Raw genomic sequence first — 60,948 nt, forward strand, 5'->3', positions numbered from 1 at the left:
TGTTAGGTTCTGTAAAATAAGAAAATATTCTGTTCCAAGTGGTTTTATGAAATGGATTCCTAAGGGATGTGAAGTTTCTAACTGCAAAGAAAAGTCAAACGGACCCAAATTTGTAAGGGGACCAAATCTTGCTGCTTGAAATATTTTATGCAGGAAAATTAAAGAAAAATGAAGGATTGAGTCATCTGATCAAGCTGTTGAAGAAAAAGGCATTCATTGAACCTGAATCAATGCTATGCAAAAGACCTCAACAGTGAAAAGAGGCTTCTTGATCATAAAGCACATGACTCATTGAAGAATTAACATAAGGATAAGACTTTCCTTTATTTGGTTTCAATTTCTGTTTCAAAGTTCTTTCTTATGGTTAAACAATCTTTTTATAATCAATATCATCTGCTTTGAACTCCTCCTGCTCATGGTTAAAATTCAAAAACAAGTTTTTAACTACTGAAGAAAAACAACCGATTGTTTCTTCGAAACAACCGATTGCTTTGGGTCTGACAGCACTATGAAGAAATTGCTTTAATTGCTATTTTGAATTTCTATCTGTTGCATATCAATTTAAAAGAGAGAATCTTGGTCAAAGAATCTGTGTTGAAAGCTGATTATGTTCAGAAAGAAGTTACAACAGTCATAAAGGAATATATTCCAAAATCTTGGAATTTCAAGAGCCTTAATGACTAGTCAAAGATCACATATGAAGACCATGTGATTTTCAGCTTTTTCTGACAGTTTCTGTGCAGAGCAGAGTCAAGTCCTCCCTCTCTGAAAACCAGGTACCCATTGAATGAAATTAAATTCAAATTGATTCTCTTACTGCTATAAAATCTAGTGCAGATTTCTTCCACAAGAACAACCAATTGCAACATCTCTTGCAAAAATCTGTGAAGTGTGTTCTCCTATGTTTTCGTCTCTGCCATCATGGAATCAACTCCTCCCCCCTCAAAGAGAGTCAAAACCAGGGTTGTAAGGTCTGGAGGAAGGCTAGAAGGCTGGTTTTCTGGAGACAATGATCTCATTGAGAAGTATAGGTATGAAACAAGTATCAAGAAGATAAACAACCCCAAGGTTGTATGCTTTGATTGGCTGAAAAGTCAAAAGCTTGATAATGTGAGAAGGCTGCTCAAGGATCAATCTCTCAGAAAGTTCCTGGAGATGAAGGGAAACATTTATCCAGATTTGGTGAGGGTGTTCTACACAAACTTGAAGTTTGAGGGAAACAATCTAGTTTCTCATGTGAAAGGTGTAGAAATGGAGATAACTCATGAAGTATGGACTGTTGTTGCTGGACTTAAGTTCTCTGGTCTGAGAATCAACAAGGGAAACCTTGGTGTGTGGAGGATTTTAACAAAATCCAATTCTACAAAAGTTGCTTGAAGAATAATCATGCTCAAGTTAGTACATGCTCGGTTGGAGGGTTGAAGCTTGATGAGAGATTGCTTGCTCTCATTGTAACTTGGATTCTAACTCCAAGAGGGAGTAATCATTTTGTGCTAACTGAAGAAGATCTGGTTTATATCTTCTGCATCACCAAGAAAATCAAAATCAATTGGATCCATATCATCAAAGAGCACATGCAAAAAGCCATGAGGTTAGGTGATTATCATTATCCATATGCTATTTTGGTATCTAAATTTCTACTCTATTTTGAAGTTAACCTTGAAGATGAAACATCTGAGTTGATCAAGTCAACTCAAGAGTTGAACAATGGATCACTCAGCAAAATGGGTTTTGCAAAAGTAGGTGGAAAATGGATAAGCAAGGATGGTGATCATGGTGCCTCATCTAGTGGTGCTGCTAATCTTGACCAAGAAGAACCTGCTGATATGGATGTTCAACATGAAGATCCACCTGAAGATTATCAAGATGCTGGACCAAGTGTTGGTGCTGAAAATCAAGGAGACAGGATGCAAACCATGTCGCCTTTTGAAAGACTCATGGTGAATAGGCTTGATAGCTTTGCTGAAAATCAAAGGAGCCTCCATGATCTCTGTGTTAGTAATTTCCAAAGGATTGACACAAGGTTTGACAACATGGATGCAAGGTTTATGACTCTGGATGAACAGATTGAAGTTGTCCATAATCAAATCTTTGATCTTCAGTTTGCTGATGAAGAAGAATGAAGGAAAAACAATCGATTGGTTATTGAAACAATCGATTGTTTTTGGCTGTTATTTCTGGTTTTTAAAATTTCTTTCCTTCTGCTGTTGCTGCTTTAATTCTGATGTAATCAAAACAATATCTTGTTTTATCTCTTATCTTTGTCTATTTGTGAAGACAAATAGGGGGAGATATATGTTGTGTTTTGTTTTAAGTTTCTGTTTTCAGTTGATAAAACAGTTTGGGTTATGTAATATGTTTCTAATATTATGCTTTGAACATTAACTATTCATCTGTGCGCTAACAAGATATCAGAAGTTCAATGTTTTGCTCAAAGTTCTATTGCAGGAACTGCTTCAGATTTAATCAGGTACAACACAAGCATCAGGGATTTGTCTTCATCAAATAGGGGAAGATTGTTGAACCAAATGGTGTTCAAGTTTTGAAGAATCCAAATCCTTTGAAGGATGTTGAAGCCTCTGCTATGCTTGATGTTGTTGTGCTGGTTTAGCTTTGTTCTGGGGTAGTTTATATGTTGTAATCCACCATTTGATTAAATCTAAAGTATTAGCATTCTCAATCTTTGTGAAAGTGAAATGTTTTCAAACTAAGTTAAAACAACCGATTGTTTTGTCGAAACAACCGATTGTTTATACTTAGGTGTTTTGAGAAAAAGATTAAAAACTGTTTATAAATGGTTGAATTGTTAAGTACCAAAACAACCGATTGATTCGAGGAAACAATCGATTGTTTGTTTTGGGACCATAACAGAAAAATTGTTTTCTGTTTGACTGAGCTTTAAATGATTTAACTACTTACGCTCCAGTCATTAAATGCTTTGACCAATCTTTTAATGCAATTTAAGAGTTTGTTAAGATTTGATAACAAACTACATCTTTGAATATATTCAAAAAAACATATTTGAGATTTAAGAATCTTTGACAAGTTTTTCTTTAGAGTTTGTTTTTTGAGTTTTTCAAAGAGCTGAGATTGCTAAGAATTTGTGATTGATCAAAGTGTTGGAATAGGATTCTGCTTGTATTGATTTCAGATTATCTTCTGTAACAAGTGTAATCCTTGTACTCTGTTGAACAAGTTTCGTTTCTGTGTTTGCTGAGATTGGCTGTGTGTTCTTGAGGGGTTCATGATCAGCAATCTTAGTGTTGGCCAAGGAGAGTGTGTTTCTTGAGGTGTTCAAGGTCATTCTCTTGGTTGTTGTGTAAGTAATCAAGGTGTGATTGCTTAGTGGATTTCCTCAGGGTTTCTGAGAATACTGGATGTAGCTCTGGTTAGGAGTGAACCAGTATAAACAACTGTGTACAATCTCTCTATCTCTAACTCTTTAAATTCAGTTTTATTTTGTTGTTTAGTGGTATAAACAACCGATTGTTTCTACGAAACAACCGATTGTTTTTCTGGTACTACACCTTTTGCTTGCTGTTTTGGCGAACTGCATTTCTGAATCAATTGTTTCCTGAGATAAATTCATTCTTGTTTTAAAAGTTTGTGAAAACCCTCTTTAAACAATTCACCCCCCTCTAGTTTAAAGCCATCTTTTCTTACACACTTGGCTTCTATGGAATTTTTCATTTGTTGTTTTATACTATATGTGTTATAATTTTTTATATATATTGGATTGAATGTTATTTTTATGAAATGTAAGATGGTGCGGACTAGAGGTGGAGGAACTTCTAATTTGGATCATGTGCGACCAACTGCATCGGTTATAAGAGAACGGGGTGACCCTAGTACTTCAATTCCAAATGAACAGTTTGAAGATTATATTGAACAAGAAGAAATTGAAGTTGATAATGAAGGATATCCAGGAGGGCCATTGGATAAGTCCTTACTCATTAATTATGAACATCATTTAGCCAAACAGTTGTGGGATGGTTTGGTAAGTAATGGAAAATAATTTTTTGTATTTGGTATGTTATTGATGATATATGTTGATTATTGTAGAATCGTGGAAAGCTGAAGGTCATTTCACATGGGAGGAAGATAAATAAGTTAGGAGCACCTTATGAGCGCATACAGGCTGTTGAAGAATTGTCTGGCTTAGGTGGTCTGCTTCATACTAGTTTTGAGAGTTTAGACCGAGGACTGTTGTGTGCTTTTGTAGAGAGGTGGCATGCAGAGACAAACAATTTTCATTTACCGGTTGGGGAGATGACCATCACTCTCGATGATCTATCAAATTTGTTGCATTTATCCATTGTCGGTCATTTTTACACGCAAAAAACCTTAGATTCAGATTTGGCGAATGATTTATTGGTAGAATCCCTCCGTGTTGACCATGGACTTGCATCTGAAGAAACAAGACACTGCCGATGAGCTCATGTGCGCTTGAGTTGGTTAATAGATGTGTATGAAGACGCATGCTCAAGGAGGCAGTGGACTGTGGCTGTCAGAGCTTACTTACTTCACCTTGTCGGTTGCACTATTTTTGCGGACAAGAGTGCTACATCAGTCAGTGTTTTATCTTGGGTTTTTTGTTGATTTGAGGCTTACCGTGGGATATTCTTGGGCATCAACTGCCCTAACTCACATGTATGAGCAGCTAGGAGATTGTAGTTATGCAAACACTAAAAAACTAGATGGTTATGCGACATTGTTGCAGGGGTGGATTTATGAACACTTCCCTTCTATAGGGATGAGACGTATGCAAGCACTGTATTCTGAAGACCAACCTCGATGTAGGCTGTATGATGCTGGAAAAGGTACTTCAATTGTTGTTGTTCGACCACAGTTGGATACATTAACACCAACTTCCATTCGGTTTTGTCCATACAACGAGCACAGGGAAGAACCTCCATTCGAGTGGATTTCCTTATTCTATGGTTATTTGAGGCTTGGAAATTGGACACAATTGCACATGTCAGAACGTGTTTTGCGTCAGTATGAATATACACAGATCATCCCTTGCAACCCATCTGTACTTGGACATGGTCATCCGGATACAAATGAAATGGACCGTCGATGGTTACATTTCAATGATTATGTCATACATGATTATGCCATAGCACCTTATCCCGACACTTGCGTTGAAGAGTACATGTCTTGGTTTAGATCTGTATCACATCATATGTGATTAATACAAATGAGCGTCCTGTACCCGTACCCTCAGATGCACGTGATCACGAAGCAGTGCCAAATCATCCTGGGGAGTCACATCCCGAACATCCTGCTCTGGTATGCTTCTAACAATGTGTATGTATTAATTTGTAATATCTTTTTCTAATAGTATTTCATTCATGCTTGTAGGGTATTTGTCGTAAAATTACACAGACATTGCAACCATTACTTAATCGTGGCGATGTCGTGGAGGGCACCCATGTTTGGGAAGGCATACAAGCAGTCATTATGTTAGCACGATGAGCGACTGATGATAGAGTTGTATATGCACATAGGAATGATTGACAATGTATTATGATAATGTATTAGGATAATGTATTTGAACCTTATTTATATGTTTCAATGTATTTGAACCTTATTTATATGTTTCAATGTATTTTAACCTTATTTATATGTTTCAATGTATTTGAACCTTATTTATATATTTTAACCTTATTTTAACCTTATTACAATGTTTTAGTATTTGAACCTACATCACTTCCGGACACTGCCATCCGTAAGCACCTCACTCACTTCCAGATATGGACATCTGCAGGAACATTTGTGACTTCCGGATATTTTTATCCGCAAGAAAAAATTTTACTTCTGGATATTTTTATCCATAGGCAACATTTTGACTTCCGAATATTTTTATCTGCAGGCAACATTTTGACTTCAGGATATTTTTATCCGCAGGCACTTCACTGACTTCCGGATATGACCATCCGTAGGCATCTTCAAGTATTCATATCTATCATCACCACCAAAGAGTTGAAACATATTCTTGTCTCTATTCACTTAGTTTTTTTAACAAATTCATTCGAACAACAACCCATGACTCCTCTCCCATTCCCAATTGGGCAGCAACATCACAGTAGCCACAATGGTCATCAGCCTTAACGTTGACAACATCAACAATGTATGGATGATACCCTACAGGGAACTGATCAAGAAAAAGAATACATTTTGTTGGTACAATTTATGGTAAGCTTCCTTCATTAGATTTTTTGCATACACAACTATCATGTTGTGAGTGTAAGAAATCCACATGTTCAAAATAAGAAGGGATTCGCTTAGTTGATCTCATGAATTTGGTAGGACGAGACATCTTTACAACACCTTTTGTTTTCACCTTATGATCGGGTGCGTAAATAGATGTCTTCTTGGGAAAGGCAATCTCTTGCAATTTACTTTTGATGTTAACCTTACCTGCAATATCCAACTCTTTGAACCGCTTCACGATGACCTCAAACTCTTTATCAATTGACAACTCAGATGAAGATTGTTCAGTTGCAATGTCTTCAAAGCTTAAACGAGTCCATATCACATGTACTGATTTAAGTGGTATGCTACCAACACCAAACGAAGCCAATTGACACGCACAAGGAAGACCATGAGTACATGTAAGAGTACATCCACACCTACTTTTATCAAACCCCACTGATTTAACTCTATCAACCTCTTCCGAAATAAGGTTCAAAGCATATTTAGACATAAAACCTAACAATTATTTGTAAGCTGTAACCTTAAACCGATGTCCAACCACATGCAGACTCTTTTGGAATGAAGCTTTGATTGCATTATGTTGTAAAATAATCATCTTATTGATGGAATCCCAACAGAAACATAAATCCCCCATCGAATTCTGAAGAACTCCCTGTAGGCTACAGTGTGCCGCCTCAACTCTATTACTTGTGTTTCCTAAGTGCGTCACCTTATCTATCCATGCTTTCACAAATTTTTCTTTATGTGGACGTAACCATGTATCCATCACATAATCAACAAATACAGGCCATGGAGAACATACAACTCGAAGAGCATTGACACAATCTTCAAAGGCCTCAACAATATCACAATCCACAACAGATCCCCACACTTCCATTACTTGATCCCATGTCTCTCTTGGATGCACCAACATTTTACATTTTTCTTTCACATTTTTATCAATGTGAAATCGACAAAGCAAATTATAAGCTTTAGGAAACACCATTCTAATTGCACTCATTAAGGCAACATCTCTATCACATACCACCACCCTAGGGCATGAATCAACTCTAAAAAACAACTCTTTAAGTTTGTCAAGGGCCCACAAAAAAATATTTTCCTTTTCCGCTACTAGTAAACAAAATGCAACGGAGAAAGTCATATTCTCCTCGTTGGCTCGTTCATGTATCTGACCTTAATATAACACTTCTCGCCCACTCTAAATAGGTATTACATACGTATGTAATCCGTATGTAAATATTGGCACCATAAAATAAAATTAGCAATAAATGAGATTCGAGGGTTCCTTCAACAACTAAAGAAAATTTAACCACTACACCAAGCAAATTCTTTAGTTTTATTATGATTTTTATTATACTTATTATTATTAATAATATTAATAATATTAATAATACTAATAATATTAATAATACTAACAATATTAATAATACTAACAATATTAATAATACTAACAATATTAACATATGAATTACATTTAATTTATCTATAATCTACTTGAATCTAAACATAATTTATTATATTATCTATTAGTATGAATCACATTTAATATATGTCATACTCATAGTCATCATATTACCTATTACATTAAAATCAACTATCATATTAATTATTATTTTACGATCATATTGACTTAATTAAGTTCATTATAGGTAGTTGGTTTTACTTGTGTGTTATAGTAAAGAATATTGTCAACAAACAATATTATCTTTTAACATAGAATGATGACTTTTACATTAACTATTAATTAAATCTCTAATACAGATTACTAGTTAGGATATCATTATAGTTTAAACTATAATAATTATTCCATAAATCTATGTAAAAAGTTGTTACTAAATAATCTTTTCTACTAATATATAAATCATAATGACAAAGTGATTAAATAATTTATAATTTAAAATATTTTAAAAATTATACATTATATCAATTTTAATCTATGTAAGTAAATATTTGAAAATATAAAAAAAATTATCGACAAAGAATAAAAAAAATTAAAGGAAACATTTTTAGGATATTTCAATCCTTATACAAGAATCTCAAATCAGAAAAGAAGTGTAATATACAAGCACTTATATAGCCATCTAACAAAAACTTCACAACTACCTATAATAACCTATATTTGAAAATAAGATATCAAATAATTTTATATTAATATATATATATATAATATGAAAGTAAATTTAAATTTAACCACGAGTTCTAAAAAATTAATGATTAAATAAAAAAATACATTAATCAATATATATGTATTTATAGTATTAAAGTTATATTAATATTATATAATTTCTTCCTTTTTCTCTCTATCTATCTATATCCGGATAAAAGTAATATTACTCAAGTCAAATAAAACTACTATACACACACAATAAATATCTAAATGTATATTTATATCAAAATTAATATTAATAATATGAATATAATATTGATAATATGAATATAATATTAATAATATGAATATTAATACTAATAATATTAATAATATTAATTATAATATTAATAAATATTAATAATATGAATAATATTAATAAATATTAATAATTTATACCTATATATAAAGGGGATTCCCCTCTTAACTGTTCTTTTTTTTTCCTATTTTATCCTTATATTAATATTTAATTTTATTATTGTATTATGGTCATTGTGTCATTTCTTATTCTCCTCTCTTAATTTTCTTTTCATTTTAACTTTACTTAAAAATTTATTGTATTAATTTATTTTGGTTATTTGGACATTTTATAATTTTAAAAATTAATAAAATAATTTTTTAATTTTAAAATTTATTTTATTTGTTATTATTTAACTGGAGAGTGGAGAGATTGATTAGTTACTTTTCTGTTTTAAAGATCTTCTTCTCTATTAAATAAAAAATTAAAGATATTTGTAATATTTTGTGGACCACTTTAGCAGGAGAGTGGAGATTTGGTACGTTACTTTTCTTATTTAAACTGATATTCTTTTTTTTATTAAAATTGTAGAATTTTAAAATTGATTTAAGAAACAGATTTTATGATTCTCCACTACACATAACCCACTTATCATACTTCCCACTACTCTTTAACCGCATGCTCTTTAACTTCTCATTTTAATGTTATTAAGAGAAATTGTTTTTGAAAAATAAAAAAAAATACTAAAAAAATAGAAATAAAAAATGCGGATACACAGGCACGTCAGTGCCTGTGTTTTCGCTAGTATGAATATAATGTTAATAATAATATTAATAAATATTAATAATATTAATAATATTAATAATATTAATAATATAAATATAATATTAATAATATGAATATAATTTATTTTATTATTATTAATAATAATTATTATATTAATATGTATAAATTATATTAATATGTATAAATTATATTAATATGTATAAATTATATTAATATGTATAAATTATATTAATATGTATAAATTATATTAATATGTATAAATTATATTAATATGTATAAATTATATTAATATGTATAAATTATATTAATATGTATAAATTATATTAATATGTATAAATTATATTAATATGTATAAATTATATTAATATGTATAAATTATATTAATATGTATAAATTATATTAATATGTATAAATTATATTAATATGTATAAATTATATTAATATGTATAAATTATATTAATATGTATAAATTATATTAATATGTATAAATTATATTAATATGTATAAATTATATTAATATGTATAAATTATATTAATATGTATAAATTATATTAATATGTATAATTATATTAATATGTATAAATTATATTAATATGTATAAATTATATTAATATGTATAAATTATATTAATATGTATAAATTATATTAATATGTATAAATTATATTAATATGTATAAATTATATTAATATGTATAAATTATATTAATATGTATAAATTATATTAATATGTATAAATTATATTAATATGTATAAATTATATTAATATGTATAAATTTTTTATTATATTAATATGTATAAATTATATTAATATGTATAAATTATATTAATATGTATAAATTATATTAATATGTATAAGTATAATAAAATTGATAATATGACCAAAAGAACTTATATGGTTTAGTGGTCAATGCTTCCCCTGATTACTGGAGAGACTTAGGTTCGAATCTTGGCTTGCCTTAGTCATTCTTTCCTTATTTACTTTTATCACATGTTTTCTTTGCCTCCTCTTTGCTTCCATAAAAATTTAAATTGCTAGCCCTTATTTAGGTTTAAATAACCAATGAAATCCGGTTATGGTTTGAAATTAGATCACATTAATCTTAAATGTGGTAATAAAATTTTAATTAATCTCACCAAAAATCCAACTATGCACCCTCATATTCTAACATCACACGGCCGAAACTCATCCCCTAAAGGGATTTTCGAGCCTCGATACACTCTAAAGGGGAACCCGATCAAGATCATGTCTTCGTCCCTCAGCCATACGATCACGGGTCTACCAGGTATTATTTAATCATTATTCACGTTTCATTATATGATTAAGGAATCCTAATCCAATATTTGGTATCAGAGCGTTTATGTTGCTTAATCGATTCTTCTTTCGTTTTCCCTAAATTTGGAAGAAACGAGGATTTTGATTCAACCTATTGTTTTTCGATGTTTTTATTTTGATATATTATTGAACCACTTATTTTTGAAAATCCACCTTGATATCATAAAATAAATTTTAATTTTTTTCGAGATCCATAATTATTTTAAGATTTCGAAAATTAAAATTTAATATGAATGCTATGTGTTCTTCATAATTTTCATGAGTATTTCCTTATTTGGAATGGAATTAATTTTGATTCTATGTTCATCATCATTATTTGTTGTTCATATGAATTTTCGAAAATTAGGAATAAAGAATTTTCAAAAATTAATTATTCTCTAAATTATGAAATTTCGAAAATAATATTTTTCCTTAATTAAAATTTTCGAAATACAATTGATTCCCTTAATTAGGAATGGATTTGATTTGATTGTGTTTTCCTAAAAAAAAAAATTGATATCTTAGTCTCCAAGTTTTTTCTTATTTAGGATAGTATATTATTGCCTTATTAGTTTTCGGGTATTATTATTATTATTACTATTTTTGAAAATAGCAGTCATGTCAAACTTGGAAACATATCAATCTAATTAAAATTTCGAAGACCAAATCTAAAATCAAATCCCTAATATTCCGCTACTCACCTTATCGGGTTTACGAGTAAAATATTTATGCGTTTCCTTTTATTTATCGAATTAAATATGGTAAATCTCATGATACCGTAATTATGTTTAAAAAAAATACTTATTTTGTTAAACTCTTAAAAAAAATTGATATCTTAGTCTCCAAGTTTTTCCTTTTGTTATCATATAATATTAATGAGAACTTAACAAAGACCAAGAGAAAATGAGACTTAAAAACTTCATCCATGTTGTGGCATCAACGTTTAGGCCACATTTAACGAGATCGCTTATCTCGACTTGTGAAGGATGAAGTCTTACCATCTCTCGATTTCACTGATTTCGGAACATGTGTCAAATGCCTCAAAGGCAAAATGACATCCACGACTAAGAAAGGTGTCACTAGGAGTTCAAAATTATTAGAACTTATTCATACTGACATTAGTGGCCCTTACAGCATCGTTGGAATAACAGGACATAATTCATTTATCACTTTTATAGATGATTATTCTCGTTACATGTACTTGTATCTCATTAAGGAAAAATTTGAATCACTTACAACTTTTAAAGATTATAAAACTGAAGTTGAAAAACAACTTGATCTTCAAATAAAAGTTGTGCGATCAGATAGAGGAGGTGAATACTATGTGATATGATTCCAATAGCAAGATATAGATGATTCTTTGACATGAATAAGCATTTTTAATAGAAATGGATCAATGTTCTATGTCTCAAGAACTCACCAAAACTTGCACCAAACACCAAAATCACATGGAAGACCCATTTCTTGCCAATTGAACCGATTAAATTGAACAAGAAAGTAAATGAACCGATTCAAACTCTAAAGAAAGCAATTGAACCGAACAAAACATGAAAAGGAGCTACTGAACTGAATTAAAACAGTAAGAAATTGAAAAGAACCGAACAAAAGTGCAAGAAAAGGAAGATGAACCGAATAAAAGAAACTACACTTGTTTTAGAGTTCATATGGACATGGAAATGGAAGAACTAAATGGAGAAGAGAGGAAACTTATGTGGATGAAGAACTTGGTTGATGAACACGCCACTTGAAGTGTGATTGCTCCAAGATAAGTGTGAATTGCCGCCACTTGAGGGAACCAAGGCTCTCAAGATGAGACTAGGAAGAGGAGAAATGAAATCTCACTCACTCAATCACCAAATTGGGAGAGTTTCTTTACTACAAATTCCAAATCTGCATTATGAAATACCTAAGCCCTCCTTTTATAGGAGCAAGGGCTGGTCATGAAGCTTACAAAACAAGCTAACCAAAAGTCCCTTGCATGCTACTCACTTCTAGAGTCACCTTCTAGAAAATTCTAAACTAATGCCTAAAGATGCTTTTACAAAAGAGGTATCTAAGGTTTCCCTCTAAGCACCTTCCTAAAAACTATATATTTAAACATTCAACATTTTATAAAAGAAACTATAAAGAGAGATATTTATTTGAAGCCCATTCTTTGACGGCTTGTAGACTTCTTTGACTTTAGACTTGATCCTTACTTTATTTTATGTCTTCTTTTAATTTTGAGAAGACTAGAAGGAAGAACTTCAAATGTGAGGGTGGATGTCCTCTTCCTCCCTTAATAAAAGCCTCCTTTATTTGATTCTCATCACTATGGTAGACATATTGATTTGGGACAAGCCCCAGGTCCATTTTATGAGTTTTGTAAAAGCCAGGGGATTATGGACCAATACACCATGCCCACTACTCCTCAACAAAACGGTGTTGCGTAGTATGTTAGCCAACTCCAATTTGCCCTTATTCCTCTGGACTGAGGCATTAAAAGCAGCACTTCATATACTCAATAGAGTTCCTTCCAAATTTGTCCCTAAAACTCCTTATGAAATTTGGACTGGAAGGAAACTGAGTCTTAGATATATGAAAGTATGGGGCTGCCTTGCTGAAGCTAAAGAGGATGTCGAAGACGACACCCTGAAAAGAGGATGTCGAAGAGGAAACCGTCACCCAATCATCGTGAAAAGAGATACACCCTGGACGACGAACATTGCACAAAAAGGTTACAGAGAACCTAAAAGAGAAAGCTAGCAAACAACCTGGAAAAGGGTGTGGAGGACAAGAAGAAACCTAAATTCAGTCCCAATATTGAAGAAAAGAGAATGTAAAGAACATGAAAAAGTATTCAGCCTCAATTTCTAAAAACCTAAACTGACATTCTAAAACACCGAAATCTTGAATGTGCAGATAGTTTTGTTGAACCAACAAAAAAAATAGTATTATTTATACGACATTAATGTTTTGTTTGGATAAGGGAGTGGATTTGAGATGATTTGGAGGGAAAGTGTAAAGAAATTTAGGGTGTTTAGATTAAGGTAATAGAGTGGAAAGTGTAGGGAAAGTTTATGCAAGTTTGTGAGTGATGTGATAGGTGTGATTAAAATTATATTTTTTTTAATTGATAAGAATGTAAGTTTACAAATTTACCCTTATATATTAAAATTGTTTAAAAAATAATTTTATTTATTTATTTATAAATTATAATTATTTTAATTTAAATATTTATAATTATAAATATTTTTATAAAAACTTATTTTTATATTAAATAATATTATTATTTTTATCTTTACTCTTTTGTAATTAATATAATTATTATATAAATTTATTTTTATATTATTAAAAAATATATTTATTTTTATTATTATTTATATTTATAATTTATGATATATAATATGATTAGTTATGTTATTTTATAATAATAATTTTTTATAATTTTGATTATATTTTATAGTTAAATTATAATTTTATTTTAAATAAAAATAATAATAATTTAAGTGTAAAGTGAAAAGAATAAGAAAGTAAATTGTAATTAATTAATTAAGTAAATATATATTTATTTAGTAAATTGTAACTTTCTTTTCGGTGTGTTTTTGGCTTTGGTTGTATCTACATTGATATCTATGCTTTCTTCACAGAGAGTAACCGCTTCCTTTTCATCGCCTTAAACCAAACGAGGCCTAACAGTAAATATAGATCTAAAGTTACCATTTTATGCTTTGGAATGTGTGATAATTCATTGCACGCTTTCAACCACTTGGATCCAAATAGATCATACGGATATGCGCTTAACGTGGCAATCTCTTGAATCAGTGTGAGACCACGTGTCAGTTTTCGGTAACCACAACAAGCCAACCAACCATCATTCTGCCACGAACGGATGACAACGTGAAGCTCCCTCAAACCTAACAACATGCACTGCCACCAACTTTTCGTTAGTATTTAATAAGTCTTCAAACAACTTTCCCTCTTCTCTATTATATAAACGACATCGTATGCAGTTTCGTTACAAACATACATACATACTTTCAATCGATGTCAGCGTTGATTAGGTCACCGACAGTGAGATGGGCGCTACTGCTGGTGTTGGCGTGCGTGTTGTGTGGGGTTCCGTACGGGGAATTGGTCGGGGAGAAGACGAAGATCGCCAACGTGAAGATGAACAAGGAAGTGCAGGATGTGGGACGATTCGCGGTGGAGGATAGTAATCGGATTATGAAGGAGATGGCGTCTGCGAAGCCGGAGCTGACGTTTGTGGAAGTTCTGGAAGCACAGAAGCAAGTGGTGTCTGGGACCAAGTATTATCTCAAGATATTAGTAAATGAGAATGGCGGAAGAAATTCTATAACATACAATTCTGTTGTGGTCGTGAAAGGATCGTCCAAAGAACTTCAAATCTTGACTGTTTCATAATAAACAAAAATAAATATTCCACAATAAACAAAAATAAATATGCTAGTCGATCGACAAAAGAACTTGTGAAATAAATATAAAAATGCTATCTATGTATAATTGGAAATTTCGATTTCCAACACATTAATGCTTTTTTAGTAATAGCCATATCATATAAAGATTTGTCTTTTTTTTATTATATGATACATGTAAATTAAGTGTAAACTAAGTATAGATTCATTGATAGCAGTTTTTTTTTTTACTTATTATTAAACAAATGCTTTTGAAATAATTTAAATATAGTCAGATAAAAAATAATTATTATACTTGTATTAATAATTTTTACTTGTTATTAAAAAATATTTCTGAAATGACTTAAATACTTAATTTTAAATAAATAGTTTCTATATTTATATTAATATTTTGATTTCTGACTAACTAAATATTTTTGTGATATTTTTTTAGGGTAACAATCAGTAAAAATAACTTTAATGGGAAACACGTCATATAACATAATTCATAATATCGATATAAACAACTAATAAAGAATGTTAAATCAACTAATAATGAATGTTAAATTTTAATTTAAATAAATGAGATTAAAAAAAATTATATTACAAGACAAGATATTTTACTTTATACTTACACTACAAGAAAATCATAAAATGAAAATCAATTTTTAGAGACCAAAATAATTAGTTGCAATAGTAACTAAATTAGAGACCATTTTAGAAACTAAAAAAAATTAGGGATGGCAAAGCGGGGCGGGCCGTGCGGGCCGGCCCGCGGCCCGCAGGTAAAAAACACGGGGCGGGATGACCTTTTCAACCCGCTAACCCGCATTAGCCCGCAACCCGCGCGGGCCAGTTGCGGGGTGGAGCGGGCTGACCCGCAAACCCGCAAGAAAAAAATATTGACCCTTAATAGCAGCAAAGCAACCTAAACTGGGTCATGCCAATTAAATCAATTTCAAACACGATAAAGGAGCAAGACACCAGTTAGAGAAGGAGAAGTAAGCAGAGGGTATTTTAGAAGTTACCCATGACCAAACCATCAATTGAGCCAAAAGTTATCTTATTTTTATGAAAAATTAATTAATTAATTGTCATTGTTTTAATATATGCAGATGACGGGGAAGATTATAATTATGAAAAAATGGATGAAGGTTCTACTAAGGTGGCATCCAATGTTATTGAAATGGAAGAATGTCAATAATGTTTATGTTTAATGTTTTGAATTAATGTTTATGTTTAATGTTTTGGAATTAGGTATTTTTAATGTTTTGGAAGTGGAAGAATAGTGATATTTGATATTTATCTTAATGTTTTGATGTTTGACTATATTTGAAAAGGAAGGAAAAAAAATTAGGTTTGATAATAACAAATATATAGGTTTAATTTGACAATTTTTTAATAACAAAATGTAAAAAAATAAATATTTAATTTTTTAAAAAAAGAACGCGGGCTGGCCCGCAAACCTGCGGGCCAGCTCTTATGCGGGGCGGGTCGGGAATTTTAGCCCGCAATAACTTTGCGGGGCGGGCCAACCCGTCCCGCATTTTTGCGGGCCAATGCGGGGCGGGCTGGCCCGCTTTGCCATCCCTAAAAAAAATAGATTTCTAAATTAATTTTTATTATTGTTAAATAGTTTGGTATCTAATTAGCAACCAAAGTTTTAGAGACCAAATTTAGAAACTAAATAATTGGTAGTTAAAACATTGGTTTCTAATTAGATACCAATTTAGAAACTATTTAACAATAATAGAAACTAATTTAGAATTTTTTTTTTAAAGTTTCTAATATGATCTCTAATTTAAGTTATTATTGTAACTAATTATTTTGGTCTCTAAAGATTTGTTTCTATTTCATGATTTTCTTATAGTGTTACTAAATTGAGTGTTGTACCCTATACTTATTGAATTTAGTGTTTTATTAAATGTTTTATAAATTACTTTATACAATTTACTATAATATCAAGATGTTTAATTTTAGACATTTTAATAATGTAAGTTGATTACTCTGTTTGATTTTAAAATTATGTGAGTCTTATAAATTTAAATATGTCTTCCTTAATTCATGGAGATTTTTTCTTGAATATGTTAAATGGAGAAAAAAGTATTTTATGTACTTGGTTGAAGGAGGATCAATTTCATTCTCTTAAAAAATCAATCATGGGCACATTCCATCAATGTCCCTAAAATATAGAAATTAAATTTTTAATTTTAAAATTACCTTTTCAAATTTCAAAAACTAACTAATATTATCTTTAATTTTATGATTTTTTTTAAACCACATAGGTCAATGTGACATAACTACGTTAATGAAAAATAAACCATAAAATATAATAGTGCACATAACATAATGTTGAAATATCTTAAGCATTGATTATATCATTATACCATCATTAAGGATAGACTAATATGAGTCTTAGTAGTTTTATATCATTAAATCGACATAATTCATTCCAAGTACTACAATATTAGTTTTCTACTTAATATGACCTATAAATGAAAGGCCCACGATGGTCCAACAATAATGTCTTAGTCAAAGATAAATCTTGTTATATCAACATAACTCATTATGTATATATAATAACTACTTCACTAAAACAGGATGCATTAAATATTAGAAACAGTAATCTAATGAGCTTAGAGTGTAAATACATAAAGAACATAAACTCAATCATAATGTCAACAAGGGTTTCTAGTTACACCCATTCTTTCAACATGATCATTAAATGTCCTTGGTGGTAGACCTTTTGTCAAAGGATTTGCAACCATAAGATTGGTGCTAATATGTTCAATTGACACCCTTTGTTTTTTAACTTCTTCTTTAACGGCAAGGTATTTCAATTTCATGTTCTTAGCACCCTTTGAATACTTGTTGTTTTTATAAAAGAAGACTGTTGTGATATAATCACAATAAATTTTCAACGGTTTGACAATACTATCAACAATTTCAAGTCCTGAAATAAAGCCTTGCAGCCATAATCCCTAAACAGTGGCCTCAAAACATGCCACAAACTCAACTTCCATAGTGGATGCAACAATGACAAATTGTTTCGCACTCTTCCATTAGATTACTCCTCCAACTAAAAGAAACAAATAGCCAAATGTAAATTTTCTTGTATCCACACATCTAGCATAATCTGAATCTGAATATCCTATCACCTCAAGGTGATCAAATCTCCAATAAATGAGCAGTAAATTTTTGTTCCTTGCAAATATCTCAATACTTTCTTTGCAACTTTTCAATGATCTAATCCTGGATTACTTTGATACTTGCCTAACATTCCAACAACAAAACTGATGTATGGTCTGGTACAAGTTTGATCATACATCAAACTGCCAATGACATATACATAAGGAATTTGTTCAATTTCGTTGTGTTCCAACTCATTATTTGGACATTGCATAAGACTAAACTTATCCCCTTTCTAAATTGGAACGACACTTGTAGAGCATTTTTTCATCTAAAATCTCTCTAGAACTTTATTAATATATGCTTTCTGAGATATGTGATCTATCACGAATAATTTCAATTCCAATCACATAGGATGCCTCACACATATCTTTCATTTCAAAGTTTTTTTAGAGAAATTTCTTGGTCTCATGTAATAAGCCAATATCATTAGCAGCAAGCAAAATATCATTAACATACAAAATTAGAATTATAAACCTGCTCCCACTGACCTTTAGATATATACATCGATCAACAATATTTTCCGTAAATCCAAAGGAAGTGATAGTATCATTAAACTTAAGATACCATTGTCGGGAAGCTTGTGTAAGTCCATATATTGACTTCTTAAGCTTACGCACTGTGTGTTCCTTTCCTTTAATTTCAAAACCTTCAGGTTGATCCATATAGACTTCTTCCTCTAAATTCCCATTCATAAAAGTGATTTTCACATCCATTTGATAAAGCTCTAAATCATACTGAGCTACCAATGTCATGATAATTCTAAATGAAATTCTTTTTAGAATCTGGAGAAAATGTCTCTTTGTAATCAACATCATCTATTAGAGTGAAACCTTCAGCAACAAGTTTAACCGTGTCTTTCAACATTGCCCTTAGAGTTACGTTTGGTCTTAAAAACCCACTTACACCCAACTCCTTTACATCCTTCGGACAATTCAACAAGGTCCAAAACTTCATTTTGATTCATTAATTTCAACTTTTCTTTCATGGTATCTAACCACTTAATAGAATTATTTCTTCATATTTTATATTTAAAACTTTTATACCTTCTCTATTTGTGTTGAAGTTAGTAAGTTGTCCGACTATTATTGTTAGTGTTGGGTTCTTCTTTTAATTAATAATATCACATTTTTTTAATTAGTAATATTGTTATCATTGTTCCTTTTTAATCTAACTTCTTGAAAGAACACTCATTAAATAATTAATAAAAATTAATTTTAAAGATAAAAAATAATCAACTATATTCCATGATTCTAAGTTAATTCTATATACTATCACGAATATCAATGACTCATATTTGTCAAATTGCTCATGATACTCTCTTTCAGCCTTTACAATGCACTTCTTAGTTCAACTCTTACCTTGACAATGGACTAGGGTTATTAACTTATAATCCAAAATCTAATCATGAACTCTATTCCATGATTTTAAGTTCATTCTATATCGGACTCAGTCAAAATTTACTTATTTATGTTATCTTTATTAAGAACTAAGTCTACTAAAATTACTATGTCAAAGACCTATTATTTAGTACATTGGAAAACTGTATTAACACACTTATAAGGAATATTGCATATGTTCATCTCGTCACTTAAAACTTACTACATTATTATGTGCTTCAATTGGAAAACATCAATTTCTTTTCGAGATCATACTTTGGATAACAATGACATTTATAGAGCATGTAGTCAACTTTGGAACACTTTGAATATTGTAGTAATCTAACAATAAAGAATAAGTTACTTAGTCACGCACTTAGTCTTAATATGTTTGTATCGTATACATTTTCGCTAATTCTTTAAGATGATCTTATGCTTCATTTATGAGAAGTAACATCTTTAAAATTATAATGGATATCAAAGCAAAATCCCTAGTTCATTCATCCATTGCACATATATAACATTTAAATTTATTTAAGTTACTAATCAAAAGTTTTATCTAACTTTTTTTTTCTTAAGCCAAATTAAACATTTTTAGATAAAATTGACTCTCTATTTTTAAATACATCCATTACATTTTGTATTAATTAATTACTTCATCTTACATTTATTAATTACTTCATCTTGAATTTATATTCTTAAATTTATGTATATTTTATATAATATTTACAAAATTTAAATACGTATTTTTTTACTATTTCTTACTCAATTATTATTTTTCTACATGTTTTTAAATTTTTATAAACTTTTTAAGATAACTTCTTTTAAATAATTTCAAAATTAAACACTTCATCAATTTAATAAATTTAATTTAACTAATTTATATCATAATTTCAAAAATAAAATATTTATGACAATATATAATTCAAATAAATTTAAAATAAATAATTTTTAACATAATAAAATATTTTATATAACATTTAAATAATTTAAATACGTATTTTCTTTAACTCAATTTTTTTTTATTTTAAAGTCTTCTTAAACATTTTTAGATAATTTCTTTAAATAATTTAAAAATCAAACACTTAATTAAAATCAAACGCTTCCTTTTCATAGCCTTAAACAAACGAGGCCTAACAGTTGTATGGTGAACAACTCATTTAGAATTGTCAACTCATATTTAAAAAAAGGTCAATTATGGTTAGTGTCAAAATTAGTAAATATAGATCTAAAGTTACAATTCCATGCTTTGGAATGTGTGATAATCCATTGCACGCTTTCAACCACTTGAATCCGAATAGATCATACGGTTATGCACGTAACGTGGCAATCTCTTGAATCAGTGCGAGACCACGTGTCAGTTTTCGGTAACCACAACAAACCAACCAACCGTCATTCAGCCACGAATGGATCACGACGTGAAGCTCGCTCAAACCTAACAACATGCACTGCCACCAACTTTTTGTTAGTATTTCATACATCTTCAAACAACTTTCCCTCTTCTCTATTATATAAACAACATCGTATATCAGTTTCGTTACAAACATACATACATACTTTCGATCGATGTCAGCGTTGATTAGGTCACCGACAATGAGATGGGCACTGCTGCTGGTGTTGGCGTGCGTGTTGTGTGGGATTCCGTACGGGGAATTGGTCGGGGAGAAGACGGTGATCGCCGACGCGAAGACGAACCAGGAGGTGCAGGATTTGGGACGATTCGCGGTGGATGAGCGTAATCGGAAGTTGAAGGAGAGCGGGGCAATGAGGCCGGTGGTGGCGTTTGTGACAGTGCTGGAAGCGCAGAAGCAAGTGGTGTCTGGGACCAAGTATTATCTCAAGATATCAACAAATCAGAATGAGGCAAGAGAATCTGTAATATACGATTCCGTTGTGGTAGTGAAAGGATCGTCCAAAGAGCTTCAAATCTTTACTGTTTCACAATAAACAAAAATAAATATGCTAGTCGATCAACAATAAAACTTGTGAAATAAATATAAAAATGCTATCTATGTATAATTGGAAATTTCCATTTCCTACACATTAATGCTTTTTTAGTGATAGCCATATCATATAAAGATTTGTCTTTTTTATTATATGATACATGTAAATTAAGTGTAAACTAACTATAGATTCATTGTTAGCAGTTTTTTTTTTACTTATTATTAAACAAATGCTTTTGAAATAATTTAAATATAGTTAGAAATAATTATTATACTTGTATTAATAATTTTACTTGTTATTAAAAAGTATTTTTGAAATGATTTAAATACTTAATTTTAAATAAATAGTTTCTACATTTATATTAATATTTTGATTTCTGACTAACGAAATATTCTTATGATCATTTTTTTACTTTACATAATCACTAAAAATAACTTTAATGGGAAACACGTCATATAACATAATTGATAATATCGATTTAGACAATTACTAGTAATGAATGTTAAATTTTAAATTAAATAAATGAGAAGTTAAAAAAATTTATATTACAAGACAAGATATTCTACTTTATACTTACTAAATTGAGTGTTGTACCTTATACTTATTGAATTTAGTGTTTTATTAAATGTTTTATAAATTACTTTATACGATTTACTATAATATCAAGATGACAATTAATATTTTAAACTTTTTAATAATGTTATTTATTAATCTGTTTGATTTTAGAGAATTTTGTTTGATTTTAGAATTATGTTAGAGTTTTATAAATTTAAATATGTGTACCTTAATTCATGGAGATTTCTTCTTGAATATGTTAAATGGAGAAAAAAAAATATTTTATGTACTTGGTTGAAGGAGGATTAATTTCATTTTCTTAAAAAATCAATCATGCACCTCCCATCAATGTCCCTAAAATATAGAAATTAAATTTTTAATTTTAAAACTACGTTTTTAAATTTCAAAAACTAACTAATATTATCTTTTATTTTATGATTTTCTTTTAAACTACATATATGTCACGTAGGTCATATATGCATATTTTACATTATTCCACTTGGTCAATGTGGCATAACTACGTTAATGAAAATAAACCACAAAATATAATGGTGCACATAATATAAGGTTATTGATTATATCATTATATCATCATTAAGTATAGATTAATATGAGTCTTAGCGGTTTTATGTCATTAAATCGACATAATTCCTTCCAAGTAGTGCAATATTAGTTTTCTACTTAATATGACCTATAAATGAAAGACCCACGATGGTCCAACAATAATGTCTTAGTCAAAGACAAATCTTGTTATATCAACATAACTCATTATGTATATATAACAAATACTTCACTAAAACAAGATGCATTAAATATCAGAAACAGTAATCTAATGAGCTTAGAGTGCCAATACATAAAGAACATAAACTCAATCATAATGTCAACAAGGGTTTTTAGTTACACCCATTCTTTCAACATGATCATTAAATGTCCTTGGTGGTAGACCTTTTGTCAAAGGATTTGCAACCATAAGATTGGTGCTAATATGTTCAATTGACACCCTTTGTTGTTTAACTTCTTCTTTAACGACAAGGTATTTCAATTCCATGTTCTTAGCACCCTTTGAATACTTGTTGTTTTTAGAAAAGAAGACTGTTGTGATATTATCAAAATAAATTTTCAATGGCTTGACAATACTATCGACAATTTCAAGTCCTGAAATAAAGTTTTGCAGCCATAATTGGCCTCAAAACATGCCATAAACTCAGTCTTCATAGTGGATGCAACAATGACAGATTGTTTCGCACTCTTCCATGAGATTGCTCCTCCAACTAAAAGAAACAAATAGTCAAATGTAGATTTTCTTGTATCCACACATCCAGCATAATTTGAATCTGAATATCCTATCACCTCAAGGTGATCAAATCTCCAATAAATGAGCATATAAATTTTTGTTCCTTGTAAATATCTCAATACTTTCTTTGTAGCTTTCCAATAATCTAATCCTGGATTACTTTGATAGTTGCCTAACATTCCAACAGCAAAATTGATATCTGGTCTGGTACAAGTTTGATCATACATCAAGTTGTCAATGACATATACATAAGGAATTTGTTCCATTTCCTTATGTTCCAACTCATTATTTGGACATTGCATAAGACTAAACTTATCCCCTTTCTAAATTGGAACGACACTTGCAGAGCATTTTTCCATCTTAAATCTCTCTAGAACTTTATTAATATATGCTTTCTGAGATATGTGATCTATCATTTCAATTCCAATCACATAGGATGCCTCACACATATCTTTCATTTCAAAGTTTTTTGAGAGAAATTTCTTGGTCTCATGTAATAAGCCAAGATCATTAGCAGCAAGCAAAATATCATCAACATACAAAATTAGAACTATAAACCTGCTCCCACTGACCTTGAGATATATACATCGATCAACAATATTTTCCGTAAATCCAAAGGAAGTGATAGTATCATTAAACTTAAGATACCATTGTCGGGAAGCTTGTTTAAGTCCATATATTGACTTCTTAAGCTTACACACCGTGTGTTCCTTTCCTTTAATTTCAAAACCTTCAGATTGATCCATATAGACTTCTTCCTCTAAATTCCCATTCATAAAAGTGATTTTCACATCCATTTGATAAAGCTCTAAATCATACTGAGCTACCAATGTCATGATAATTCTAAATGAAATTCTTTTTAGAATCTGGAGAAAATGTCTCTTTGTAATCAACATCATCTATTAGAGTGAAAAACTTTAGCAACAAGTTTAATCGTGTCTTTCAACATTGCCCTTAGAGTTACGTTTGGTCTTAAAAATCCACTTACACCCAACTCCTTTACATCCTTCATACAATTCAACAAGGTCCCAAACTTCATTATGATCCATTGATTTCAACTCTTCTTTCATGGTATCTAACCACTTAATAGAATTATTGCTTCATATTTTATATTTAAAAATTTTATAGCTTCTCTATTTATGTTGAAGTTATTAAGTTGTCCAATTATTGTTAGTGTTGGGTTCTTCTTTTAATTAGTAATATCACATTTTTTTAATTAATAATATTGTTATCATTGTTCTTTTTAATCCAACTTCTTGAAAGAACACTCACTAAATATTAAATAAAAATTAATTTTAAAGATAAAAAATAATAATCATTAAATAAAAATTAATTTTAAATATATATAAAAAATTAATTATACGATAAAAAATAAAAATTATTAAATAAAAAATAATTTTAAATATAAAAAATAATTAGTTAATAATTAAATAATTATATATTATTTTATAAATTAAAAAATTATTAATATTTAAATTAATTTTTATTATTAATAAAAAATTACAAATTAATTTCTAAATTACTATTAATTATTAATATTTTAGTTATTAATTATTTTAGATTTTAAAAGTAGTTTGTAACTAAAAAATTTGGTAATTAATGTTAAATATCAATCAAAATTATCTTAGATATTTAATAATTTTTTAATTTATAAAATATTATATAATTTAATTAATATAATAATTAATTGCTTTTATTTTAAAATTATTTTATATTTAATTATTGTTTTATAGTACATGCCAAAAAAATTAATCCGTCTTCAAGAATTTTGATTCAAGTTCATCAAGGTATGTAATCGATTCCAAGCTGAAAACCATTGCCTTCAATAGAATTTAATCTAATATGCGCTTTTTTCTAACTTGATGTTTTAGTATCGAGCCCTCTTATGCTAAAGACGTCAAGTTCTTCCCTTATCTTCTACAACTATGCTAATACTTCATTTTTTTTTAATCATCCTCATTTCAAAAGTCTTTCTATAAGTGAAAAAACTTTATTTAGTTAAATTATTCTCGAATTTACCAAAAATCAAGCATTTCTCTTTACCTTTATGGGAATAATATTTATGCACTAAGGAATATTTTATCTTTCTCTTTACCTTTATGTGAATACCTATTTATGCACCAAGGAATATTTTATCTACTGTTCAACATGGTAAAAAACAAATGGCATAAATTTAGGAATAATTTGATTAAAGCTACACAAATTCCTCCTATATAATACTGAAGCAAAACTTGAGAAGGTAACTACTGTCAACATTATAAAATTGTAAAATTTGAGAATTTTTATCAAGAAATTTCGGACCCACAAAATATATAATACTATTATGAGAGTTTCAGTTTCTCTATGTACCGATAAGGTTAATGAAAATACTAGCCTTAGAGAAATTATAAACCCATTAGGTAGAACACGTTTAGAAATATATTGTCCAAAGAACTTACACACTTTTCTTTTAGCATTTTCTTCAGTGGATCATGTTATTAAGAGATACACTTGAAAGAGAGCATGAGAGCATCAAATGATCATCAAGTTTATATGATAGACGATGATGTCCGTTAGAAGATCTTTAAAGAGAAGTCTTCATATTTAATATTTTGATTCTATATATTGTTCAAATGATTGTTATATGTTTTCAATTTATTTTGATATCAAGAATTAATTTATATTTATTTTGATATCAAGAATTAATTGATAAAGTTTTAAATCAAAATGAATAGTTGAAATTGAGAAAGAAAATTGTTTGCAAAATTTATTTTAATTAAAGGGCACAAATAATTTTATGAAAATAAATTGTGCTTGAATATTTCATAGAAGAAATATATTTTCGAAGTGTTTTCAATTTGATTTTAAATGTAGTTATGTCTAATTGATAATCAAGTCAGATTTCAAAAAATAAAGCATATAATTGAGTATGTGTTAAAGACTCTTTTGAAATATATTTTCGAACAGGATTGAAACCAAGAGAACGATCGAATCACTCTTCGATCGGTCGATCCTATGCTCCTTCCTTTCAGTTGAACTCTCATACTCGCTTTTCGCTCCTCCTCCTAGCTAGCTCGGGTCTTGGATGGTACCTGCAAAGATACTTCGACGTTCAAATGAGAATTCGATATTTGACACTCGGTGCTATTAATATTGGGTGATGACGTACCTAATTCTTGGAATCTATGTTTATTTATATGATTATCATATATCCTTTGTTATTGGGTTGGATTAGGGAGTTGGGTCATGCTTAGGAGTGCATTACCTAGTGCTTGATCACTAATTAGTCTTGTTAATTATATTTAGGCGTAAAGGTTTTGGCCATGTCGGTCGGTTTAGACCGAGTGCCGAGTCAGGGTTTCGATCGTACAGATCGTACCAATACACTTGCCACCAAGCTCGAGGATGTTTAATTTGAAGAGTCTGAGGTTGTCGTGATGGTTGGGCTTCCGGAGTTGAGACGTGACGTTGGCAGCGCCGAATATGTGATGAGACCCATAATGATGACTTAGGTTTTTTGACGTCATTTGTCGTGAACCATTGAATCGAGGAGATCCAACGGTTGATATGAGAGTGACGCTTCGTCTTTCGGCCTCTTCAAAGGCCATAATTAGTGCAATTCAAAGAAATTCATTGATGGTTATGTTGTGAAAAAGTAGCTTTGAAAATAGTAACGACTAATATTATAATGATAATAAATCATGATTTTAGGCCTAGATAATGTAGGTTAAAATTAGAGGAAAAACAAAAAAATGAAAAATTCATGATGGGTCTAGTCTCGAGGTTTTATGAATGAGAAAATTATTCTACATATACATTCGGGCAATTGCTTCCACCCGATCAATTTTTACTCGCACTCAATGAAAATTTTAAAATCTCATTATGCTCTTTTCACACATTTGTCTATGGATGGTCACATCCGGAAATGAGTAATGAGTTTTGGATTTTCATATCCGGAATGGTGTGTTGTAAATGGTGCTGAGGATTGAAATTCGGAACTCATTTATGTTTGCTTACGGATCTTGACATCCAGAAGGTCATTTATGTTGTCTAAATAAGCTTCCGGATGGTGAAATCCAAAATTGACATATTAGTTCTGGATTTGTATATCCATTTGAATTACGGATATGAATATCCGGAAGGCAAAAATTTAAAATTATTAAGGACAAAATAGACATTTCATGTGAGTGTGCGAGAAGGTTTGAAAAAAAAATCATGTTTCATGAGAAAATGAAATTCAGGTATACTTGAGAAGACGGTTTCTTCTTCTTCTTGCACCTCCATATATTTTTTTGTCACCCTATATAAAATATAAAAATATTTTTTTTATCTTTCTTGTGTTCTATATTTTGGATTACATAATCTTGAAGAGGATTTGGAAATAGCTTATGGATTATATAATCCAAAATATATTTTTATAAATGGTATTCTGAATTATATAATTCAGAAGTTAGAGTAGTTTTTGGATTATGTAATCCAGACATGCATTTAAAAAAAGATTTCCGGATTACATAATTTGGAAGCTAATCTCATATTAGAAAAGACTTTTAGATTATACAATCCATAAACTAATTATGTATTTTAAAAAAAACTTCCAAATTATATAATTCAGAAGTTAATTACGAATTTAAAAAAAAAACTTTCAAATTATATAATTCGAAATATTAAATAAACACATTTTTTTAAAATACCAATTTTTTTTTTATGTGAGAGAATAACATATTAATATGGAAATGGAGACGCTGGAAGAAACACTCAGTTGACAATACTCAATAAACTCTAAGATAGATTGACCCAAGAGAATTTCAAATAAAAAAAAATTCACAAAGTAATTATTGAAAGACGTGAACCAAGAAGCACTTAAAAAGACATTGTCTGTAACAGCGCTTTTTTTTAAAAAAAGCAGCAGCCCCATCACACACATTCTTTCTTTCTCTCTCTCCCTCCATATGCTTTTCTCTCCCTCTCTCCTAATTTTCTCTTCCAAACTTCATCTTTTTTATAATCTGATCATACCACGCTGTAGCTGAGGAGTTAAGGAACATTTCTACCCGATCAGATTTCTAAACAGAGCCCGTAAATCTTGAAGCTTATCCAGATTGTGGGAAATAAAATTCTAGAAGTTGCTTGGAAAACAAGCAATTGAGGTAAGGGAAGCTAAATTTAATTTTTTTATAGCACCCTAGGATAGAAGATCTGAATGCGGAAGGGACGTGGTCCCAATATTGAATTTCTCTTGCAGGGGTGTTATTTGTTTATATATTGTGTGTTTGTTTATATATTATTTAAACTTTATAAATATTATATTTTGATAGTTTGAGAGTTAAATATTGTTTTTGACGTTGGAAAAGTTCTGGAATGATATGAATTTTTAAATGTTATGTGATTGAATGATATGTATTATATGCGAATGATGTAAATTGTATGAAAGTGATGTCATACATTTGGGATAATGTATGAGTTGTTGTTTGATGGTACGTTAAGTATGAAAAGCCTATGTTTAACGGAGATCCTCTGGCTTCACTATGATCTAAGTCATGTAGACTAAGATATTAGGTGGTGAAAAGCTGAGAGGGAGTTCATACACACCGGGTCCCACTGTAGACACTCGGTATTGGATGTTTGAACTAGCCTCAAGACTTAGTTAAAAGTTTCTAATAAGATGTTTGACAAAGTTGTTTTCCTGAAATCTTGTTTGTGTTCGAGTCAAGTTAATTGTTATGAATAAAGATGAAAGTATTAAGAATGAAAAGAATCTTGATAGAGTGGTGAGGGTGCACACTCATGACTAGATCAAGATTATTTTCTATCTTAATTCTAAGTAGCTAGAGTACATTTTAGGGATAAGTTTTGATTGGTTTTTCCTTGTTTCGTATGATTATTTCTTTGAAGTTAATTTGTCTTAAAGATGTAGTTGAAAATTTTTAGTAATTTCTAATCCAATTCTTTATGTGCTTAGAAGATGGCACGTAGACCACCTACTCCTCCTCCACCAGTAGATATGCCCAACTTAGTTCGGGCAATAGAGATGATGGCAACAGCCTTGCAACAACAGAGTGCTACTATGGCACAACAGCATCAGGCCGCCCTTCATCAATTAGAAACAGCTAGATTAGCAGCAGAAGCATCTCAACTTCATCAACAACCCCATACCTTTAGTCTGGAGGATTTTTTGAGACACAATCCACCCAAATTTAATGGCAAGGTAAATCCAGATGGAGCAAACCAGTGAGTGAGAGGCATAAAAAGAATCTTTGAAGCTACTCAATGCCCTGAAGAGAGAAAGTTATCTTATGTCATCTATATGCTTATTGAAGAAGCTGAGTTTTGGTGGATAGGCATGAAGCAAATGATGGAAGACAAAGGAGAAGATACCACTTGGGAGAACTTCAAAGTAAGATTCCTAGAGGAGTATTTTCCTGATAGTGTCAGGTATGCAAAAGAAAATGAATTCATGCAGCTGGAACAAGGAAATCTTTCAGTCACTGAATATGCTACTAGGTTCAAACACCTAGCTAGATTCTACACCTAGACCATGACCGAGGCTTGGAGATGTAGAAAATTTGAGTTTGGATTGAAGCAAGAACTTAAAGAAATGGTGATTCCTATGTCCATTAGAGATTTCCCTGCTCTAGTGGAGAAAGCAAAAGTAGTGGAGAGTTTGAAAAATAGTAGCAGACTTGCTAAGCCTCAAGTGGGAGGACCTTCTAGAAGCACACCCAAATATGAAGATAAAAAGAAGCCTTATTCCAGACCTCAATCCTTCAGGAGTGGAGGGCCTACTTCTCTGTTGCTACCAAATGTCAAATGTTTTAGATGTGGTGGGGAACACATAGTTAAATTTTGTCCTCATCCAGTGCCAAATGTTACATGTGATAGATGCCATAGATATGGTCATGCTACGAAGGACTGTCGTGCCAGACTTCCAGTCCCAAATATTACTGGAGTACATCAGAATAATAATCACAAACCCAGAGCTACTGGTAGAGTTTTTGCCATTAGTGGAGCTAAAGCTTCGAAGTCTGATAGCCTTGTTAGAGGTATTTGTTCTATCCTTGGAACACAATTATCTGTATTGTTTGATTCTAGGGCAACCCATTCTTTTATATCTTTTGATTGTGCTAAGAAAGTTAAGTTGTCAGTCCGAGAGTTAGAATTTAAGTTGGTGGTATCTACACCAATAGAAGGTATTATAGTAACTTCTTCCATGTGTGCTGAGTGTCTAGTAATTATAGATGGGCAGAGATACAAGATCAACATGATTTATATACCTCTAAAAGATTTGGAGGTTATTTTGGGAATGAATTGGTTGTCTGCTAATGATATCCTTATAGATTATGGTCGGAAGAAGTTAATTTTCCCTAAATTAGAAGGAATGCAGGTTATCTCAGCTCATCAGTTTGAGAGAGAGATACAAGAAGGTGCAAGATGTTTATGCTTTTGGCTTATTCTATAGTTACAGATAAAGTACAAAAAGAGATGTTTGTAGTTCAGGAGTTTATGGATGTATTCCATGATGAGATTTCTGGTCTTCCACCAAAGAGAGAGATAGAGTTTGCAATTGACTTGATTCCTGGAGCAGGCCTAGTGTCAATCTCTCCATACCGAATGACACCAACGGAGTTAGCGGAATTGAAGAAACAACTAGAAGACTTATTAAAGAAACAATTCATTCGACCTAGTGTTTCTCCATGGGGAGCTCCAGTGCTATTAGTGAAGAAGAAAGATGGTTTGTCACGTTTATGCATAGATTATAGACAATTAAACAAGTTAACAATAAAGAATAAATATTCTCTTCCTAGAATTGATGATCTGATGGATCAGTTGCATGGGGCAGTTTTCTTTTCTAAAATAGATTTGTGCTCAGGTTATCACCAAATTTCAGTGAAAGCGGAAGATGTTCAGAAGCCTGCTTTTAGATCAAGGTATGGTCACTATGAATTTCTGGTCATGCCATTTGGTGTGACCAATGCTCCAACTATCTTCATGGATTATATGAATCGGATATTCAAACCTTTTCTTGATAAGTTTGTGGTAGTGTTCATAGATAATGTCTTGATCTATTCTCGTACAAGGGAAGAACATGCAGAACATCTTAGAACTGTCCTAAACATTTTGAGATAAAAACAGTTATATGCTAAACTTTCAAAATGTGACTTTTGGATGTCAGAAATACAGTTTTTAGGACATTTCATCTCTGCACAGGGAATATCAGTAGATCCTTCTAAAGTGGAGATTGTACTTCAGTGGGAACGTCCTAAAATAGTTACAGAAATTAGAAGCTTCGTCGGGTTAGCAGGATATTACAGGATATTTATAGAAGGCTTTTCTAAAATAGTGGCTCCTTTGACCCAATTGACTAGAAAGGATCATCCTTTTGCATGGACTGAACAATGTGAGAAAAGCTTTGAAGAGTTGAAAAGAAGGTTGACTAATGCTCCTGTATTGACAATCCCTTATACCAATCAGTCTTTTGAAGTTTTTTGTGATGCTTCCTATCAGGGATTGGGTTGTGTTTTGATGCAGAATAAGAAAGTTGTTGCCTACGCTTCTCGTCAGTTAAAGGTGCATGAAAGAAATTATCCAACTCATGATCTAGAATTGGCAGCAGTTGTCTTTGCTTTAAAAATATGGAGACATTTTCTTTACGGAGTTAGTTTTAATGTGTTCAGTGATCATAAAAGCTTGAAGTATTTGTTTGATTAGAAGGAGTTAAATATGAGGCAGAGGAGATGGATTGAATTTTTAAAAGACTATGATTTCCAGCTAATATATCATCCTGGAAAAGCAAATGTTGTTGTAGATGCGTTGAGTCGTAAAAAGATACAAATGTCGTCGCTTATGATTAGAGAGCTAGCATTGATTGAAGATTTCAGGAGTATGAATTTGGAGGTTTCCATGTCTTCAAATTGCATTAGTTGTAATACACTTGTTATAACTAATGAATTTCTGGAGAAGGTGAAGGAGAAGCAGTTGGAAGATTCAAAATTGAAGAACATCATGGGCTTATTAAATACTGACAAAGCTAAAGACTTCTCTTTAGGAGTGGATGGTATTTTGAGATTCAAAAATAGAATATGCATACCAGAGGATAATGAACTAAAGCAAACAGTGTTATCTGAAGGTCATAAAAACAAACTCAGTTTACATCCAGGAATGACCAAGATGTATCAAGATGTCAAGAAGTCTTATTGGTGGCATGACATGAAGAATGATGTAGCTAAGTTTGTAGTTGCTTGCTTGACTTGTCAGAAATCAAAGATTGAACATCAATGACCTGGAGGCATGTTAACTCAGTAAGACATTCCAGTGTGGAAGTGGGATAGTATCTCAATGGATTTGGTTACCCACTTACCACATACTTTGCGGTAGCATGACTCTGTTTGGGTCATAGTGGACAGGATGACAAAGACGACACACTTCCTACCTATAGACTTGAGAATCTCTATCCAGAAGTTAGCCCAGATTTACATAGATGAAATAGTCAGATTGCATGGTGTACCCTCCAGCATAGTTTCAGATAGAGATCCCAGATTCACCTCTAGATTCTGGCAAACACTTCAAGAAGCTTTGGGGACTAAACTCAGACTTAGTTTAGCGTACCATCCTCAAACTGATGGACAATCAGAGAGAACTATCCAGTCCTTAGAAGATTTGCTTAGGACTTGTGTGTTAGATCATTTGGGCAGTTGGGATGAAATTCTACCTTTGGTAGAGTTCACTTACAATAACAGTTACCAAGCTAGCATAGGAATGACTCCTTTCGAGGCATTGTACGGAAGAAAGTGTAGGACACCTCTGTGTTGGTTTCAGGATGGTGAGAGTGTGTTAATTGGACTAGAATTAATACAACAAACCAATGAGAAAGTCAAAATGATTCAAGAAAGATTGAAAACATCTCTCAGCAGGCAAAAGTCTTATGCAGATCAAAGAAGAAGACCTTTAGAATTCTCTGCGGGCGAGCATGTCTTTTTGAGAGTTACACCGTTCACTGGTGTAGGAAGAGCACTCAAATCCAAGAAAATGACTTCTAAGTTCATAGGACCTTATCAAATTCTCAGGAGAATAGGCCTTGTGGCTTACGAAATTGCTTTGCCTCCTCCTTTAGCTAACATTCACAATATTTTCCATGTATCTCAGCTAAGAAAGTATGTACCCGATCCTAGCCACATTTTAGAGTCTGATTTCATCCAGGTGAAAGAAAATCTGTCATTTGAAGTGAGACCAATCAGAATTTTAGATTCACAAGTGAAACAACTTCGTGGAAGAAGTATTCCCATGGTGAAAGTATTGTGGGATCTCATCTCTGGAGATTCCACTTGGGAAATTGAAGAGGAGATACGAGCATCATACCTTAACCTCTTTCTTGGTAAGTTCATTTTCGAGGACGAAAATTTTTGTAGTTGGAGATAATGTAACAACGCTTTTTTTTAAAAAAAGCAGCAGCCCCGTCACACACATTCTTTCTTTCTCTCTCTCCCTCCATATGCTTTTCTCTCCCTCTCTCCTAATTTTCTCTCCCAAACTTCATCTTTTTTAGAATCTGATCATACCATGCTGTAGCTGAGGAGTTAAGGAACATTTCTACCCGATCAGATTTCTAAACAGAGCCCGTAAATCTTGAAGCTTATCCAGACTGTGGGAAATAAAATTCTAGAAGTTGCTTGGAAAGCAAGCAATTGAGGTAAGGGAAGCTAAATTTAATTTTATTATAGCACCCTAGGATAGAAGATCTGAATGCGGAAGGGACGTGGTCCCAATATTGAATTTCTCTTGTAGGGGTGTTATTTGTTTATATATTATTTAAACTTTATAAATATTATATTTTGATAGTTTGAGAGTTAAATATTGTTTTTGACGTTGGAAAAGTTCTGGAATGATATGAATTTTTAAATGTTATGTGATTGAATGATATGTATTATATGCGGATGATGTAAATTGTATGAAAATGATGTCATACATTTGGGATAATGTATGAGTTGTTGTTTGATGGTACGTTAAGTATGAAAAGCCTATGTTTAACGGAGATCCTCTGGCTTCACTATGATCTAAGTCATGTAGACTAAGATATTAGGTGGTGAGAAGCTGAGAGGGAGTTCATACACACCGGGTCCCACTGTAGACACTCGGTATTGGATGTTTGAACTTACCCTGATCCTTTCTATTGGATTCGCTGGTAATCTTTGGGTCAGGTGTTAGTCTCTAGTAGGGGCATACTTAATGAGTCTTCCGGAAGACGAAGTGGGATTGAAATGAAATCCAATGATTGTGATTGAAAATAGATCCATGTGTGGTCTATATGAATGATGGAATTGGTATTGGAATTTTACATGAAATTACTAAAGAAATGTTTATGAATTATTAGTCTAAATTGGTTCTATTTCCATGAATTATGTTATGGATTTTCTTTGCATTAGCTTACCCTTGCTTTTCTTGCTGGTTTTGAACTGCGATGATTGTACTACGTACACAAGCAGATGATCTTACAGGTGTCGGAGGGTGTTGATTTTGAAACCTGTATTGTAAATATTTATATTTCTATAAATCCTAATCATGTATTAGGAATGTTTTGAAAAACTCCAAGTTTGTAAAGAAACTGGAAGAACTTTTATTATAATAGTTATATGTAAATTATGGGATATTACATTGTCGATGGAAAGAAGATCATGATACACATTAGTAACAATTGAACAACATTAACTCAAAATAAGTTATGGAAGTTTTTATTTTTTTCAATATGTTAATTGTCATTCTTTGCAGGACGTAGTAAGCACTTTGAAATTTAAGAATAAAATTTTAAAACACTTATTTTTGTAAAAACCTCTTGACCATGGGACTATCAATTAAATTGTTTATCTTAGAATATATCTCTTTAATCTTCTATTGCTTATTTAATTTACTTAGAGTCTTCCCTTTAGTTTCTTTACTGTCATATACTTTTATTCATATTTTTTTAAGTGAAACACTCATAGTAAAGGTTTATTTATTACATAATATTTTTTTGGTTACTGTACAAAATTAAAAATGATAAAATGTGTTTCTTTTTATTGAAAATTAAATTATTTACGTTGATATAAATTTAATAATTATTTTTTAAAATTCAAATATTTATATAATCTCAGGATATTTGTTTAAGAATATTTTAACTAAGTAATCATCAATTGAAAGTTTTATAAATTGTTAGTACTTATTTAAGAATCGTTTTTATCGCAAACATATATACAATAAAACTGTTGCTTAGACCACAATCTGGGATTTGATAAAAAAAATTATTAATAGATTTTATATATAAAGTGTCATTGTTTTGACATTTGTCATACATTCATCTAATGATGCTCATATCTATTAGATCTTACAAGGATACGGTTGAATGATTACGTGAACGAGTCCTTCTTGAATATATGGACAATTTTCCTTAGATTAGTCATATTGAATAGTTATAGTTATTTCATTTATCCTTGAGCATTAAAAACATGAAAAAAAAATTATAATCGACAATGATGAACAAAAAAAAATTATTACTATTATTATATACAAATATTTAAGATTTCAATAAATAAAAGTATAATTTCCTTTCAAAATACTATTAATATGTTAATATGTTGTACTTTGTCATAGTTTTGTCTTTAGAAAACATATTGAACTTTAGAAAGCATATTGAAGAGGTAAGTGTTTTTAAACTATCATTAACTTATTCTTAAGGGATTTGAGATTATATTGACATACCGGAACATAATTTATAATAGTATTTAAGATTTAAATAAATTAACTAATAAATATTTTTTGGAAATATTTCTTAAAATAAATTAAATAAATTAATATAAATTATTCTCCATTAGTTTCTACTTTATTTGAAATTTGATTAATGATATATAAAAATGAGCATATGGAAAGTTAAAACTACCGTTTCATATTGTTTAATACAATTAAACTTGTTACTAAAATATTAGTATATTTTATTTTTTTTAATATATTTTTTAAATTTTGCAATAAATATTATTAATATAAATATTATTTATATACTTTATTTATTTTAATATTTTTTTATTTAGATTTAGATATTATTTAAATACATTTAAATTTAAGATTAAAATAATTTGATATAAAAATGAAGAAAATGGATATAAGAGAATTTTAAGTTATAAAAACAAATAAAATGATGAGAGATACTCAGTTTTAACACTATAAAATAAAGCAAAATGATTTTAGATATTTTACTTGAAAAATAAAATATGTACGAAGAAATATTTTCTGTATAGTTATAGATACATAATAATTTATTTTCTCATTATATATACAGCAAATATAAATTTTTATAGCATTATAATACTTAATGTCATACTATTTAACATTGATGCATTCTAATTTAATGTAAAAATGAATATAAATATTTAGTATTTGAGTTACATTACATTTTTTTGTTTTACAACATAAAAATTAACACTACAAAAAAATCCTTTAATAAAATCCAATTTTAGAAAAAAATAATAATTAGTTGCTACAATGACTAAATTAAAGACCATTTTAAAGACTAAAAAAATTATTAATTTATAGATTAGTTTATATTATTGATAAATAGTTTCTAAATTGATATCTAATTAGCTACCAAAGTTTTAACTATCCTTCAGAATTTAAATTTGGTAACAAAAACTTTTATAACTAACTAGATACCAATTTAAAAATTATTTATCAATAATATAAACTAATTTAGAAGTTAATAATTTTTTTAATCTTTAAAATTATCTCTTATTTAGTCATTATAACAACTAATTATTATTTTTCTCTAAAATTAATTTATATTTAATGATTTTTTTTAGTGTAATGACATATTGATCACAAATATATATATATATATATATATATATATATATATTTGAGGCAAGGAGGGTTCCTTCAATGTAGACACCATACAGGAGTGGTGTTGGGAGAGGTCGACGGAAGGGATGAGTTGGAGATGATGGAGGGTTTGGGCGGAGAAGCGGTGTTTGGTGAGGTAGGGGTGGAAAGAGTGTTTTCCCCTCTAGATGATTGTAATCTAGTTGAAGTAAGGGTAGAGCAGGGTGACTATATGGTTCAGAATACGATGGGGAGGTCTACTGCTATCTTAAAGCCACATAGTGCTTTTGAGAATGATGACAAAAAATTTAGGCTGAAAAATGATGGTTTTGAGGCAGCTAAAATTTGGTGTCATGGTAAGGAAATGGGGTATACTCGGTCTGATCGGGAAGACGTTGTTATCCGCAATCTACTTTCTTTAGAGAGTCGGAACGGCTGCAAGTTGAGGAATGAAAGGGGGAAGTCCAAGGTTCTTAGATGATGAAGATAATTAGTATAAATATAAGAGGGATAGGAGGTAACATCAAAAGAAATTATCTAAGAAATTTGATTAGTAAGGAGGAGGCGAATATGGTGTGTATACAAGAGACAAAATGCACTAAGTTAAGTAAGGAGAGTATTTTTCTTATGTGGGGATCTAATGAAGTTGATTGGGTTGAAAACGGAGCAAGCAATAGTGCCGGTGGGATTTTTACAGTATGGAGAAAAAGTTGCTTTCAGATGTCCAGGTTTATTAATGGTAGGAATTTTTCTATTATTGAGGGGCTTTGGAAGGTCGGGTTGGGGGTTCTTGTCACAATCGTGAATGTATATTGCCCTAGTTCGTTGCGGGAGAAGATGTTGGTTTGGGAAGAGATTAGTGTTCACAGGTTGACACAATTATCTAAGGCTTGGTGTGTTATGGGGGATTTTAACTCTATCAGAAGAAAAGAGGAGAGGAAGAGTTTGGTGTCAATATCCGAGTATAGTAGGGAAATAAAAGGCTTTAATGCCTTTATTGAGAAAGCTGAATATGTAGATATGTCGTTGACTAGTAGAAAGTTTATGTGGTATAAACCAAACGGGTTAGTGAAGAGCAGGATTGACAGTTTTCTAGTGTCAAAGGAATGGTGCGATGTTTGGCCGCATTGTAAACAGTTCGTTCATAGTAGATCTGTTTCTTATCATTGTGCAATAATTCCTAAAGATGAGTATGTTGATTGGGGCCCGAAACTGTTTAGGAGTTTGGATGTTTGGCAAAGTGATAGTAGGTTTAAGGTGTTCCTAAGAGAAAGATGGCCTAGCTATGAGGTGCAAGGTGGGGGAATGTACATTTTCAAAGAAAAACTGAAAAAACTTAAAGTGGATTTAAAAGTTTGGAATAAAGAGATATTTGGGAATGTGAATCAACTGGGTGAAGGGTTGCAAAAGAGGATTAACGAGTTGGATATAAAAGATGAAGAAAATGAGCTTGATATGTACGAAAGGGAGGAAAGAAGGTCTCTCTTAGCATATCTTAACAAAAATCTTTTCAAGCAAGAGGCGATTTAGAAACAAAAAGCAAGACAAAAGTGGTTGAAGCAAGGCGATCTCAATACGAAGTTTTTCCATACATCAGTTAAATGGAGGAGGGCTAAGAACGAGTTACATGGAGTCTTAGAGAATGGTCAGTGGTGTGAGAATAAGGATGAGGAAAAAAACAAGGTAAGAGAATTCTTTGAAGCCAGATTCGTTAGAAATGAAGAGCTTCCGCTCAAGCTAGACAACGTCAAATCTATCTCTATCTCCGGAGAAGATAACCAGATGTTGGTAGGTGTTTTTTCAGAAGAAAAAATTAGGGAAGCAGTGTGGAGTTGTGATAGTTCAAAAATTCTTGGGCCAGATGGTTTTAATATGGGTTTCATAAAGTTTTGTTGGGATTTCATTAAGATGGACATTATGGCGGCAGTGAAAGATTTCGAGGATAACGGTAAATGGCCTAGGGGGTCAAATGCGTCTTTCTTATGTTTGATTCCTAAAGTTGAAAATCCACAACAGCTTGGTGAGTTTAGACCTATTTCGCTGGTTGGATGTCTGTATAAAATAATTTCAAAAGCGTTGTCTTTACGGTTGAAAAAGGTTATTAGTAAGGTCATTGATGTCTGGCAGTCTGCTTTTCTTGAAGGAAGTGGTTTGCTAGATAGCGTGTTAGTAGCCAATGAAGTTTTGGATGAGGTGAAGAGAAAGAAGAAAAAGGGCATATTCTTTAAGGTGGATTTTGAAAAAGCATATGACTCTAAGAGGTGGGAGTTCATTTACTATATGTTAGAAAGGGTCGGATTCTGTAGTAGATAGATTCATTGGATTAAGGGGTGTCTAGAGTCGGCTTCAGTGTCAGTTCTTGTGAATGGTAGTCCGACTAAGGAATTTCTGCCAAAAAAGGGACTCAGGAAGGGTGACCCGCTAGCTCCGTTTTTGTTCCTTATTGCAGCTGAAGGTTTGGCGGGAGTGTCAAGGATGGCAGTTGAGAAGAATATGATTGATAGCTTGGAAATTGGAGGGAAAAAAGTGAAGGTAAACATGTTGCAATATGCCGATGATACCATATTCTTTTGTGAAGCAAACATCAAAAGTGTCTTTAATATAAAAGTAGCTTTAAATTGTTTTGAACTCTCTTTTGGCCTTAAGGTGAACTTCTCGAAGAGCAAGATTGGTGGCGTGGGGGTCGATTAGATAATGATTCATCGTTTTACGGCTATTCTAAATTGTGAAGTGATGGTAACTCCTTTTGTTTACTTGGGAATGCAGGTAGGAGGGTGCCATAAGAGATGGGTGTTCTAGGTTGGGGTGGTTGACAGTCTGAGGAGTAGATTAAGCAGGTGGAAAGGTAGGTTCTTGTCAATGGTAGAGAGAATTTGCCTGATTAAGTCGATACTTTCCTCTATTCCGTTGTTTTATATGTCCTTATTCAAAATACCCTTTGCGGTAGCAAATGAGATAGTGAGATTACAAAGGGATTTTTTATAGGGGTGGGGATATGATGGAAGAAAGGTTGCTTGGGTTTCTTGGAAAAAGGTGTGTGAACCACATGAGACCGGTGGTCTTGGCATCATTGACTTAAGGGTTTTTAATTTTGGCGTTGCTTGGTAAATGGATTTGGCGATTGGGATCTGATAAGGGCGGTTTGTGGAAGGAGATTCTTAAGTCTAAGTACGGGGGGTGGAGAGTTTTGAGAAAGGGAGGGAAAAGTAGTAAGGACTCTCTTTGGTGGAGAGATCTGAAGGAGGTTTGGAGTTCGGAGGGTTGGGGTCGGAATTTTGAAGATGCTATCAAGTGGAGGAGTGGTACAGGGAAGGAAATTGTTTTCTGAGAAGACAATTGGGTGAGCAACGGAGCTTTGAAGGAAGTTTTCCCGAGGTTGTTTTCCTTGAGTTTGTCAAAAGAATCTAAGGTGGCCGAGCTTGGGGTGTGGAATAATGGGCAATGGGCTTGGACATTCGCCTGGAGAAGGAGTCTTTTTGAATGGAAGAAGCAATTGGAGTGCTAGTTCTCACAGGTAGTACAAGGTGTGTGTTTGGACTTGGAAAAGGAGGATAGCTGGGTTTGGAAGGATGGGGAGGGGTTATCATATACAGTTAATTATGCCTATAATCGTCTTAGGAGGGGTCGGGAAGGAGAGAATGTCATTGTGTTTAAACAGCTTTGGAGATGTAAAGCTCTGCCTTCTGCACTTGTTACTTCCTGGAGGGTGCTGGAAAATAAGCTAGTTACTAGGGTTAACTTGGAAAAGCGCGGGATTGCAGTTGAAAATCCTTTATGTAGTATTTGTAGGGTGGAGGTGGAATCAAATAACCATTTGTTTTTTGAGTGCAAATTTGCTTGGCTAGTGTGGAGTCGTTGTTTTGCATGGCTTGGAGTGTAGTTTGTGTCCCATAATGATCCACTGCTAAATTTTTCTCAGTTTAGATTGTGTAATGCGTCTGCTTTAGCAAGTGAGATGTGGGGAGTGATTAAGATTGCAATGGTAAGTGAGTTGTGGAAGCATAGAAACAATGTAATCTTTAATGGGGGAGTTGTCGATGGTTTAGAAGTGGTTGCCTTGGTTCAAGTGAAGACTTGGTCTTGGACTATGTCCAAGTCTCTCTCTGGTTTGTTCTTCTTTTCCGAGTGGTGTCTCGAACCTTTGGTCTGTATGACGATGGTTTCTTGAATTATTTTTTAGCTCAGATTGTATGGGTTGAGTTAGGATTGATTAGTAATTCTAGGCGTCTAGCAGTGTGAGTGTTGAAATGGAGTGTCTTAGGTATTTTATGTTTGTATAAGGGTTGAGCCACCCCTGAAGTGATTCACATTTATTTATTTTTTATTGCCGATAAAAAAAACATATATATTTCCTATGTAACATTAAAAATGTTGAACAAATATCTTATATTCATATCCTTATAAAAAATAATAATAAATTATACATATATCTTTCTTTTATCTAAACTCGTTAAATCAAAATAACAATCAATCAATCTCTCTATAATTACCAAAAATATTTCTATTATCATTTAAGGTTTCACTAAAATAAGTATTAAATAAAAATATAATTTCCTTTCAAAATAAATAATTAAAAAGAAAAAATACTAATAATATGTTATGATTACTAAAATATAACCTATAATAGTATTTAAGATTTAAATAAATTAAATAATAAATAGTTTTTTGGAAAGTATTTCTTAAAATATATTAATGTAAATTATTCTCGATTAGTTTCTTTCTACTCTATTTGAAATTTGATTAATGATATATAAAAATGAACGTATGGAAAGTTAAGATTACCGTTTCATATTGTTTATATTTAACAATAAAATTTAATACAATTAAATCGATTCACTCAACAAATATCCTGAACTTGTTATTAAAATATTAGTATATTCTATTTTTTTATCATTTTTTAAAATTTGCAATTATCATTTTTTAAAATTAGTTGTTATCATGTTAATATAAATTTTAAGTAACAGCATAAACTCAAACAAAAACGCATCCCCTAACGCGATTGTGTTCACATCTTTATTTTATTCTGATATTTTATTTTATTAAACTAAAGTTTAATTATTATTAGTTTTTATTATTCTATATTGATTTTAAATTTAATATTTATTTATATAATTTATTTATCTTTTATATTTTTTATTTGGATTTGAGATATTATTTAAAGATATAAAAATGAAGAAATTGGGTATAATAGAATTTTAAGTTCGAAACAAATAAAATCATGAGAGATATTCAGTTTTAACTCTATAAAATAAAACAAACTGATTTTAGATATTTTACTTGAAAAAGAAAATATCTATGAAGAAATATTTTCTATAAAGTTATAGAAACATATAATAATTTATTTTCTCATTATACTCCTAACTATTAATTTGCATAAATTACTATTATTTTTTAACTTAATTACGTATTTATAAATATACCAATTTTAGGTAATAAATCTAAATTTTCATAGCATTATATTATTTAATGTCATACTATTTAACATTAATGCATTCTCGTTTAATGTAAAAATTAATATAAATATTTAGTATTTAAGATTTACCCCCACTTTCTGTTTTAGAATATATATATATATATATATATATATATATATATTAATTCTCACCGGTAATTTTTAATAATAATTGCAATAAAAGATAAATGAAAAGAAAGAAATTGTTTTTTTCTGTGAAAAGTAAAAAAATGTTTGAACGAGAAGAAAGATGAGAAGAGAGAAGTAGTCATAGCAAGCAGAAACGGACTCAAAACGCGTTTATGAACAACAACTCAAGTCATTCCAACCCAAACAATAAATATAGAACGAAGAAACAAGGAAACACACTGTCCCAGAAGGTTGAGAAAAGCACCAGCTATATATACAGCAGTGCCACTCTGTTTTTCCATATCAAACAAAAAAAAATCCCTCTCTCTCTCTCTTCTCATTCTTCCAATTTCTCGTGTCTTCTTCTATCAAACCCTTCTCTTTTCTCTCTTTCAATAATCAAAAATTTCAGAGAGAAAGGAAAAGAGGGTGTGTGCTTTTGAGTTTGATCTAGAGCAGCTAGGTCAATGGGGAAGCTAGTGGAGATTATTGACCAAGGGGTCAGGATTGCGGCAAGGTTTCACTCTAATTGCCCCCAAACAGGCCGCAAGTACTACCACCCTCCATCCCTCTCCGACAACCACGCCCACCACTCCCATGCCGCTGCCAACGTCGCCGGCGGAGTCAAAGAGGATGCAATTGCTAGGAATTTTGACATAATTCTTTGTTCTGTTTGACAGAACAGAACCATTCTTTTTATTTTCTTTATTGTTCTTTTTGGTAGCTAGGCAATACATTCATGTATTAGTGAGTTCAAGTTAATTCCATCTTGAAATTTAGAGACTTCACTACCCTTTATTTGTATTACTTGCTGATTCCTATTCATTTTATTTTGATATCAAGAATTTTGCTATACAATCTGTAAACAGGTCAATATAAACTCTTCCCCTCCAATAACAAAGAATTTTTTTTTATCAGTATCCTCAAAGGAATACAAAACCTTGTGTAATAGGTATTAGTTAAGTGCAATTTTTCCATAACCACACCAAGATTTGAACCCAGATAAAGGTTTCTTAAAGTTGAAACATTTTCATTCTGAATTGAAATACAAGCTCAGGTTGTAATGGTCAGAGTTGCTTTAGGTTTTAGAAAAAATAGGACATTGTTGCAATTGTTAAAATCTGTTGAAAGTTCATGTAAGTTGTCTGATGTGATGATAATGATAGTACTTGGGCGTCTGCAGAAATGTTTACAGCTGTATATCCTTGTTTGAGCTGAAAAGAACTGCTTCTCTTACAACTCCATGTCTCTGTCCAGCATAATAAAGGCAGTTGAATGTTCTTCCCGAGGGTGTTTTGTGTGTGTGCCTAGTGCCTGCCTACTGTTCGAGCGTGGAAAAAATATTGTTGAAAGGGTCTTCAATTTTTTGCATGCTTGACCTTGATGAGAAAGTTCAAACACTCCAACAGCTGCTAACCCACAATTACTTGAAGTTCCTCACAACAAGGTTATTGTTTGAGAACTTTCGTTATCATCTCAATTTTACTCTATTGCCTGGAAGAAAATAGAGTAAAAAGAATTTCTTAGATGATACTGAAAGTTAAAATCTGTTGAAAGTTAATCTCAATTTTACTGTGATATGCCTCTTTCCCCTTCCTTGCTGATAGTTGAATATATTGGTCATGTTCTTATTGCAAAACGGACAATCAGTGTTTCCAGTCATCACAATTACTAGAAGAGGGTTTTTAGTTCTTATTTTTATATTTATGGCCGGATGTTTATTTGTCAATATCTAAACTATAGTTGTAATGACAAAATTGCCTTGGGAAATAACTATAGCAGGCTAGGTGTAATGTGATTGGAGCAGATATAGATGACTAATAGTGTTGCATTATCACTAAATTCTTCTACTGATATAGAGGACTAAGGACTAAGCTTTTAAATTTGTAGCAACTCATTTCCTCACTTCCTCTCCACATGCAAAGTATTGTGACATTTTGAGGGCCATGTTTCCTCACCACTTCTTTCCATGTTTGCCACCTATGTAGTGGGTAGATACATGAGGTCATATCGTGACACCTTAGAGAGATATAATCATAACATATATAATAATAAAATATAGTATTTGTTATATATTGATGTTTTTAAATTAATGGTACAAAATTAACACTATGTTTATGTTTGGATCAGTTCATATTATGTTTATGTGAAAAAAAAAAGTTTCATTCTTCTTTATTTGGATCCACGGTTATACAGGCAAATCTGAGCTTAAATTTACTAGGGTCATTTGTTTTCGGATCTTCTCTCATGAGCAAAGAAAGCAAACAAGATGGAAGTCATCGAAATACTCTTTGCTACTCTGCATGCATGTGAAATCTGGATACACTCAGATGTCTTGAAACCGTTGAAGCGAGTATAGGAACTGAGTGAAATCAATTAGCATGTAACATAAAGAGAAGAATCGATTGAGTATGTTGTTTTATCTCAAAATCAATTTCCAATCATCACATATTGACTTCAGAATTGAAAGTGCATTTTTTTTTAGTTCAAAATCAATTTGCATGCATTACATTCTGAATTGAAAATCGATTGCGTATGTTGTTTAAGTTCAAATCGATATGCATGCACTTTATGAAGCAAAAATCAATTTTGTTGAGTATAGAGAGTTGAAAAATGATTTTGTGGTGTGTTTAAGTGCACACATAATTAATTAGGACATGATTTAAGAATTTTACATATTTCAAATTTTTATTTAAATAAGACTTTAAATATTTAGGCTTTGTATTTATTTAAAAATTGAATACTTTAGAAATTTTATATATCTTATATATTTATTTAAATAGAACATTAAATATTTAGTATTTGTATTTATTTAATATTTTAAATATTTTAAGAATTTTATACATTTATTTAAATAGAACATTAAATATTTAAGATTTTTATTTATTAAGATTTTGAATATTTTAGGAATGTTATATATTTAAATAGAATATTAAATATTTAGGATTTGTATGTATTTAAGATTTTGAATATTTTATATTTTTATTTAAATATAACATTATATATTTAAGATTTGTATTTATTTAAGATTTTGACTATTTTAGAAGTTTCAAATTTTGACTATTTTGACATTATATATTTAATATTTATATTTATTTTAGATTTATTTATTTTAAATATCTTAGAAGTTTTAAGATTATGTTTCAAATTTTTATTTAAATAGGACATTAAATATTAAATATTTAGAATTTGTATTTATTTAAGATTTTTGAATATTTTTGACTTTTATATATTTCATATTTTTATTTAAACAGAACATTAAATATTTATGATTTGTATTTATTTAAGATTTTGAATATTTTAGAAATTTTATATATTTCAAATTTTATTTAAATAGGCCATTAAATGTTTAGGATTTGTATTTATTTAGGATTTTAAATATTTTAGAAATTTTATATATTTTAGAATTTTATTTAAATAAGACATTAAATGATTAGGATTTTTTTTATTTAGATTTTGAATATTTTTTAAATTTTAATTTTATAGGTTTCTAATTTTTATTTAAATAGGACATTAAATATTTAAGATTTGTATTTTATTTTAGATTTTAAATATTTTAAAAAATTTCTATATTTCAATTTTTTATTTAAATAGAACATTCAATATTTAATATTTTGAATATTTTAATAATTTTATATTTTATTTAAATAGGACCTTAAATATTTTGGATTTGTATTTATTTAAAATTTTGAATAGTTTAGGGATTTTAGATTATTATTTAAATAATACATCAAATATTTTGAATTTGTATTTATTTAAGATTTTGAATATTTTACGAATTTTATATATTTCAAACTTTTATTTAAATAGGACTTTAAATATGTATGATTAGGATTTATTTAGGATTTTTAATATTTTATAAATTTTTAATATTTTAAATTTTTATATAAAAAGGAATTTAAATAATTTGCAGAATTTAAATCAACTCAAATATACGCATAAAATCATTTATATTTAATTTTTATAAAAAATGTATTACAAGAATAAAATTGTAAACTTACATTTAACACCTAAAAAATTCTAAATTTCTTTCAACCATTACATCAGTCACAAGCTCCAGTAAACATTTCTCACATGACATACTTCAATCTAAACACACTCACTTTCTTCACATTTTCCTATCATTAAAAACACTTTAACGATGGTTAAAAAAACCATATAAAGACAATTTAGAAATCGTCATTATTTCGGATGTGTTATAAATAAGTTGTTTATAACGACAACGCCAAAATGATCGTTATAAAAGAATATTATCAACACATAAAGAATTGTCGTTATTTTGGCATATAAATAACGGAAAAAAAAATCTATTTTTAAAGACGGCTCCAGGTGGAGTCATCATTATAAAGATATTTTTCTTTTAAAAAACAATATTTTAAATTTTTATATAAAAAGGAATTTAAATAATTTGCAGAATTTAAATCAACTCAAATATACGCATAAAATCATTTATATTTAATTTTTATAAAAAATGTATTACAAGAATAAAATTGTAAACTTACATTTAACACCTAAAAAATTCTAAATTCCTTTCAACCATTACATCAGTCACAAGCTCCAGTAAACATTTCTCACATGACATACTTCAATCTAAACACACTCACTTTCTTCACATTTTCCTATCATTAAAAACACTTTAACGATGGTTAAAAAAACCATATAAAGACAATTTAGAAATCGTCATTATTTCGGATGTGTTATAAATAAGTTGTTTATAACGACAACGCCAAAATGATCGTTATAAAAGAATATTATCAACACATAAAGAATTGTCGTTATTTTGGCATATAAATAACGGAAAAAAAATCTATTTTTAAAGACGGCTCCAGGTGGAGTCATCATTATAAAGATATTTTTCTTTTAAAAAACAATATTTTTAAAGACGGTTCCATCTATATATGTTTTTTTTAAATATTTTATATTATATATATTCACCCTAATCTTTCATAAAATATCGAATTTCTAGAAAATAAATAAAGGCATATAATATCATAATTTAAATATGAAAAATACGTACAATAAATTAAGTATAGGTAACATTCTACAAAAAGTTCTATAAATATATGAAAAAAAATTGTGTCATTCTAATAATTTATCTATCCTAAGGAGTTATATATGGTTACTAAATATTTTGATCATGTTGTCATCACATACTCCAATGCTTGCGAATCTAGCAGTTGTGGGTCATTGAAAAACTGTGACATTTAAATTTTTTTTGAATTAGTCATGAATAATAAAACCCAAATTTAAAGTATTTTTGTATTGAGGTATTACCTGATCTCAACCTCTATTAGTTCCAGCTCACACAATAGTCAACATCCACTGCATAACATAGTAACTACACTCATAACTTCCAGATTGCCTATTGCACTCAAAATAAATGTTATTAAATGAATAAATGAGACATGTTAAAGTGACTGAACAAATATACTTTAAATACCTTAAGCTGCATTCAAATGAGTTTTTTTGCGTTTGCAGTTCCCCTCCCACTCAACATGTTATATCCAGAATAAATACTGAAATAATAAGATTTCATGTTAAAACACATAATATTATATAATGTATAAGTAATAATAAGTGTTAAATAAAATTGTCGTACCTATCTTTAATGTGTTTAAAATAGTTAGGGGGTTTCTTTATGCAAGGAGCAAAACCATGCAGTGATATGTTCTTGAACATATATGATCAATAGTTTTCAATGACGCCTATATAACAAATCAGTTAGTTTCTCTTATTTTAATAATTTAATATAACTTATTTAATAAATATGGACTTACTCATGGATATACAGAGCAAAATAAATTCTTTTTCCTCCATTCTTTAAGGCAGTGGTGATGTATGTTTGTGTTTTTGACTTCTTGTTTCCAAGTGATTGATGAGTTAAGGGTCTAAAAACCCATATGTATATTGTTTCCCCTCATTGAAGCATAATCCACAAATGTACCTAAATTTCAATAAGTTAGTATTAATATTTATAATAAATCAAAAGTATAAAGATTTTAATAATTGAACTTACATGATTCATAATTGCAGAACTATTATGTTAATCTCTTTATTTTCGGATGCAAGGTCCAACAAATCAGACATGTGAAAGTACAACGGTACATCATTGTGCCTTCCAAAAACATTGACATCCCATGGAACCTCTACGACGGTTGTATCTAAAGTTGTAGAACCTTCCACCAATGCTGCCACAGGATCATTAATGGAGAAATTTGTCTTCTTTTGCAGAGACAATTTTGTCTTAGGTTCGTGCTACTTATCAACAAATAAACAAATAATTAAATTTAGAATGTCTCTGCTACAATTGTCACCTCTGATGTCGGCACAGGAACTGCAACATCACTATAAAGGACCTTCTCCACCGTGACCTTTATCAAATTAGAAGGAAAAGGAACATTGTGTAACATTGTGATCCCTTCATAACACTTACCTAGGGCAAAGAATCGGATGGAAGAATCATAATCAACATATAACTCACATTGGCTAGTTGAACCAAAGTCATCCCCCGATAGATCAATCGTTGAACAACTTCCTTTAGTGTTGACTTTCTTAGTAGGAAGCGGGTCATTTTGTACCATAGTAGGTGGTTGCTGCGAGAGTCTTAAACCTTCCCACTGCTTTTCAAACTCCTTGTCCCTCCGCTTATTAAACTCCTCCATTAAGCTTTCTTTAATCTCTTGTGTTACCTCAGCCTTTATATATTGTCGTAATTGTAGCAAATACTCATGGCTAGGTTGACTGAACGAATGTTCTTTGCTATGTTATGAGGGTCCAAAGTATGACCAAATCCCAACCCCATATCCAGCAACACAAACACGTCCAGGGTGCTCAGGTCGTCTGGTAGCAACATTAAGAATATCATCGCTACCATATGGATTAAAAGTCCCCTATGTTGTTTGCTCAACAAGAGAATCCTACAACAAATGAAAAGAAATTATCAAATGTCAACACACTGAATTTAAAATATCACATTGAGAACATATTTCTTACAATTTGTTCAGCTTTTCGTTGTGATTCCTCATAAGTCCATGTGTTTGATGGCTTTAGACGGACACTCTTCCATTTCTCATGTCATAATGGTGGGACAGAGGCTTCAAAGAATCTACACTATTCCTTTCTTCGATATAAGTAGAACATGCTTTAATCTTTTGTTCAAACATCTTATACTCTAACATCTTATAACCACCACGGGATAATAAGTGTGGGGTCTCATTATGTGCCTGATTGGATTTTGATTTCTTCCGAACATCCTATCATCAACATTCAAAAGTTAATAATACGTTAATATAAACTACATCCAAATAAAACAAGTGATATTAATCTGACATTTCTCAATTTCTCGAATCTTCAAAAACTCCTACCGTTAAAAGCTTTTTTCAATCTGCGATATGGGTGGTACTTTGTTAGAAATCTACGATGCCCGAGATACACAATCTTTCTTCCGTGTTTCAACTGCTCATATGATGTCTTCTCTTCACTTATTGGACATGCTTTATGACCTTTTACACTATAACCTGACAATTTTCCATATGCAATGAAGTCATTGATAATACAAAATAACATTGCATGCAATCAGAAAGATTCATTCTTAAACACATCAAACACATCAACCCCTTCATTCCACAATAATTTCAAATCTTCAATCAATGGATTAAGATAAACATCTATGTCATTTCCATGTTGTTTTAGACCAGAGATCATCATAGATAATAGCATGTATTTGCACTTCATACACAAAGCAGGAGGTAAGTTGTAAATCACTAACAAAATGGGCCATGAACTATGATTACTACTTAAATTTCCAAAAGGATTCATTCTATCAGTAGCTAATCTAAGTCTTAAGTTTCTTGATTCTTTTCCAAATTCAGGAAATTATTTATCAATCTTCCTCCATTGCAAAGAATCAGCTGGATGACAAAGTAGTCCATCACATTTTCTATTATCTGCATGTCACCTAAGTTTTCAGCGTCATCTACATTTGCAAACAAACGCTTAAGCCTTGGAATTATTGGAAGATACCAAACGACCTTAGTAGGAGGACCTTCCTTTGTAAATTCATCATTATATTCTTTTTAACCAACTTTAACTTTATAACATGGCAAACCACACCTAGGACATCTTCTTAAATTACCATACTCATTTCTGTATAAAATACAATCATTAGGACATGAATGTATTTTTCTATATTCCATTCTCATCGGACAAAGAATATTTTTTGCCTCATAATTTCAATTAGGTAATGTATTTCCTCCTGAAAGCATGTCCTTTAGCAATTGAAGTAATTTTGTAAAGCTTTTGTTAGTCCATCCTTTCATTGCCTTCAAATTCATCAACCTTAACATTGTTGATAATCGTGTGAAGTTAATTGAACCAGAATACAAAGGAGTCTCTGCATCATTAGACATATTTCCGAAAATCGCTTGAGCAAAAGATTATGCTCCCACACACGAATCATGTCTTATAATCTATCGTCCATTGGGAAATCAACAAACTCCGAAGCTTGGCGGACACTTGTAAGTGTAACAATTCACCATGCCACGTCCATGTTGTATGATTTTTCAAAAACCCATCACACAAAATATGTTCTCTAATTTTGGAAACATTCAATATTCTTCAATTGAAACAATTCACACAAGGACACCTCATTCTTACTCCGTTATGATTACAAACGACATTACGTTGTGCAAACTGTATGAATTCTTCCACCCCTTTTTCATATGCATCATTTATATGTGGTGCATTAATCCGACATCGATCCATAGAGTTGATCAACTAAGAAAACTATTTAATTCATTATAAACCTAAATCAAAATTGTCAAAAGGTCTTACACCCTTGGACTCGGCATCAACACAAATATTATCTAATTCATTATGAAGCTAAAGCAAAATTGTTGAAGGTCAGACATCCCCGGACTCAACATCAACGCGTTCAACACAAACAAATATTATATAATTCATTATAAAAATTAAATAAAAATTGTCGAATGTCAGACACCCTCGGACTCGAGATTAACATGTTCAATGTATACAAATATTATCTAATTTATTATAAAACAAAATCCAAATTGTCGAGGGTCGGACACCCTCCGACTCCGAATCAACATGTTGCATTCACAAATTAATTAAAAATGTAAAGAGTATTAAAACACTAATAAAAAAAGTAAAGAATATTAAAATACTAATAAAAACTAAAAAATATTAAAACACTAATAAAAAAGTAAAAACTATTAAAACAATAAAAAAATATTAAAACACTAACCTAGCATGAAAAAATGGTGCGGGTGAGCGAAGGCACAAGGGCGACCAGGCAGAGAGGAGTAGCAGCGCGACATAGTAGTGTGCGGTGGCATGACGGAGCAACATGCGGCGTCCTTCGGTGTGTGGGGGCATTGATGGAGAGAGGGAGGGAGGCGGGAGGCAAAGTGGGAGGGAGGGAGGGAGGGAGAGAGGCGGCACACCCTAACACAATGTTTATTTCCAAGGGTGGCACTGTAGTAAAGACAAATGAGAGGGTAACACCCCCGTTTGCTTCAGTGTATAGTTAAAGGTGAGTTGGCGGAGAAAGTGGAGCGTTTTTTGTTTCCTCTCAAGAATGAAGAGAAAAGAGAGAACCCAAAGTTGAAAGCCACGTCATATAGCATAAAAGACCATGGTACCCTTGCTTTTCTTCACTCTATACTTTATGTTACACCAGCCATGCCATGACAAGTGCAACACTGCCTTCATGCACAACGACAACAATGGCACTGTGTACGCATGTTATGCATAAGAGATTCCTACTCTCTTTTGTCGCAGGGAATCTCTTTGACCACACTTGAATACCATCAGTTGGTGAGAGTAGATAGGTCATAATAAAGTGCTCATTCACATATATAAAAAGCATGTTTCTGGGAACTTAAGAATGCACTCAAACAAATTCAAGTTATCCTTACAGACTTTTGCATTGGTTCAATGAGTTTGGAGATGTTCGTGAATTACGAGAGTGGTACAAAAGTGAGTTTGGTATTGCATCTTTGATCTCAGGTTAACATTCATTGAGTTTTGTAACGTACCTAATCGATTATCACTGAAAAACAACACATAACATAATCGATTATGTTGTTAAAAATAGTGGATAATCGATTATGTTAGTGACATAATCGATTATCTGCTCTATGTAAATATAAGCTTAATCGATTATGTTGTAGCATAATCGATTATGCCTCAGAAATATTTGGATAATCGATTATGTGATATTTTTAAGTCAGAGGATAATCAGTTATTTTTATCTTTTTCCAAATTTTCGTATTACGTGATTTTTGTTTTTTTAATCAAATGTGTATGGTTTTCAAGTACAACGTCTTCTTCCTCTAGTTGAATTGTGATATTGTTTTGTTTTTCTTTAAGTATGTGATTTTTTTTTAAATGTATCTTTTTTTTTTAAATTTGTGGTTTAAATTTATATTTTGTTTGGATGTTTAGGGTTTTGAAATTTAATTTGTTTAAAATATTTTAAAGTAATTATTTATGTTAATAAGTTTGTAATTTTATATGTGAATTTTTATTTAAAATTCAATAATTATATTACTAAATTTACTATCCCGTTAAGTTTTTATCTAATTTATTATTACTTTTTTGAAAAAAAAATTTGATGAAATATAAATTTTTATTTTATTTGACATTAATTTAAATTACAGATATGAATATGTTTTTTTAAAATATTATTATTGATAAAAATGTTTTTTTATCTTTTTTATGAAAATTAATTATATAAATTATTTTAAAATAGAAATATTAAGATAGTGATGAAATTTATATGATTATTTAGATTATTTTAATTGAATTCATAAATTAAATATATTTATTACTAGGAATCCATTTAAATAAATGATTTTTTAGAGTGTCATATAAAATTCATTTTAAATATAACGCAGTGCTTAATTATTGTTACTATTTTATTAGCTCAAATGTTTGTTACAATTAAATTTAAAAATTATTCTGCTTATATTTATTGTTATTATAATGGTTACCAATATTATTATTTTTATTGCTATCACGTTTTTTTTTATTCTTATTCTTTTATCTTATAAATCTTAAATTTACAAACGTTCATGTTGAGGAATAATTGCATGTTTAATTGTTTATCAAAAAAAATATTTTATTTAAAATTAATATTTTGAAAGAATGGAAATATAAACTGTATATTTATTTAGATATTATACAATTTCATATACTAATTAAGTTAAAATTGAATTATAGTGTTTAGATTATTATTTATATAAATTAATTTTATTTTATATAAATTAAGTTATGAACAATTCATTTTTTTTATATAAGGTCATAATTTCATTATCCATGGCATCATTTTTGAAAAGTTAAAGAACCCGTAAGGATAAAACTCCAGTAGAACATCATGTCGTTCCTCCTATCCAAGGAACAAGAGTTGAAGAAGTTCTTGATTATTCAAGATACTTTAGTATAAAACGTCAAATGATGGTTATGAAAAAATGTTTCACAACAGACCAATGTTATCACCAAAAGCTATGCATTTTTCATTTTTTGTTGCACCGGGGTTTCAATTCCAGAACCATCTGAATTTCCAAGGATTACAACATTTTTCTTGGAATGAAATTTCCGTACTATGAGAACTTGGTGAGAGTATTTTATACAAATCTAAATATCACACCTATTGGTGACCTTTTTCTATTGAGATTTGCTCAAACCAAATACACATAATACAAATGGATTGGATGAACATTGCAAATCTCAGGTATGATGGCGTTAAGTTAACCCCTAGAACGATCCCTGGGGGAGTAAATTTTGATCGAGCACTGACGTTATCAACCATGATTCGTGAAGAGGTACAAGGTCAAAATGTCAGAAATGTAGGTAGTCTGAATATGAGTGACAAACTAATACATTACACATGGATGCACATGTTCTGCCCTCGTGGCAACAACTTCTCACAACTATTGAATGAAGACATTTTCATGTTGTGGTGCATCAAAAATAATATATTGATTAATTAGCCTCATTACATCATGCAACACATGATGAAATGTTAGGATAACAACATGCCTATGCCGCATGGCATTTTGATAACACGAATCACGCAGGTGTATGGCTTTGACTTGTCAAATGATGTAGCAATAATGCTAGGATGTAATCATTACTTTGGGAAAAAGAGTATGAGAAAATGAAATATATTACAGGTCAATGGTGTATGACAACTTGGTAGGTCTGACCAAACAGATGAAGAAGATGATGAAGACCTTGAATTGGTAGAAGAAAATATTCAAGGCGGTCAACTTGAGCCCGCAATCCCTAATCAAACCGAAATGTTAACCCAAATTTGGGACAGAATGCAAAACATCTAAGAAAGTATGAGGAACCTGAATACCCGTGTTGACAAGGTTGATCAAAGGATGAAACAAATTGAGGATACTTTGAATGACATTAAATGTCATCAAGGCCATTGATTGTTTTATCATTATGTTTTTTTTAGGGTTTAGGGTTATTTTTCATGTTGAACATTCATGAATTGTTACTTTTATTTTTCACGTTGAACATTGAGATGATATTTAATATTAAGGTTTTAATGGTAGTTTTCATGATACTTATTTAGAGAATGATATTGTTTTGAATGCAACTTTTTTAACATTTAATTTATATTATGCATAAATCAAATTTAGGCTCCATTACCTTTATTGGAGAATCAAGGCCATTACTTTATATATATATATATATATATATATATATAATTTAAAGAATCATAAATAATATTAAAATTATCTAAATACATTAATTTAACTAAATAAATAAATTAATTAATAAATTGAAAAATAATATAATTATATTTAAATTTTATATTTATTTATTTATTTGAATTCTAAATTATTTTTATTCTTTTATTTATTATTGAAATTTTAAATTATTTTAATTAATTAAAATGTGCACAAAATTAATTATAATTTATTTATTCTTTTTTATACACAAGGGTAAATTTGTAATCTTACACTTTACACAATTAAAAATAATTCAAAATATGTTTACAACCATCACATGACTCACATATTTCAATAAACTTTCCTCACACATCCATTTTAACATACTCCAATCCAAACACCCCCAACTTTCTTCACACTTCTCAAATCTTCACACTTCCACTTCCCCACACCCACAATTTTCCACTCCCCAATCCAAACATAAGGATGTGTTTGGATTTTGGAGGGAATGTGTTAGGATTTGAGGGAGTAGATGTGTGAGGATGTGAGAGGAAAATGTGAAAAAAACGAGGATGTTTGGACTGAGAATTTGAGTGATGTGATGCCTCTGAGGAGATTTTGAATTTTTTTTAAATGTGTAAAATGTTACTTTACAAATTTGTCTTTGCTTATTAAAAAAAATTAATAATGAAATGGAGTTATTTTTGTTTAGAATGGATTTCTTAAAAATTATATTTAAAAAATAAATATATATTAGTATAATTTAAAAATTATAATTAGAAAAAAATATATGTATTCAACAAATTAAATATAAACAAAACTTCAAATAATTTCTTAAAATATTAAACATGTACTATAAAATTAAAAAATAAATAAGATCTTATATAAATAAAAAAAATATTATTTTTAATATTAAAAATCTTGTAGTCATGAAAAATAAAAAATACCACAACAACAAAATATAACGTAATTAACAATAGAAAAGAATTTCATAAAAAAATTATAATCAAATAAATTATAACTCATAAACATAATAATTATACACAAAAATATATTAACATAAACACAACAATAAATTAAATAAAAACAAAACTTCAAGTAATTTCTTAAAATATTAAACATATATTGTAAAATTGGAAAATAAATCACATCTTATATAAATAAATAAAAAATACTATTTTTTAATATTAAAAAACTCTACAGTAATGGAAAATAAGAAATACTATATCAGTAAAATAAATGAGGGTAAATTCGAAAATAACACATGTTGACATGGCTTTCACTCTACATCTCTTCATTATGAGGGATATTTATTGTTCACAAGTATATCCTCTCCTTCTCCTTCCCACAAAACTTCTTTGTCTGTGAACAGTACATCCACAAAAGCAAACAGACCCTAAGGGTTGGGCGCGGTGTGTTGATGGAGAACGCACGACAGAAGAGAGAGTGACGGGGTTGAGTGGCACTGGGCAGCGGAGAAGAGCGCGCAAGGGAGGTCGGGTTGAGTGCACAGGGGAGGCGGGATGGAGGTTGTAAGGGCGACGCGAGGGAGAGTGAGGAGGAAGAAGATGAAGTGAGTGTTGGGAAAAACGGGTAATTTTCCCACTAAAACAAAACCCTAACAGAGCTACCCGACAAATAATATTGAATAAATAAAGCGGAATAATAAAAGAGATAAAGAGGAAAAAACACACCAGAAAATTGTTAACGGAGTTCGGCCAATTTAGCCTAATCTCCGAGCACGGCAAAAACAACTCGCTTTTATTATTATGGGAGAAGATATTACAAATTGAGATATTTAACAGTGAAGGAGGAGCGTTTAATTTATAACCCTCAAACCTCCTTCCCAAACAATGAACCCACCGATGTGGGACTCGGGATTAAGCCAAAATCAACAAATCTCCACCTTGGCTTAATTTCAAATCTCACCTAATACAAATCTTCACAAAACATAACAAAACACAAACTTTGCAGTGCTTCAAATTTGCACCTCCGGGCGCCAACTTCAAATGTGCAAGATATTAACCAAGTATAAACAATGTTCAAACTTGGCCCTTGTAACCACCTTGGTGAGCATATCTGCAGGATTCTCCGTAGTGTGAATCTTCTAGAGAACAATCTCCTCTTCTTCGAGAATTTCACGCACAAAGTGATAACGAACATCAATGTGTTTCGTCCGTGCATGAAAGACTTGATTCTTTGCTAAATGAATAGCACTCTGACTGTCAGAATATAACTCAAGTTGTGTCTGACCAACTCCCAAGTCTTTAAGCAACCCATGAAGCCAAATTGCTTCCTTCACAGCCTCTGTAATCGCCATATACTCTGCCTCTGTCGTAGACAAAGTCACCGTATACTGCAAGGTAGACTTCCAACTAACTGGCGCCTTTGCTAAAGTAAACAAATAGCCAGTTGTAGATCGTCGCTTATCCAAATCACCTGCATAATCAGAATCACAATATCCAACTATGCATTGACCAAGTGATTCATCTTGCTCAAATGTCAATCCAACATCTAAGGTATTTTGGAGGTACCGTAGAATCCATCTCACAACTTGCCAATGTCCCTTGCCCGGATTATGCATGTACCTGCTAACAACACTCACAGCCTGTGAAATATCTGGTTTTGTACACACCATTGCATACATCAAGCTTCCAACTGCATTTGCATATGAGACTTTCGCCATGTATTCTCGTTCTTCATCAATCGTCGGAGATAAACGACTACTCAATTTCAAATGAGGAGCAAGTAGGGTACTTACAGGTTTTGTATCTTTTTGTATAACAAAACGTTATAGTACCTTCTGCAAATACTGCTTCTGTGACAGCCAAAGTTTTCCCCTCGCTCTGTCCCTGTTTATCTCCATGCCGAGAATTTTCTTGGCTTCCAAATCCTTCATCTCGAACTCTTTACTCAACTGAGCCTTTAACCTGTCAATCTCAACTTGGCTCTTTGCTGCAATCAGCATATCATCAACATATAAGAGTAAGTAAATGTAGGAACCATCTTCAAGTCTGCGCAAATACACACAGTGATCATATTTGCTTCTCTTGTACTTCTGATCCTTCATGAACTTATCAAATCGTTTGTACCACTGTCTTGGAGATTGTTTCAGTCCGTACAACGATTTGCTAAGTTTACAAACCCAATCTTCTTGACCATCAACCTTGTATCCTTCTGGTTGAGTCATATAGATTTCCTCCTTCAAATCACCGTGTAGGAACGCGGTCTTTACATCAAGTTGAGCAAGCTCCAAATTCAATTGTGCTACCAAGGCCAACAAAATTCGAATGGAGGAATGTTTAACAACTGGAGAAAATACCTCATTATAATCAATTCCCTCCCTCCGAGCAAAGCCTTTAGCAACCAACCTTGCCTTGTAGCGAACATCTTCTTTATTAAGAAATCCTTCTTTCTTTGCAAATACCCATTTGCACCCAATTACCTTCTTACCTTTTGGTAATTGTGCCAGCTTCCACGTCTTGTTCTTCTTCAAAGACTGCATCTCCTCTTCCATCGCACCTGCCCAATTACCACTCTCTGAACTCATAATGGCTTCTGGGTAAGTGGATGGAATGTCATCAACAACTGGAAGTGCATAGGCAACCATATTCATGAAACAAGCAGGCTTCTGAATATCTCGTCTCTATCTTCTAACTGCAATTGGTGCTGATTGCTGTTGAGATTCTTGGGTAGGAACATCTTCCTCATCTAACTCTTCTTCTGCCATAGGAGAGTCACTTGTGGTATTTCGTGTTGGGATCACCACTGTCGGCTCAAACTCCACCTGCTTCCGGGCACACTCCACCTGTTGTGGAGTACTATCAGCTCCTTCTGGATTTACCTTCTTTAACATGGAAGATTCATCAAAGGTAACATCTCTGCTGATAATCGTCTTCTTTGCCTCTAGACACCACAAACGGTATCCCTTCACTCCAGGACTAAAGCCCATGAAAAGAGCCTTCTTTGCCCGTGGATCCAACTTTGATTCAATCACATGATAATATGCAATAGAACCAAAAACATGCAAAGAATCATAATCAGTTGCAGGTTTTCCAGACCATACCTCTAACGGGGTTTTGCCATCTATAGCAGATGATGGCAAACGATTGACGAGATGTTGAGCGTATGTCACAGCCTTAGCCCAAAACTCTCTGCCTAACTCAGCATTAGACAACATACAACGAACTTTCTCCACAAGTGTCTTGTTCATACGCTCTGACACCCCATTCTGCTGTGGTGTTTTTCTAATAGTGAAGTGCCAAACTATGCCACAATCTTGGCATACCTTCAGGAACGGATCACTCTTGTATTCTCCTCCATTGTCTGTTCGGAGAACCTTAATCTTCCTTCCTGTCTGGTTTTCAGCTTGAGTTTTCCACTTAAGGAAAATTTCAAGCACATCATTTTTGTTCTTCATAGTAAACACCCAAACTCTCCTGGAAAAATCATCCACAAAAGTGACAAAATAATGTCTACCTCCAATTGACGGAGTCTTAGCAGGTCCCCACACATCTGAATGCACATAATCCAGAATACCCTTGGTATTGTGAATTGCAGTGCCAAACTTCACTCTTCGTTGTTTTCCCAGAACACAATGCTCACAAAATTCAAGTTTGCAAGCCTTCGTACCTTTCAACAATCCCTGCTTGGTAAGAATTTGCAAGGATTTCTCTCCAGCATGTCCCAACCTCATATGCCACAACTTCGTTGCCTCTGCATCCTTCTTAGAACTAGAAGTTGTTGCCACTACTGTCCCCACCACTGTACTACCTTGGTAGTAATACAAATTGTTCTTCCTCACGCCTTTCAACATCACTAGTGCTCCTGAAGTTGCTTTAAGAATTCCATCTCGCATCGTCACAACCAGGCCTTTAGATTCTAAAGCCCCCAATGAGATGAGATTCTTCTTCAACTTTGGCACGTACCGTACATCCCGCAAAATTCTGGTGGATCCATCATGATTCCGCAGCTTGATTGAACCTATCCCAGTTGTCTTACATGGATGATCATTACCCATGTAAACAACCCCGCCATCAAGTTCTTGAAATTCAAAGAACCAATCCCGAATGAGACACATATGATAGGTACAACCTGAATCCAATATCCACTCATCTGGATACGATAATGCTGAAAGCGAGACAATTAAATATATATCTGATTCCACATCACTTTTGCATTCTGCAACATTTACATCTTGTGGAGTCTTCCCTTTCTTCTGCAGTTTTTTACAGTTTTTCTTCCAGTGTCCTTTCTCATGACAGAAAGCACACTCATCTTTGGCAACGGCTCGACCTTTAGACTTAGACCTCCCTCTTCTCCCCTTTGTCAGGCTTTGCTGACGACCTCTTGCCATTACAAACTCAAAATATAATATTCAATATTACAA

At 31.2% G+C, this 60,948-nt stretch overlaps 4 protein-coding genes across 4 annotated transcripts; 3 read left to right on the plus strand and 1 right to left on the minus strand.

Annotated features, from left to right (window-relative positions):
* Positions 1-4,462: 4,462 nt before the first annotated feature.
* Positions 4,463-5,191, plus strand: LOC137839079 (protein MAIN-LIKE 1-like). The gene has a single exon (XM_068648208.1). It carries the CDS (start codon positions 4,463-4,465, stop codon positions 5,189-5,191), a length of 729 nt encoding a protein of 242 aa, XP_068504309.1.
* A 16,065-nt stretch (positions 5,192-21,256) lies between these two features.
* On the plus strand, positions 21,257-21,610 carry LOC137839081 (cysteine proteinase inhibitor 10-like). Its single transcript, XM_068648209.1, has one exon. The coding sequence runs from the start codon at positions 21,257-21,259 to the stop codon at positions 21,608-21,610; it is 354 nt and encodes a 117-aa protein (XP_068504310.1).
* A 1,671-nt stretch (positions 21,611-23,281) lies between these two features.
* Positions 23,282-23,722, minus strand: LOC137839082 (secreted RxLR effector protein 161-like). The gene has a single exon (XM_068648210.1). The coding sequence runs from the start codon at positions 23,720-23,722 to the stop codon at positions 23,282-23,284; it is 441 nt and encodes a 146-aa protein (XP_068504311.1).
* Positions 23,723-37,841: 14,119 nt separating this feature from the next.
* LOC137839083 (uncharacterized) lies at positions 37,842-38,801 on the plus strand. Its single transcript, XM_068648212.1, has one exon. The coding sequence runs from the start codon at positions 37,842-37,844 to the stop codon at positions 38,799-38,801; it is 960 nt and encodes a 319-aa protein (XP_068504313.1).
* The last annotated feature ends 22,147 nt before the right edge of the window (positions 38,802-60,948 follow it).

Source organism: Phaseolus vulgaris, chromosome 3 (genome assembly GCF_000499845.2).
Source record: "Phaseolus vulgaris cultivar G19833 chromosome 3, P. vulgaris v2.0, whole genome shotgun sequence".
Lineage (NCBI taxonomy): Eukaryota > Viridiplantae > Streptophyta > Magnoliopsida > Fabales > Fabaceae > Phaseolus > Phaseolus vulgaris.

What these genes read in the sequence shown, in the direction of transcription:
- LOC137839082 (XM_068648210.1), bottom strand. Translation starts at nt 23,722, where the DNA reads ATGGAACAAATTCCTTATGTATATGTCATTGACAACTTGATGTATGAT.
- LOC137839079 (XM_068648208.1), top strand. Translation starts at nt 4,463, where the DNA reads ATGTGTATGAAGACGCATGCTCAAGGAGGCAGTGGACTGTGGCTGTCA.
- LOC137839081 (XM_068648209.1), top strand. Translation starts at nt 21,257, where the DNA reads ATGAGATGGGCACTGCTGCTGGTGTTGGCGTGCGTGTTGTGTGGGATT.
- LOC137839083 (XM_068648212.1), top strand. Translation starts at nt 37,842, where the DNA reads ATGGTGTGTATACAAGAGACAAAATGCACTAAGTTAAGTAAGGAGAGT.